This window comes from Mixophyes fleayi, chromosome 10 (genome assembly GCF_038048845.1).
Source record: "Mixophyes fleayi isolate aMixFle1 chromosome 10, aMixFle1.hap1, whole genome shotgun sequence".
In the NCBI taxonomy this organism is placed as follows: Eukaryota; Metazoa; Chordata; class Amphibia; order Anura; family Limnodynastidae; genus Mixophyes; species Mixophyes fleayi.
In genome coordinates, this window is record NC_134411.1 from 3,145,517 (window position 1) to 3,217,605 (window position 72,089).

General features: G+C 41.6%; 3 protein-coding genes across 4 annotated transcripts in view; 2 read left to right on the forward strand and 1 right to left on the reverse strand.

Annotated features, from left to right (window-relative positions):
* Positions 1-2,600, forward strand: part of LOC142103567 (uncharacterized) — a 9,665-nt gene extending 7,065 nt beyond the window's left edge. The window contains exons 3-4 of the mRNA XM_075187637.1: positions 490-690; positions 1,758-2,600. Coding sequence (XP_075043738.1) covers positions 490-690; positions 1,758-2,311 — 755 coding nt within the window. The 3' untranslated portion in view covers positions 2,312-2,600. The remainder of the gene's footprint in view (positions 1-489; positions 691-1,757) is intronic.
* An 8,010-nt stretch (positions 2,601-10,610) lies between these two features.
* Positions 10,611-19,353, reverse strand: TTC9C (tetratricopeptide repeat domain 9C). Its single transcript, XM_075187640.1, has 4 exons — positions 18,948-19,353; positions 15,750-16,002; positions 15,495-15,677; positions 10,611-12,169 (listed from the first exon to the last, which is right to left on the reverse strand). Exons 1-4 carry the CDS (start codon positions 18,960-18,962, stop codon positions 12,075-12,077), a joined length of 546 nt encoding a protein of 181 aa, XP_075043741.1. The 5' UTR covers positions 18,963-19,353; the 3' UTR covers positions 10,611-12,074.
* Positions 19,354-19,781: 428 nt separating this feature from the next.
* HNRNPUL2 (heterogeneous nuclear ribonucleoprotein U like 2) lies at positions 19,782-27,509 on the forward strand. 2 transcript variants are annotated; one of them, XM_075187639.1, is made up of 14 exons: positions 19,782-20,581; positions 21,367-21,505; positions 22,173-22,243; positions 22,680-22,819; positions 23,444-23,534; positions 23,635-23,747; positions 23,914-24,177; positions 24,652-24,774; positions 25,000-25,128; positions 25,228-25,393; positions 25,496-25,678; positions 25,771-25,877; positions 26,083-26,166; positions 27,003-27,509. In XM_075187639.1, exons 1-14 carry the CDS (start codon positions 20,077-20,079, stop codon positions 27,063-27,065), a joined length of 2,178 nt encoding a protein of 725 aa, XP_075043740.1. In that variant the 5' UTR covers positions 19,782-20,076; the 3' UTR covers positions 27,066-27,509. The 2 variants fall into 2 exon arrangements, with proteins under 2 accessions (XP_075043740.1, XP_075043739.1); XM_075187638.1 differs by having other exon boundaries at positions 19,783-20,581; positions 27,000-27,509.
* The last annotated feature ends 44,580 nt before the right edge of the window (positions 27,510-72,089 follow it).

The following is a 72,089-nucleotide window of genomic DNA, read 5'->3' on the forward strand; positions in this document are numbered from 1 at the left end:
AGAGCAGAACCTCTTCAAACCTGTCCTGCTGAGGCTCCTCACTGTTACTGCTATATGATCTGCTTATCTTGTTTGTAAATTATGTGTGACTTTCTATAAGGCTCTGCTTATGACCTTGTTGAAGCTGCAAAGGGCAAACTAAACAAGAATACACCTGTAATGTTTTGCATTTTATTTTTTTGTTTTTGTTTTTTTTCTCGCCCTACTAAGCTGCATTTCTTTCAAAACACACATGTAATTTTTACAAACTTAAGACTTCCACTCAAAGTGGATTTGTTGTATCCAGAAACCTCTCTTACACACCTACCTTAAAGTAAATTATATATTTAGTTCTATAGACTACAATTAAACCAAATATGACCTGTCGCCAAGTCACCAGTACAGCCCTGCCCTAATTGTCAGTGTGTTTCATGTCTACAATTGTATAGTATATAACTAAATAGTAGTGCAGTGTATGATGCCGTATTTATTGTGCTTTCTCTTCTGCAGGCTTCTATGAGGCCAGTGATGTGGACTCCACCTCCTCCTCTTGTTCTTCTCTCTGCAGTGACACCTCCTGCCACACATCCATCTCTGTGATGTCACCACACCGAAGCTTGGCGATGAGACCCAGGTCTATAGACTGCACTACTGAGCGCAGACAAGAGCTGCAAAATGGGAGAGTGCAAACAAAGAGACCTGTGTCTGCAGGTAATATGCATTGAGATGCACCAAAACCCTCTTCCAACACTATACTTTTACCAAAGGCAAAAGCACCTGTTTCATCTGTATGTAATGCCAAACATTTTCTTTATTCATTTATTAAAAGAAAGTCTGATCTAAAATGCCTGTACCTTGGGTGTCCTTTAGCTATTGACCTGCTTTATTTCCAAGATACATCGAAACACTGTGTACATAGCTGCACCCTAAGATGCATAATTCACTGTCTGGTGATCTGTTTAAAGTTGGATACATAGTGTCCATGGTACACAGGAGTGTGACTGTAATGAGTCTACCTGAGGCAGCAAATTTAAAAAATGTTAATTTTCTGGATGCTAACATCTAAATTGGTGATTTTTACTGTGTTGGTAGATCTAATGCTTGACTGCTACAATATTTATATAGTGCACAACTCTTATACATATATTTATAGTAATATCCACAAGGGATGATACCAGTGCCACATAAGGTGGCAGAATGGCAATTTGCACATCTGGAGGCGCGCTAAAATGAAGTTATGTTCACCTGCTTGCTGAATGCAGCTCGGACCTCATGTCACATACCTTATTCTCAGTGTACACGGGGATCTCTGGAAGGGACATTATCTGTTCTCCAAGGACAATTCGTTGTACACGGAGAACAATTCATTCTATTTGGCACGCAGCCTGAGCTGCAGTAAGCAAGTGGCTGAATGCAGCTCAACCTTCCTGTACCATGGATGCTGAAACAACACTGAGCACCAGGTCTCCCAGTGTCCATAGCTTTCTAGAAGAATGTGTAAACCAGGCCTGTCCAACCTGCGGCCCTCCAGGTGTTGTGATGCTACAAGTCCCAGCATGCCCTTCCAGCTATTAACTGGTTGTCTACCGGCAAAGCATGCCTGGGCTTGTAGTTTCACAACACCTGGAGGGCCGCAGGTTGGACAAGCCTGGTGTAAACTGTTCTATTTTGTGCTTAACTTGTCAATGTGGCTCCCTGACATTACCTGAAATGTTCAAGTACAGTATATGATTATATAATCAAGATGTATTTGTAATTTTATATTTTCCCTTCTCCAGGGGCTGTGGATGGATATTTTCTTCTTTCTGTCTCCAATTCCCGCTGTGACATCGCACACAGTAATCATATGACACCTTGTGACTATCCCTTCTCTGACACTCCCCCACTCTGTGCAATCCAGCAGCGCCGTAAAACTGAGCGTTATATTTGTAAGCTGGCTCTTAAATACCGCTGTAAGCCCGGAGTTACTACTCTTCCTGCTGACCTTGGACCTCCAACCCCTAGACGACCAGTGCTACCGTTCCTTCGTCCTGATTGCCGGGGCAGTTGTCCTCCTTCGCCTCAAGTCTCTTCTCTATCTACCAGTTTAGGGGATGTACGCAAACCCCCCAGGGGTTCATGGGGCCGATTCCTTAGTCGGGTAATGCTTAGGAAGGACTCAAGGACTGCAGCTTCAGAGTTAAACCTTGACCAATGTGGCCAAAGTCCACGGGGTAGCCTGCAAGGTTCATCATTGACGGAAGGTCAACTCCTGCGGGCAAAATCGTTCCGTGATTTGCTATCTGTTAATCCATTTAAGAGAAATCAGAAAGGGCTGAACAAAGCCTGGTAGTTCTACTACTGCTGGAGAGACTGAAGATGGGAAGTTTCATGAAGAGCAGCAATGAGCCAAATAACTACATCTTCATAGTGCTGTGTCAATGTCTATGTAAATATATATATGTATAAAAAGTGTACATTCTAAATAAAACCGTATTAACCAGGTAAAAACTTGTCTATTTGGAGATGTATGTAATATATATAAAATAATATTTCTTATAATGCCACCATCCTCGCATGAAAAGTGCAGCATTCTCGGTATTTGATCTATTATTAAATACAATGATTTTGCTGTCGCTGTGCATGGCTCTATCTCTCTTCCCTGTCAGCTCTGTTGTACTTTTAGCTCCTGATTTCCAACTGATTGTTTAATATGCATCAACGGGTGTTTCAAATGTTAAACCTATAGTAGCATAAGAACCATCACAGTACAAATGCAAGACTTATATGGGTATCATTCCCTCTCTAATGTTTGTGAAATGCCAGATCACAGTTTTTATATATATATAGCGCACATATTGTCGTCTTGCATTGTTTGGATGATATTTCAAAGTATCTAATATCACTCCTGTTTATACACACCAGTGGGAACTTTTTTATCGTGAGACGTTGGCAACAATGGTCCTAATTCATGTATGATCGCTATTTGCATGTAAGTTGCGATTTTTAAAAAGAGCGTGTAACTTGAGCATAGTTCCAGTCGTATTTGATTTGAAGCTGGCTACATAGACATACCCTTCCCTCCACCTTTCTGTGTCATTTACTAAAGTAACCCCCGTTCCCGTGGAACCAGATATGTTTGCCGGTACTTGGTTGTCCCCAAGTAGCGATAACTAAGGTAGGTGGTCACCACAATGGACTTAATAGTGGTAGTGGGATACAGCGCAGAGAGATATTTGATTTATTTTTAATTTCATTGAAAAGCCTGGATCAGTGGTTTTGGTCATCAAGTGTACCCAAGACCAAAAGGTCCCTTATGAAGCAAGGGTCTCGTCCCACTCCCCACTCCCTTCCCCGCAGTGCTGGAGACGGTCCCTTTTGCACTGGTGTCTGCTGAGACTTTCCCCAGGGCATGAAATCTTCTGCCCCGCCCCTGGAAGGAGGGACCTCAGAAGATAACAAAACAAGAGGTGAATAAATATATAGTCTCTTTCCCAGCCTGACGGCCAGGGCAAAGGAGGTGAAGGACAGCAAAATAAAAGTTGAGAAAAATGCTCTGTCCCTTACTCTCTTAGTGGGGTTTCCCATCCCCTGGTGATTTTTCGGGCACCCCTGGCCTGCAGCACCAGGGGTACATAGATCCTGGGCTTTCTAAGCTGCCTCGGTCTCTGGTAGCTCATCCACTGTAAGAGGGTCACCACCCTCTCCTAGGACAGAACTACACTTGTGCTTGGCCAAAAGGCCTAGAAGCTGTTCCTAACATAAGCTACACAAATGGAGGTACGTATGAGCATGGATCAGCCCTGTGTCTCTCACCGCAAAATGAATGTGTTTGTACATTTAATAATGTGGTACTCTTATGGTAAGCCCAGAATACTTATTTTTTTAAATGGGGGAAAAAGTCGCCCCAACATGGAGAGAGCAGACCAGAATTATACCTAGTATATAAAACACTTTAAGGGAAAGGGTTTTATTATGGGTGCAGGAAAAAGTAAAATTTAACTTGCACGGTTATAATTCTTACTGTAAGGAATTACATTCATTAGGATGAGCTAGATAGAGGAGAGGAGAAAAAGTATTTTGATCGCACCAGTGCCAAGCATCAACCCAATATATAAAAGAAAAATAGGAAACAACCTGTGATATCCAACTAATTGGGGTGCACCTCTCATTATATTATATACTGAAAAACAGAGAAAACGAAAGAAATAATGAGGTGCACTGAAGCTCGCTAAGATGTCACCAATTCAGAGAGTGGGTTCAGAAATAACTTAAAATATAACTTTTATTTGGTCCACTAAAACAATATATAAAATATCAAAAGTTAAAACCAATGTATAATTAAAACTAACGGATGCATGCCTAGCTATATATAATAAAGGAGAACCATGGATGGATAACCGCTATAATAAGCCTCCTTCAATTGTATATAGAGTAGTGGAGAAAAATCCTGATACAAAACCAGACAGTCTATCTGGATAATCATAAACCACCAAACTAAATGATGTGTGGCTATTGTTGTTAATCAAGTGGAGGAACAGCACCCGGCTCAATCAAATTATGGGGGGTGTATTGCTGACTACCTCAACACTGCTCCACTAACTCTGGGCTTAATTGAGCAAATTCACAAGTCCATGGGAAAGACCTCCATTCAAAATTAAAGCAATAGGCAAAAAGCATCCAGTGAAACACCGACTCACGTTTCGCTGGATATGCTTAGTCGTGGTTTTAACTTTTGATATTTTATATATCTCACTGTTTTAGTGGACTAAATAAATGTTATATTTCAAGTTTTTTCTGAACCCACTCTCTGAATTGGTGACATCTTAGCGAGCTTCAGTGCACCTCATTATTTCTTTCGTTTTTTCTCAGTTTTTCTGTAAGGAATTACATATAAGTTGATTACATGAACAATGAAAACATCCAACTAATTTTCTGTTATTTGTACAATTTAACTTTGCATATAATTAACAAATGTAACGCATCTTAAAGCTAATAGCCTTCTACTATCGCTCATATTTCATTTGGTTCTGCTTATACTCCTAGGATATAGTGAGTCTATTTCGTAAATTTTAATTAATAAAAATTAAGTTAAAATAAATCTATTATTGACAACTAAATTAAACCAATAAATGTTGACTTTATTACAGGTTCTCTGCACCCTGTGAGGTTACTAGGGGTAAATCCGAATCCTCTGACGGTCTGGTATAAATCCTTTTTAGGATTTTGCTAATCTAAGTGAGAGGTAACATATGTCACCTGGCCAAGACTGCTTTGGTGTAATGCAGTGTTTAATGTACATAATTTTAACTATGTGTAAATCTACTTAACTATCTGGACAGGGGAATCCAAACTGGTCTCAGTTGGTCGCTTTGATTCCAGTGGTGATGGTAAAGGTTCTCTCTTGTAAGCAGCAGCTGCAGATTTTCCATCCATGTGTCACACTCTTCTCGGCTACTTAGCAGCCTCTTAAGATTTTTTTCTTATTAAGCAGTCAGCTCTGTCTAAACTGATATTCTCTAGTTTTTATTTATTCAGCTGCTCTTCTAATCTCGAAAGAATTTGGTCACTCACTAGATACAATCCTCTCTGCAGATCTTCTCAAATCTTACTACTTATTCCTATTGCGCACTCACTAGCAACTTTAATATTCCTATCAATCAATTCCTAATGCTCTCCTTCTTTAGGCTCCTATAATATCATACTGCTCATTCATTGCTACTAGTTCTAACTCCCCCATTTTACCTGTCAGGCTTCTTGCATTTGCAAGCATACACTTAAGTCTATTGCCTCCCTTAGGTATTTCTTTTTGCTTTAAAAAGGGCCGCTCCTTATCGGCTATGCTTCCCTTTCCCCCCTCTCCACCCCCTTTACTCTTGTTAAATTCCTCCTTACTACTCTCAATGTCTATCCCATAAATACTTGCTTGCCCCTCCCCCCCGGAGCCTTGTTTAAAATCTCCTCCAACCTTCTAACCATCCTCTCCCCTAGCACTGCAGCCCCCTCCTCATTCAGGTGCAATCCATCACGACAATAAAGATGGCAACTGACCGAGAAATCAGCCCAGTGCTCTAAGAATCTAAAACCCTCCTTCTTACACCAATCTTTTAGCCACGCATTAACCTCCCTAATCTCCCGCTGCCTCCCTGGACTAGCGCGTGGCACAGGTAGTATTTCCGAAAATACTACCTTGGATGTCCTTGCCTTAAGTTTGCGACCTATGTCCCTGAAATCATTCTTTAAGACACCCCTTCTTCCTCTAACTCGGTCATTGGTGCCAACATGTACCAAAACCGCTGGGTCATTCCCAGCCCCTCCCAACAATCTGTCCACCCGATCCGCAATATGCCGAGCCCGAGCACCCGGGAGACAACACACTGTTCGGCATGCACGGCCCCGGTAAGAGGCAGAGGTGGAGACAGCTTGCAACTGCACTTCAATTTGCAGCCATAAAAATTGCATAGAAAACTTAAAGTGACAGGCACAGTGGAGAAAGACTTACATTTAAAGATCTGTGCATGTTATGTGGATAACAGCAACTAAAACTGGGTTGTTTTGTGCCCAGCAGCAGTAGGAAGCGAAGAACCACGTGGATGTGAGTGATAAATTCTGCTATGATGTAATGTTTAAACAGAATGCTTACTGTATACAGGAAGATTTAAGAGGAGCTAAACGTCAGCAGTATAAAGTGGCATATATATGTTTTGGGATAGCAGAAGAGAGTAAATTCTGCTCTGCAAACAAATCAAGAGTGTTCATGAACTAAGTTGCGTTTATTGCTATAAAGCAGATGTGTTCAGTAAGACTGCAAAAGAAGGGGTTAAGACAAAAACCTAAATATACTTTTGCTGAAGTCTAGAGAGTGCGTTAATCTGCAACACACAAGTTTGGTGAGGGCTTGAACCTGTGCAAAGTCAAGTGAAATGCTATTTCTATAAGGAAAATGCTTCATCTCTATGAAGATAACATTGGCTGCTTTTCAAGCTACACTGGGCAAGAAAAAGCAGAAGATTTATGTGTTCAAACCAGAAAGATTGCATATAGGTGTATCAGTCTCAATATGGAGAGAGACAAAAACCAGGACTTGGAGTACATTGGTGCTGTGATGGCATATGGCCCATTACAATATGCTGAGAAAGATGTTTCTGAGATGTTTCTGAGAGAGAGACAGATACCCATTTATTTGGATTTGGAAAAAAGTGCCCTAACATGGAGGATATCATTAAAACTGTCACGTACCAGTCTCTAAGGTCCTGTTATTTACCCCTTCGCTATCTTTCTAAGCTGTCCCTGTGGTCCGCAGAGTCTGCTGGTCTCAGATTTTTCTGCAGGATGCTGCCCAGTCTGTTTCCACTCCAGAGATCCCTCTAAAATCAGTACATGGGTGCTGCCATCTTGAATCCAGGCACCTGATCCCTCTCAGCCAGTCAGAGTGCTGCTTCAGATCAGCTGACTACAGCCTCCAATCAGATGATAACAATATAAAAGTACTTCCTTTAGTGTCATTGTGTCAGAGGTACCCCCATCTTTACCAATATAAATTTGAGAGGGGCTTACAATTTAATTAAAATTCATGAAGGGACGAATGGAAGACAGCTTTTAACACTTGTGACTGGCACTACATGTACCTTGTTATGTCATTCGGACTGAGTAATGCTCCAGCGGTATTCCAACATTATGTCAATTAAATATTCCGTAACCTCCTCTGCAAAACAGTTGTTGTCTACTTGGACGACATTCTTAATCTCTCCAACAATCTGAAATCACATTATGCCCATGTCAAAAAAGTTCTTTCACGACTCTGTACCAACCAGCTCTTTTGCTAATTGGAGAAATGCACCTTTGAAGCACCATCCATTTCTTTTTTAGGTTACATTATATCTGGTACTGATTTACAGATGGTCCATCTCCGGGTCCTGGAGAAGCTCAAGGTGATTCTCAACTGGCCTCTTCCTCCCACTTCCAAGGTGGTTGTTAGGAGCCGCGGTGGTGCTTGTGGCCGCCGCGACTCAGCTATTACCCCGCTGAGCGTCCCAGGCATCTCCTTAGTGACCGGGACGTCACTTCCGCCAGCTGGTCCGACAGTTGCCAAGACAACTGCCGGACGCCGATTCCCTGTACAGCACGCCCCGGCAAACAGGAGTCAGGCGCAGGCGCTGAAATCTCCCAGCCTGTGGGCTGATTAATGTGGCTTTGATTAATTAATCCAGGCATGTGTATTTTTACAGGGTTTAGCCCTGATTGGTTGCTCTATGTATTTAAGGCAGTGAGGACTGAGCCTCACTGCCGGTTATAGGGTTTCTGTACCCTGTCCTGTGGATACTCTGTTGGATACCCCTGCCTGGACTTTGGACTCTGCCTGTTTGCTCGTGACCCTGACCCTTTTGGCCTGTACCTTGCACTCTGCTACTTTGCCTGTGATCCCGACCTTTGGCGTTTATTGACTACCCTGCTTGCCTGTGACCCTTGACCTCGGCTACTGTTTGACTATCCGCTGCTTTCTACCCACTCTCCTGGCCTGCCGCTGTTGTCTGTATTATCAACCCACACTACATCTGGAGCCAAGTCCTGGGGGCATCTGAGTACAGGTGAGCGCAACTAGCTCTAAGGGAAAGGCGGCTGCTATAGGTGAAACCCTCCGTCATCAGTTCTGTGGGTTGGTGATCAGACCAGCAGCCTAACATTATAACCGGTCATACAAGTATTCCGGAGACAAAATTGGAATGGATGAAAGCAGAACCAACTTGTCTCCAGCTCAAGTTCTGGCTGGTCAAATTCAGACTCTGCAGGTTCCAAAGGTTAGCTCCTTATAAACACCCCAGAGGGGTGTTTATTTGTTCCAGTCCACTTAAGGAAGGCGGTCCTTTCAGAAGCACACAACAGTAATACTGCTGGACATCCTGGAATCCATAAAACTTCGGAAATCCTCTCCCGTACTGTATAGTGGCCATCATTATCTGCTGACGTCAAAAGTTATGTCCTCTCCTGCGAAGGTTGTGCCAGGAATAAGGTCCTCAGGAACCATCCTGCAGTCCAGTTGGTTCCATTGCTCATTCCTTCAAAACCCTGGACACACTTATGAATGGACTTTATTGTCGATCTCCCACCCTCTGCAGGACATAATACCATATGGGTGGTTGTAGACCGCTTTAGCAAGATGGCACACTTTATTCCGCTAACTAGGCTTCCTAGTGCTCGAGATTTGGCCATCTTATTCATTCAACACATATTCCGTCTCTATGGACTTCCTACTGATATTGTTTCCGATCGTGGCTCTCAATTTGTGGCACAGTTCTGGAAATCTTTCTGCATCCTCCTTGGAATCAAGATCAGTCTGTCATCCGCATACCACTCTCAGTGTAATGGTGAAACGGAAAGAGTTAACCAGTCTCTGGAACAGTTCCTGTGATGTTATACCACAGAATTCCACGATAACTGGGCCTCCTTGTTACCTTGGGCAGAATTTTCCTATAATAATTCCTGTCATTCATCCACTTAAGTGTCTCCGTTTTATTGTAACCTTGGTTTTCATCCCGGGTCCAATTCCTTGTATTCTCTCAAGTCCACTGGTATTCCGCAGATTCGTGCCACAGCTATTGATCTTAAAGCTATTTGAAAGAAAGTACAGTCCTCTTTAAGACGAGCCTCATTTTTTTGCTAAAAAAAATTCAGATCGCCACCTGCTGCCCCCAAAATGTAAGGATATTGGGTTTTTAAACCAAAGTTCACTAGGTAACTCTACCCTCTTAGGCTCATAAATCACACATGCAAGGAGAATGAAAGATACAATGCTATCTTTACTTTTTCTAGAGTAACACAACAGACAATAAGCCTGCACACTTTAAACAATAGGTCAGCAGATCAACAGTGTCAATGAGTCCCAGCAAAGTCCCCCACCCACCTTAGTCATAAAACAATGCTACAGGCAAGAGTCTGTCAACAGGAGGTTCATGGACTCCTGGTATCTTGCTGTTCAAGTCTCCACCGTGGTGGGGCTCCAATTATCAGTCTCCCTAAACCTGTGGGGCGCACCAGAATCTGACGAGTATCTCCCAATGGAGTGAGGGAATGACAGGTCCACACATGGAGCAACAGCCTCCTTCCTAAGATACAGAACAGCGATAATAACCAGGACTGCTGGTAGAGCCCATAAACTCAACAACAGTTGGACCTACACCTTCCAGGAAATCAAGCCTCAGAAAAACACACACCCTTGGGTCTCTCCTTCTGGACCAGGGGGTTGGAGTATACTCAGCTTTTCACAGTGGCTCCCCTGCTGTGTCCCTACCACAATGTCTAGGACAGTCCTGGGGAAGACAATGGGTAATCCTTTTCCCACCTCTTCCATGCATTTGGTAGGAGTCAAGGCGTGTAGCTCTCCAACACTTCCTAACCCTTCATGTGTCCACAATAGGCCCTCCCCCTATGTACCAGGTGAAATTTAAGAATTAGTCCTGGGGTGACAGTCCATGTACCTCTGAAAATTGACGGGCAGGCGGGAGAGGTTATCTCGACAGTGTGGCCCAGTCCTGTTACAGAGGTCAACATCCAACACCATAAACTGAAAAGGCACACTGTTCAACCTGTTAAAAACTTTTTTACACATTTGCCAATAGAACAAATTGTATTACAGTAATAGCTATGATCAAAAATATTCATTAAAAGTTTTATTGTTCATTCAGGAAAAAAAAAAAATTAAAGTTTAAACAATTTCAATTGTCAATATAGTAGATATTTTCCAGGTGAGAATGGTGCACTGCACTGTTAACACCATATATGATGAGTAAGATATAGTAATTGTCTCACTAAGGATTGATAATACTACTCAACAATATAACTGTAATTTGCTGTTGACGTTTAGTCTGTATGAAAATCCATAGGCGTAAAGGACGGTAAGCAAATACACTCTCTATGGGTCTCTCTTTCCTCTTATTTGCATACAATATCAACAGCAATGGAGATGAAGGCATAATAATGTAAAATAATATTATACATCTCTGAAACAAAAAGCTCTGAAGTGTGTGATTATATTAGTGTTCCTAAACACCAGTGCTCAAGACTCTCCCCAACCAGTTATATTTTCAATATTTGTCTTTGTGAGATAATCTTTTTGACTGTCCTTGGGACGAAGTCAGGTCTGTGCTAAGTGTAAAGCTGGGTACACACTACAGAATGTTCAACCATTTATCATGCCAATCAGACAATAACTGAATGTTAGGTCAGATATTGCATTAGCGTGTATGCTCCTGCAATCATGTTTTATTGTACCAAAGCACATTGTATTGTTTGATTTGAATTTATAAACTGACTAAAAATCACTATACATCTATAGAACAATGTCAGGCAATTGTGGAAGTGTGTATACACTCACAACTAGCAGTGTAAACAGATCTCTAGGGGAGTGTGTAGAGTCACAATCTTTTCAGCAGATAGCTAGGACAGGTGAAGAGCACAGATCTGAAGTAAACGGTGTAGGTGTGTACACATAAATCTGCATGCTCATCAGCAAAATCGTTACAAAAATTGCATTTGCAGTAATTTTCTGTAGTGTGTACTCAGCTTTGGACAAGTTACAGGGACAAGTTAGAAGCCAGCAATTTTGTAAGAATTCATGTGTGATGTACAGAGCATATAGTATACCAGACAGTATCCTACATTATACCTGCACTAAAATTCCCCAGTAATGCTTTCACCAATGTCCTCCACAATATACTAGCCAGTACCCTCACACATTCACTTGGCTGCATGTAACATACATTAAAGTATTCTGTTCCGGTTGCATTCCTTGTTGCCTGGTGAGAGGTACTTGTTCAGCCCTGTATCTATTCACTTATGTATCATTACTGAAAACCCTTAAAACATGACCTGTTGCTGGTGGTACTTGAGCAGAGTGGAAAAACAATGTAATAAGCACTGGTGTAAACACATATTGTACAAACTGGTAAAACGGTGTGTATACATGTTCCTATATGCTGCATTTTTTTATTTTACAATGCTGGAGAGCAGATACAGATGCCTTCAATTTTATGTATAGAGATGGCTGTCAATATACAATGTTTTACATTTATTTTTGAGCTTTTATGACAGACAAACCACAAGTAAAATTGTGCAAGACACTAGTCAAACATGCCCTGGTATTTCTGTTTCTCCTTTTCCCGGGAAGCACTGATAGCAGAGTCTGTCAGTTGTAAATAACGTTTGATGTTTAAATCTATTAAGAAAAAGAAGTAATAAAATTAGTGAAAGAAATTAAAGGGATCATTGAATCACAATTGTAAATGAAACAACATGTTCTCAAAATCAGGGAAAAAAAACTTTTTCTAACTAGTACAGTTAGACAAGAAATGTTCACTAATATCTAGCTTACGAGATGACCAAATGGTATTTAAAAAAATAAAAACATAAATCACCAACAGATGAAAACAATTTCCCCCCAATTCAGTTTGTTATGAAAGCAATTTGAATAACAGACAAGTACAGCAACAATACAAGACTCTATGGTAGTCCTCATAATGGACAGGTTCTCTATCCAGTTTAGGTAGAGACAGATTAAAAATACCCTAGACCGTATATAAGGCAGCTTCTATTCTTCCCTACGTCTTTTCCTGACTCTAGTAGTAGGTAGATTAGGTAGTGTCTCATTGTTTTTCTATAGTGCAGCAAATTCTCTTCCGTGTGTCCCAGCGATGTACCATCTGATTTTGAAAGCTGAGGAACACCAGCTTTTTACTGTGGAGATCCCGCTGCATCAGAAGTCACAGGGCGCCAAGATGGAGACCAGGCTAAAGGAGGACTCAGTACTGCTCTGAAGCATTCCGTCCTTGGAAATGTTTTGCCACAGTCGTTTTGAGTGCAGCAACTGTATTTGGCAGCGGAACGGAACTATTATCAAACCCCAACAGCCGAAGGGCAACCACGCTTGGTAAGCTCCTAAGTGAGGGGTGCTTGGTGTTTTTGCACTTTACACTTCAATTAGATAAATGTTCTGTCACAGCACTGGGGTTACGAGTTTGATTCCCGACCATGGCCTTATCTGTGTGGAGTTTGTATGTTCTCCCCATGTTTGTGTGGGTTTACCTCCGGGTGCTCAGGTTTCCTCCCACACTCCAAAAACATACTAGTAAGCTAATTGCTGCTATTAAATTGGTGTGCGTGTTTTATTAAGGAATTTATATTGTAAGCTCCAATGGAGCAGGGACTGATGCGAGTTCTCTGTACAGCGCTGCGGAATTAGTGGTGCTAGATCAATAGCTGATGATATTACATTTTATGGGTATGAATGAGGAACCAATTACCAGAGTCTCATAAATCCCTTTCTGAAGACGGCAATAGAAAGGGTAGTTCTTCTCTGTACATCAGGTGGTGAAAGACCTTAGTCAAAGAATGATACAGTTTGAAAACTTCAGTTTATCTTTAAGGGGTCCCGAGGAATCCAATGGATAGGTAGATGGAGCATTGTTTTAAAAAGTTTCAGATTTCACCTGAAATCAATTTAAAATCAGGCGTGGTTATAGTCTCAGTGAAGAGGACGCTTCGATTGCAGGGAGAGACACTGTACACAGAGATCCAAAAAAGAGTTGACAATATATGTTTGTTAAAAAGCATTGAAGTTACACAGATATGCATAGATTTTTTTTGTATGAACCCTCTTTGGACACAACTGAGCTGCAGCCAGGGCAATCAGAAGCTGTCCCTCTATAAGTCTTTCGTAGCCCTAAGTGACCAATTTTGTGCTCAATCCCCACCTTGTCTGACCCTTTAAACCACTGCAAGAGTCTCTGAGATGGATGACACCGAATGTGCTATCCCTTGTTGAAATAATAAAATGAACTACTGAGGCCTTGAACAAACACCAATCAACATTGTTTATTAATATAGTTTACAAATATACTATTTCAACAAGATTTGGTTTTCCAGTGATTTTAGTGTACAGTACAGGGATATGCCTTTCAAGAGCCCATATATGAGACAAAGAATTTAGTATTTAGGACATGTATCCATAATTTTAATATGGAGAGGGATAGACTCATCCTAAACATTAAGCATCCAACCATGTGGATGGTCACAAGGCTACCCCTATGTGTGTGTAGGCTCAGAAGTTATGATGCACAGTAACTACCATCCAAACTACCAACCCTGGATACAAACATAAGAAGTAAAAACTGATAAAGGTATGATCAGAGGACCAGGTGTCTGCCCAACACAGTTGCTCTGTCAAAGCCCATGCTTTGCCACTCAAAAGGCCTAACTTATCCCCACCCTAATAATATCAGAAACTGGGCTTCCCGACCCAAAGTAAGTCTGTCAAAAGAAGAGACCCCATCCTAAGCTGAAGGAAGGAATTAGCGTAATGAAACATCTATATGTATGAAACAGAGTGGAATGGAGAACTACTTGATCAGGTTATCTACTAAAGGCCACCAAGGGGCAACTTATGAGACTTAGGAAACCAGCTGTTGAACTGGCTGGACAGCAGAGGATAAACTTTTACTATATCAATATGACTTCAATCTGGAACATCAAAGCTGAAATTGTACTGCCACAAAGGGCAAGACCATATTTCCCAAGACCTACATGCCAATTAAGACAGAGGTCCATTTGAGAGTTAAAGCAGACTAGAACAGACTGAGCCACAAGAGTCATTGGTTTCTCGAGAAGAAAGAACCCTGTATCCGCAAGGTTATCAGCAGACAAAGAGTACAAGCCTTTGAGAAGGAAGAAGGTTGGCTTTGAGAAAACTGAAAACCCACCCACCCTTGGGATTCTAATGTCTGTGCCATCTCTCTACCTGAACAGGAATTAAGACTAGAGAGCCTGCCTTATCAATGGACTATCCAGATAAAGATTGTTACTTGTCTGGACCTTCACATGGCATCCATAACTGCTCTGATCTTTGAAAAAACTAGTGGTGTGTTGCCTATTCAAGAAAGAGTCCGAATCAGTGAAAATGGTGAACACCCGCAAATCTGAGAAGCCAACTGAAACCTAAACAGATAGGAATCTGCAGAATTCATGGACACCATTCTGTTTGATGCCATAAATCACAGGTCTCAAATATTCAATTTTGAATTTGTCCATTGAACCTGAAGTTTAAACTTGAGGATCAAACTAGAACTAAAAGATCCACCAGGCTATGGACTAGTAAGGAAATCCCTCATCCTTTGCTCTACCAGCATTAAAAAGGTCTCATCAATGAATCTGAAGTGGGACAGGTCCACTGAACCCTAAACAGATTGGCTCCAACCACAGATGTAAATGGGTGGGTCGCCTACCTGTCTAACAACTGAATCTCTTTATTGGAAGCTGGGCCCTTAGCAGACTCAACCCACTCTTCTGTAAGTTGCCCACCATGAATGAGAAGGACTGAGCTTTCACAGACTGACCCCCAAACCTTTCAACAGCATAAAGGCCAAACCTAAGGTCCTGTGCTCACAGAACACAACAGGAAACGTACCCTAATGAACTTGTTTTAATGGAAACAGACGGAAGAGAAAAAGGGCTAGCTGGTCTTAAGAGGACAGGGTGTAAAATCCCACCTTTGGCTTGCTGGGAGGCTGCTTGTGTTAGGTAACGGTGAGCTGTCGTATAGTCATGCAGGTGGTAGCTGGAGACACCAGCGCGATATAATGCCTTAACATTTTGAGGCTGTAGTCTTAGGACCTGCAAGCTGCATTCACAGACACGCTCATACCGGGGTGGATGAGTCTGGAGGAGACATGCTAAAAGACAAAAGCTTTGGTTAAGAATGTGGAACATTGAATCTTTCACATATACCTGTTTTTATATAGTACCTGCTAAATTATTATAACAGTCTGCCTGAAGAGTTTGCAGAGTCTCCAGCTGTTGAGGAGTGAGCTTGACAGAAGGAGGGCCCAGTCCAGACAGGGGATTAAGCAAATGAGGGTCTAGGCTGCGAAGCTGTAGGAGAGCACGGTGGTAGAGACTCACAGCTTCTCGCACCCGGTGTTCAGAATAGCAAGTGTTGCCCTGAGACTTAAAAGAACTTGCAAGCAAGAGACGTTGCTCAACTGCTCCATCCTGGGACTACAAAGAAACATGGAGGAGGGTAAAAATATTAACAAATGTACATAAAATTACTAATAAATAAAATAAATATTTATTTTCAACCATGTTAAACAGAGACAGTACATTTACCAATCTCCAAATCATGTATGGAGATGCTGCTGAATACATCTTGAAAGTTACAGGATTTTGAAGTATTGGTACTGATGGCAAGTATGCTTACAACATTTCTATTATGTTTATAATTAACGTAATTACACCAAGCTTCTTTCATTAACCTCCTTTACGCCAATATAAAATAAAGAATGCCCTCAAGTACAGCACTTCTCAATAAAGGTTTTTTTTCAATACAATGCATATATTCTTTACATTCTGCATGACATTTCTTTTTCACTTCACAGTGTGTCATTTGCAGTTTTTTTTGTTCATGGATTTAGGAGCATGCGAGTCAGTTACAAGTTTCTCACTGAGAACTAGGGGAAGTGGTGTAGTCCTAGTGGTTCCCACTTTCTGACCCTTCAGTTTCTCCTCACTTTGAAGGAAATTGAGTTTAAGTTTCTGGATAAATCTTGTCTTTATCCCAAACCCCCATCATTGTGCAATTATATAGTCTAAAGAGTGCTTTTGGCTATTAAGCAAATAGAGTATTACTGCTCCACTGCTTGTCATATTCCTCAAACCATCCCTGAACAATTTCTGTAGTGTGGCAGGGCTCATTAGCCTGCTGAAAGAGACCACTGCCATCAGGTAATACAGTTGCCATGAAGGGGTGTACTTGGTCTGTAACAATCATCATCATTTATATAGCTCCACCATTTCCACAGCACTATTTAGGTAGGTGGAATGTGTCAAAGTAACATCCATATGAATGCCAGGATCCAAGGTTTCTCAGCAGAACATTGCTCAGAGCATCACACTGCCTCCCCCATTTGTCTTCTCCCCATAGTGCATCCTGGAACAATTTCTTCCTCACGTAAACTACACACACGCACCCAACCATCCATATGATGTAAAAGAAAACGGGATTCATCAAACCAGGTCACCTTCTTCCGTTGCTCCATGGCCCAGTACTAGTGCTCATGTGCCAATTGCAGAGACCAGGGGTCAGCATGGGCAGTCTGCGTTGCACTGTGTGTTCAGACACCTTTCTCACATAGCACGCATAAACTTTTTCAGCAATTTGTTTTACAGTTGCTTTTCTGTGGGATTGGACCAGACAGGCTAAACTTTGCGCCCCATGTGCATCAATGAGCCTTGGGTGCCCATGAGCCTGTTGCCGGTTGTCCTTCCTTGGACCACTTTTAGTTGGTACTAGCCACGGCACACTGGGAACACCCTGTTTTAGAGATGCTCTGACCCAGTCATCTAGCCCCCAAATTTGGCACTTGTCAGAGTCCCTCAGATTATTACACTTGCCCATTTTTCCTTTGCCCAACACATGAACTTCAAGAATTGACTGTTCACTTGCTGGCTAATAATTCCTACCTCTTGACAGGTGCCATCGTAACGAGATAATCAACGTCATTCACTTCACTTGTCAGTGGTTTTAATATTACGACTGATGAGTGATTATATATGGTTGCCTGTATTTCAACGAATCCAATATAAAATTCTTCTTCTAACATACAAGGCCATCAACAAAATTGCACCGACATATTTTCACACTTGTCTCAAAATATCTCCCAACGACACCTCCGTTCTGCGTCTCTCTTCCACTCTCATCACATCCTCCCATTCTCGGTTACAGGACTTTTTTCAGGCTGCACCCACTTTGTGGAATTCCCTCCCTCGCACAGTAAAACTTTCCTCTAGTCTTCAAACAATCTCTGAAAACCCACCTCTTCAGACAATCTTATGATATTCCTCAACCACCATCTTAATCTCCCTAGGTTAGCCTATTACCACCCTCTACACAGCTAACTCAAGACAACAACCCACTGACCAACAATGCCACACACACACACCCCACTCAATACTTTTACCTTTGCATTCTAGCTGGTCCATTGTGCAATATGATGTAGCACATGCCCTTGTGTTTCAAACTCCCATTGTTCTATAGATTGTAAGCTTGCGAGCAGGGTTCTCTTACCTCTCTGTCTGTATGTATGTATTATCTTATAAATGTTTGTTCCCAATTGTAAAGCGCTACGGAGCTTGCTGGCGCTATATAAATAAATGTTGATGACGATGATGATAATAATAATAATATTATATATATATATATATATATATATATATACTCCGAAAAAATAGATGTGGACGGGTTTTTCTCATGATAACCCCCCCCCCCCCCCTCATGCGGTTTTTGAAGGATTTGAGTAACCTACCTATTCATTATTAGAGGATCTCTGACAATTGCTGCAGTCCAAGCATCTTCGATCACAAATGCAGTTACCATAGGTGACTTCTATCCTATGGGGAGAGCATGCACAAATTGTGCGAAGGCCATCGTAACCTTTAAGTAAAGTGATCGCTATCACTTTCCTATAGACTATTCAATGGGACAGGCTCATATTGCAGCCGCTGTCCTGGCTGAAGACTATTTAATACTACAGTATTACTTTACGAGTCCATGACTTACTGCAATACAAATCAAATGTATTTTGCCATTATGCTGGTAAGATTTTCAGTAATCTTCTTTAGCGTTTCAGCATAGAGGACAGAGGAACCAAACAGTTGCTGTGTAACCTGCAATCCACACATGACAGAGAGAAAGGCAGACTCTGCCTTTCCCCCAAAAATATTATTTTCTATATCTGTGCACTCTACAAATCTGACATTTATATCTAGCAAATACCTTTGGAAGGTCCACTGCCTATATTTCCCTGCAAGAGAGTAGGGGGGGGGGAAACTATAGACCTCTAACCATTACAGTGCATAGGACATAATTCATTCAAATCTAGTCACCAAAGTGACCATCTCCTCTATAGGCAGAGGAATACTACGGGTAACAGCCGCCACTCTACCTGCTCAGCCATCATCCCCTCACTGCACCGACCATGCCGCTCTACCACTCAGACTCGCTGCACCCAGCGGAGAGCGTGTCACGTGACCCCCGACATGAAATAACTTTATTTATATCGATCACTGATTTCAAACACGCAGCAATAAACAGAACACCAGTTAATATGGCTTTATTGTATAAATAAGGAGGCTGTAAGTAACACAGGAACATAATAAGACGCCATTTTCCCAGTTCTGAACTGAATGGACACCGCAGTGTATAACTTCCTGTACGCCGATAGCTGAACTACAAGCTCCTGCCACTCATAGTCCTGTAGTTTCAGGAGAGCCTGCTCCTAGCCACTATATGATCCTCAGCTTATGGAGTAAATGGTAGTCATGTATATGTGGTTGTACACTAGATTCTACTACCTACAATATATAATCCGTACAGTGGGCTCGTAGACAGGATAATGTGAATGTGCGATAAAGGCATCATAAAGCCACAAACGACCAAAAAGGGAATATATTTTATATAACGGCTAAACAAATATGACGGTGACGAAATGCGTCTGACCAATGAGAAAGTCAGGCGTCATTGTTTACTCGCTGTCAATCAATGAATGAAAAAGGGCGGGAACCCCGGGAGCCTGTCAACCGATCTAGTAAGACCAAGGGTGAGGCGGTGATGGGCGGCTGCCTAGTCCAACCACAATTGTTTATTTGTAGAGGCGGGGCATGTCTAGAGTTGGACTAATCGCAGAACCTGACGTCACAAAGGATTACCCTAAACCGCTAGTTTCGACCAGTCATTGGCCAGAACGTCACGGAGGCGGGTTCCACGGGCAAATAGCTGTTTATTGTTAATAAGACGGTGGTTGTGCGCTGCTGAAACGGAATTATACCGGCATAACCCGGGATCGCTGTGCTGCTTTTGTAATTAAACCATATCTCCCGATAGGGGAGGGTTTGAGCGCCGTCGGAGGGAAACGAAGTAACGGACACGTGCACTGCGCTTATTTGATTCGGGTTGTAGTCCAATACAGGACCACTTCCGGCCGTACTTCCGGGGTGTGATCCGCAGACACCCGTCCACTTCCGGTGCGCTCAGAGCACATCCGCCCTGTGTCTTTATCTGTGAACAGCGGTACCATGAGCGGCCTGGACCCGCGCAGGATGAAAGTGACGGAGCTGCGTGCTGAGCTGCAGCGCAGGGGGCTGGATTGCCGGGGACTGAAGGCCGAGCTGAGCGACAGGCTGCAGGAGGCGCTGGACTCAGACCTGCTTGGGGGAGATGAGGACAGGAAGGCGGTCAGCCTGGGCTCTGACGAGATGGATCGGGCCCTTGAGCCTGGAGAGGGGGAGGAAGAGGAAGACGATCCAACACCGGAGGAGGACGATCCGACACCGGCGGAGGACGATCCAATCCCGGAGGAGGATGGGGAGTTCGCTGCCATCGTTGATCGTTCGTCCCTTGGGAAATCCGCCAGTGTCCCGGCCGCGGAGATTACCCCAGCCGCGGTGGATCAGCCTGCTGAGGCCTTGGAAGAGGCCATGGAAGGGGCCGGTGACAGCGGGGGATCCTTGAACGGGGCAGCTCAGAAAGAGGAGCCCGAGGAAGCTGGGACGGCGGATGAAGAAACTGAAAATGTCGCTGGTGGGTGTATATATTTGCAACCGAGTAAGGCGCTCGGGCTGGTGGGGGAGGGGTAACCTGTGGATGCAGTAAGTTGTTACCTCCAGGTGTAATTGTTTGCTGGCTTTTCTATTGCTCTTTATGTAGTTTATGCCTTCATCCCTTATACACTTTCTTCTTGTACCATATGGTATGTAAAGTCCTTTAATGTCATACAATGGCCTGCCTTGTCCTATTATCATCCAAAAGATCTGCTTTATAATTCTCAATGATGTTTTATGCTGCCATGTGATCTGTGTTGGGAACTCTATGTTCCTAGAAAGTTGTGTACTTATCACATATGTTGGAGGCAGAGACAATCTTTTCTAAATTATTTATTCCTACTATATTATCCATGTGTTCTCCATTGATGTTCCGTAGAATACTTTCTGGTCATTAATGTATATGTTATGGTGGAGTTTTTACTTTCTATTATAGTCAACTATTACTTAGTGTTAATGTGGGTTAAAGTCTGTTTGTAAAGTTCAGATGGTCTCTTGATGTGAACAGAAGATGATGTTTCAAACATGTTCTGTAACGGAGAGCCTAATCTGTATCTGTCCTCGTCATAGATCACCACTATGGACTTCATGTACATTTAACATGTTTCAGTCATGTTTTCATTTGAACAGTTATGGGTATTGTATATAATATCCCAGACTTTTGACTATTTCCCTTTGTGCATGGGCTTTTTATTATAGACTTTTGTTGTCACACTTGCATTATATTAACTAATTTGCAAACTTCCTATGTTCACTATTTTACAGCTGTAGCGGTAGACAGTAAAGATAAGCAGCCTGAATCTAAGAGTTCAGGAGCGATGCGCCATGGAGTGAAAAGGCTGCGGGAAGATGAACAACGCGGACGCACATATCACGAATACAAAGAAGAGGGTTATTATAGCCGGTATGATGCACAAGCTGTAGATCAGCCATGTAAACACTAACCTTTTTATATTTTAGAATCACACAACACTTAATAATTTTGAGATATCATTTATTTATTCTGTCTCCTAATTTCTCAAATACATAAAAAATGAAGGCAAAAGAACACCCAATCACCATTCATGTTTAGACTGTGTATTTATATAAACTGCAAATATTTATGCTCTAGCCTGTTCATTAACTTCATTAACTTGTAATATTTGGAGTTAAATATTTACTCTTTCAATTTAATTGCATGATGCAGCTATAGTTGCACTTTAGTATGAAACATATACAAATGACCATATTAAGGTTTGGGATCCAATGTCTGAAACCTGATGGATAAAACAATGTCTGGTGCTACATACAGACACGATCATAAGGTGCCTACTTCAGTCTATTTGATGCATGTACAGTTCGTACTCCTTACAAAAGCCAAAGTGATTGTTTTCAAAAGGCAAAATTGCACTTAAAACCTCTTGCGATTCTGTTTAAATTATGGGGTTTATAGAATTGATTCAACTTTTTTTTTCTTTAGGTTTGCGTTTGGTCTTTTATTTGTGCATCTTTATGCATGACATTGTCTTTTTATGTCTGCCTCTGCCTTAACTACTGATCGTGACTAATCTCTTCTGTGTTTTTTAACTTAGTTCCAAGTCTCCGGTGCCTACTGAAGAGGCAAGTGATGAAGTCGAAGACAATGAGCTGTGCCTTGATAAATGTAGGTGCTTTTCCTTTCTAGTGTGTTCAGACTGTGTTAAATACTTCAAATTTCTTAATGTCATTTTTATTTTAAAGCATTGGAGAATGCAGTGTACGAATAGGTAGTGACCAATCATTTATTGTAACTTGAATCCAGAGCAGTGACTCTGATCTGAGTTTGCTTAGTGTTGCCACTGAGAGATGTTAAAGAACATTGGGTGCCTCTCAGTCAGAATTACTTTGATTAGTATGGCTATTAAACTTAATGTTTTATTAAAATAAATACCATTTGACTGGTGTATTTTACTTCTTATTACATTCATTCCACTCAACTCATCTGCTCTATTGAAGTCATTAATTGTGTTTAAATAATTAGGATGGCAAAGTAGTACAATGGATATTCGTGTGTATGCACGGAGCTTGTTTGTTAACATAGTTCACCATTTTTGTTCCAGCTACATGTGATCTGCAGTTTAAAATGGATAAGGACCGCTTTGGTGGACGACCTCTCTTTTCTGAGAAATTTCCATCTCTGTGGTCAGGTTCTCGAGCAACTCATGGTGTAACAAAGGGGAAGGCCTACTTTGAAGTAAAGGTAAGATCTTCAGTTCTTGTCTGTCTTATAGCAAGTGAAGGATAGTTGCATATTGCTGTCACAATGAAGTACCCTCCGCTCCACTTATTGTATTGATATAGAAAAGGCTGTGTATTACTTGTCTCAGTAATGCACCATTGGTTACTAGATGTTCTGTATCGTTTCTTACTTGACTCACATGGGTATGTATGGGCAAGTAGAAGACCAGGTAGGCTCTGCCAATCAAACTTTTAATTTATGAAGGAAAATATGCACTGACCTCACATTTTAGTTTTTAACTTTAGTTTAGCACTCAACAATGCTTAATGTATTAATATAGAATTCATTTTTGCATGAAGTGTTATAATGCTACCATGTGTATACCAATGGATGTTGCCTAATTCTTAAGAACATATGCAACTTTTATTTGTCCTATTTATTTTCTTATAAACTGCAATGGCAAGTGGAAGTAACTGCCAGTATTTCCCACACACTTTGCACTATGTGCATAAATATTATAATAGAAGGTATAGTACACACACATGTAGTGATTGTGAAAGCTTTTAGTAGCAAAAAAAAAAAAAAAAGAATCCTGTAGAATTGATGAATATACATCTGAGTTTGACTTGTTCATCGTTTCTGTAGGTGACAGCGAATCTGCCTGTGAAGAATGCAAGCACCGAATCACCTTTACTTCGCGTGGGTTGGTCTGTTAGCCAGTCAGCTCCTCAGCTGGGTAATGATGTGATAAGTTTTTACTCTGCATCCTTCACTATCTTGGCCCTCTTTATGTTTATAGAGCTTTTCCCTTTCTCACATCTCCCTCTGTCTGCCAGGTGAAGATGACTTCTCCTATGCTTATGACAGTCGTGGTCTCAAGGTTACCAGTGCACATTTTGAAGCCTATGGGGAGTCATTTGGTGAAAATGATGTGGTTGGCTGCCTTGCTGTAAGTTCTTTCTGCAGTTTTCTTTGTTAGTAAAAGGCTGTCTGTTGTAATTATTTTATTGGTCTTATGAGTTGATGTTCTTTTAATCCTTGCTGCCAGTTATACAGCTTTGCGTTCTGTCAATTTTTCTCTAAGGTTGTGTTTTTTTTTACTTTAATCCATACAGAACCTAGATGGTGACTCAGTGGAGATTTCTTTCTCTAAAAATGGTGCTGACTTGGGTCAGGCTTTTGTCTTGGATAAGAGTACTTTGGGGGAGCAGGTACTGCTGCCCCACATCTTGTGCAAAGGCTGCACTTTTCAGGTTAACTTTGGACAGAGCAAGGAGCCCTGGCATCTTCCACCTGATGGATTCACATTCCTGAAAGAGTTTCAACCTGAGGACCTGACCAGGACACAGTTGCCACCTAAAACAGTTGAAGAGTGTGAGGTATGGAGCGTGTTTTACAAAGTATTCTGAGACCTTTATATAAGCACAACTCTATAATGAAAGCTGGGTAATAAGGCTGCACCAAAGCTTGTCATAACATTGTTATAGGATTGTCTGTGCCTTACACTTTAGTCCTCACACCTGGAATTCTGGAGACCAGCCATGGTGCATTTTGTGAACTTGCCACAGTGTTGTGACAGGCCTCCCTTCTTTCTCTTATACACTAGACTCGACCAGAGGGGGCAAAACCAAGGAAGAGGAGACCTTTAAAAAACAAACACAAAAAAACCCTTAACTGCCAATCTGTCTTTATGTTTATTACGTTACCCCAATGTGGAAGTTGATGTCTCCTAGGCATCAGAAGATTATCATAGTATATTAAGTAACATTGTTATAATGACATGTGATTTTGAATGTAGGTTTATCCATACATCTGAATTTTTCATCTCTCCTATACTAAAATTTGTTTCCAAGGTGTTACTGATGATCGGCCTGCCAGGCACTGGAAAAACCACATGGGCTCAGAAACACTGTCGTGAGAACCCAGAGAAGCGCTTTATGCACCTATCTACAGAAACACTGCTGACACAGTTGAAGGTGAGTGCAAACCAGGAAATGAAACAGGCTTTATGTGCTATCCCAACACTAAAAGACACATTTTAAATGGCTAGGTTTCAATTTCACTTGCAGGTTTCAGTACAGAGGCCTCAAAATATGAACAAGTATATAAATGTGATACTCCGGCCACTGAACTAAATTGGGTCATATAGCTACAACATAGTCCCATAAGTATAATCCGTCTTACTTCTGTTCTCTTTGCAGACTGCTGGACCTGACAAGCAAGAGGAAAGCCAAAAAGTTAAAGATAATCTTGTGCAGTTGGCAACACAGTGTCTGATCAGACTGGTGCCAGTTGCTGCCCGTAGGAAGGGGAATTACATTATTGACCAGGTGAGAAGACTGCGGCCTGTATTAGATACCTCGGATAAACATGGATCATGGCTAATAACCAACTTCATCCACAACACGTTTCTTCTCCTCCCTTTCCAGTGCACAGTTTATAGCTCTGCTCAGCGCAGGAAGATGCATTGTTTTAAAGGATTTCAGCGCAAAGCAGTGATGATGGTCCTCAAAGATGAGGAATGGAAGAAAAGGTTGGAGTCACGCAAAGAAAAAGAGGAGATTGTTCCAGAATATGTGCTTCTAGAGATGAAAGGTATTTTATAATTCATTTTTTTTTTTTTTTTGTACAGTTGTGTAAAGTAGGCCATGTTTGACGCATTTTTAACTTACTGCCTTGTCTGCTTCTCCAACTCAGCCAACTTCATGATTCCTACAAAGAGTGACTTTCTAGAAGATGTTCTGTATGCTGAGCTTGGGCAGGAAGAGGCAGATGCTTTAATATCGGAAGCGAAGAAGGAGGCACGCCAGCAGCTGCCTTCAAATGACAAGAGGGGAAATCGCATGCAGAAGCGTGTCCGCCCAGACAGGGGACGTGGAGGCAAGTGTAAATGGGAACATTGGTGTTCAGCTTGGTGGATGATACATGGGAACAAATGTATTTTTAATTGCTCGTTTTTTGCACTCCCCCAGGCAACTTCAACCAACAGAGGAACTTTAGCACTCGTATGTACATGCAGCACTCAAGGCCACAACCATATCATCAACAGCCACGTCAGTACTGGGGATCCCAAAGAGGGGTAAGAAAGCTACTACCTGATGGAGTGCTTTTAGATGCAGATTGAATGGGCCATTTTAGATGGGATTGATGAATGCATTTTAGTGCAGATCGAGAAGCGATCAAAACTGTTGCAATGGGATTTAATTAATTGCCAAAGATTGGTATTAGTCTCTCTTCAAATGTATACCTGATTGCATGACCATCTCTCCTTGTATAACTTGTAGGGTTACCAAAATTTCTTTGATCGGTACTCTGATCAGCAGAATAGATACTATGGACAACAGAACTTCAGACCACAGAACAGAGGGGTAAGGTTTCTTCTTATCAACCACATAGATAATCAGGTGTTTTCTGTAAAATGAACTGTATTTAAAAAGAAAAAATTGGATTATCTTTATCTAAAATGTATTGCAAAATAGATTTAATTTTAAATAGCTGTAAGTAAAATGTATAAAACTGCATTTTAAATTGTGGACCGTTAAGTTCTGTTATGGTGGAGGTGAACAGATCTACATTTATATTCCGGTGTGGTAAATTTTATTACCATTTATTTATATAGCACCACTACTTCCGCAGCGCTGTACAGAGAACTCACTCACACCAGTCTCTGCCCCATTGGGGCTTGCAGTCTTAAATTCCCTAACCTTGTACAAATGTGTATATTTAAATGGCATGGGTATTTATCTTGTAGTAATAGCCTATATTTTATTGATGTGCTGCAGTTACATCTTCACCTGACTTGTTACTTTACATCATTATACAAAGTAGCGTTCTTTCCACTGATTAGTTGGTAGTGCTGTCTAAACTTTAGTCCTGTTGGGTGTTTATAGCAAGACATATTGCCACGTTAGACTGGCTGCCATGACTAAGTTAAAGTGGGTGCACAGTTGAAAAAACTAATTAGGATGAGAAACACAACTTTATGCTTCCATATTGATAACTGGGCACTTTCTAGATACATATCCACTGCACTGTCGTAACACTCGCCTCTCTGGTTGCTGGATGTGTGGGCTTTCTTGTACTGTTAACACTTACGTACAGATGTAAGGGAACATGAAACTAGGTGTAGTTGCACATCAACTGTGCATGAGATTTGCAATGCATAAAATCTGATCTTAATCTTTTTGTATTGTCTTCTCAGCAGTGGCAAAATTATGATGACCGTTCACAATATTGGGATTACTATGGCTATCAAGGATATCGATGAATGAAGTGATAACACAGGGGAAGACAGCACAGGGGGGGGGCTTGGATTGTATATTTCTTTTCTACATTAAAATAAAAGCAAAAAAAAAAATAACCTTTTTTGTGGAGGAGAAACTGCAGAGCATGTAACATGTCAGAGACTTTATCTCCTTTCTATGTGTATGGGGTTTTTTTTTTTTTGTCAAGCTTAGAAAACATACTGAGGTTCAGGCATCGGTCAAATGCTGTCTTTTGACTGAGATGCACTGTCCAGAATGTCCTCCAGAACATTCGGGGGATACCTGTGTGAATGTTCTTACAGAAGGACTCCGTCCTGCCTTGCATCCTCCTGCTTAGCTGGGAGTAATATGCAGTAATTTTTACTTCCGTCTCATCATAACCCTGTAACCTTTTTAATTTTTATGCCAAGAAACATTTTTAAGAAATAAACATTTGTGTGACATCATTTCTGTCTAGATTTGTGTTTTCAACCTGCCACTACTCTGACTTATGCTTTCAAAAATGTAATCAAAAGTAATTTGTTTTCTTCTATACATGTAGCTGAAGCTCAATTGTTCCAGTTTTCTACATTTTTGCAGTCCATATAATCTCTTATGTTCTATAAATATTTACCAGGTACTCTTACTGTCTGTAAATGATTTGACAACCCTCTTATTAGTAAAGAAAACAATTATTGGAGAAACTAAGTGGAGTTGCCAGTGTTTTTTATGTATAGAGATATTAGAAAACCTTACACACCACAGCTTTTTATCATTACTAACATTTTATAGAGCAACAGCATACTCTGCAGCGCTTTACAGTCAGACAAACATGGTAATAAAGCAATAATGGGTGTTCAAAGCGGTAAGAGGGCTCTATTCTTACAATCAATAGGGCAATAGTTTCATACATGAGGTATAGACGTGCCATTCTATTAAATATTGGTTCAACCAGATGGTAAAAAGTGCTCCAGTCAGGGGTTGGTGTTTTTGAATGTGGAAGGAGGGGTAGTAATCTGGCAGGCTTGGTAAAGGTTAAGAAGATGGCTTGTGAATTTGATTAGCTTGCCTAAAGAGGTTTTCAGGAAATGTATGCCTAGGGCAAAGCCGTGTAGAGACTTCTACAGAGTCTTTGCTGCCCAAACAAGTCCTGTAACACTTCATGGAACATCTAATGTGTGCGGATGAGAGGCCCAGATGATGGGCAGGGTGGATAGGTCATGATGCTGAAGTCAAATGGAACTTCAATGCCAGAGAAGTGATATAGAGAATAGTAGCGTGCCTAGCATCAAGCTTTGAGGTAGAGATGCTCTGTTTTCAAAAACCGAGTCCATCCAAACATCGGAGATCAGAGTACGAGCCCTTTCGCGCACCCTCGGAACGGTAAACGTTATCGTTGTGTCATCGAATCTTGTGAGTTTTGGATTCTAGAATTGCCACCCTCCATGGAGATCCTGCACCATTTCACAGACACAGAAGAGGTAGTGGGGTTCTCGACAGTCTCCGGTGCAGTTGGGCAGCATCATTAATGAAAGAGGAGGGGTGGCAGTATTCAGTCTTCAGAGACATTGTACTGGGCTATAGCTCCCACAGAAACAGGAGAGGTGGCAGTGTTCTTGCCAGTCAATAGTGTACGTGCCATTGTTAGTGCTGAAACAGAAATAATAGGGGTGGCGGTGTTCTTTAAAAACAAAAAAAAATTCTCCAGGCGCATTGCTCTGTCATCAATATGGATTCACATTGGTCCACAGAAGACCAGGAGCACTAAGTTGTTGGCACCAGTCATGATGATGGTAATCCCTCTACGTCATCTGTTAAAGTGCATGATGTTTTTTAAGTCAAGGAAACAAAAATGTAAAAAAAAAAACTTTTACCGTGGTAAAGAAAATAACACCTATAATTAAGTGAAAACTAACTGCAGACAAAAATAAAAGAGCAAACATGCCATTTTACACACGGTGACAAGAAAAGAACCAGGCCTTCACCTTTTCTGTACGAGTGCTAATTCAGCAACTGTCGTTGAGGCATCTTGTAAGGTCAGTCATGACGATGCAAGACCTGGTCATTCTGATTCAAAAAGTGACGCCCAAATACTTTTAAGTGTAAAAGCTGAGCTAGAAGAAACCAGTAAGGCTTTAGAAGAAACTATGTTCAGATTCAGAAATGACACCATTCCCTGAGGAGAGGCTATCCATGAGTTCTATGTGTAAGCCTGACCTTTCTGATACTGTACTCATAAAGTAGCCTCCTTTCAGCATTTCTACAGATGTGTGGATGAGCAGCCCAAGTGTAGTCGGTGATACACAAATTGAGTATGTCACTTTGGAATTTGTGACAGGATGAGGGGGATATTTGTGTAGCTGACGACAGCGTTAATGAGGATGTTGATGATGTTTGTGTAAGTCCTCCACTAGTGGAAGCAGTTCTTGCACGTGATAAGAAGGCCACAAAATCCACCTCTTATAGTTGTCTAGCATCAGCTAACTCCCTTCTCTCACCTAGATCCTGGCACCTGCAATCTACACCCACAACACCGTCCTCGTCAATATCCTCACTAGCGATCGGAGTTAGTCCTGTGTTCAAGTTGCTAAGGCTACTTGACGTCTCCTCTATCCAGGATTCCTCAGAAGAATTCTTTAGCGTTAGTCTCCATGCTGCTGCTGGGGGTGGATTTTCATCCCAAAAGCAGACCAAGAAGAAGACTACTAGTAGTTTACAACAATTGACTGTTAATCCTTTGCAAGTATGAAAGCTGTCACCCAGTCGCAAAGCGGATCACAGACACCATGGTGACTATGCTAGTATTATATCTGCATGCAATATCCACTATTCATGCAGTTGGTTTTAGACAGTTGAGGTCTTGTGTCCCAACACCATTTTTCTAGAAATGCTATTCCTCACCTCTACCAGAAGGTTTGTAAAAACGTAATTATTGGCCTACAAAATGCCATTCTACCCACTGTACACTTAGTCACAGATATGTGGACAAGCGGAACTAGGCAAACTAAAGATTATATGACTGTGACAGCCCACTGGTTTGGTGATTCGCCTTAACAAGCAGGAGCAGCAGCATCATGTACCCAACTAAGTCAGATTTTTCCAAGGCAGTCTACTTTATGTATCACAGGCTTCACTAAGAGGCATACAGCTGACAATCTGTTACAAAAACTAAGGGATGTCATTGCAACATGGCTTATCCCACTTGGACTCTCCTCAGGATATGTAATTTATGATAACGCCACCAATATTGTGAGAGCATTACAGCTGGGTGAATTCCATCACATTCCCTGTGTTGCTCACATAATCAACTTGGTGGTGCAGAGCTTTTTGAAAAATGACAGGGATGTGCAGGAGATACTGTCTGTAAATTTCAGGACATTTCCGGCATTCTAAGTAGTCACCTGTGAAGTGAGATCAGACACTGCTAGCTTGAGTCAAGTGATTCCCTTAATTAGACTTTTGGAAAAGCAGCTTGAGAAACTGAAGGAGGATATGAAACCAAGCAATTACACTAAGTATGTCAGACTCGTAGATCAAGTACTTTATTCAATTCGCCAGGATCCAAGAGTTAGCAAAATCTTGAAATCGGATCACTTAATTTTGGCGACTGCTTGATCCTAGGTTTAAGAGCTATGTCTTCTCTTTGCTTCCAACTGACCTAAATTTCAAGAGGTGCAAGAAGTGTATGGGTGACAGCTCAAGTGGCACGATGGCTCCTTCACTTTCTCAGGCAACTGCTGCTAGGAAAAAAATTAACTTTCCCAAGAAACCCAGGAATGATGCAGATGACTAGCATAACATTTTGACGTCTGGTCTAAAAGAATCAACCAAAATCCATGACACCTCTGCCGTAACTCCACCTGAACCTACTATTAACATCCAAAGGATGTAGGAGGATTGTTTAACAACAGCATTGAATTAGACACGTCAGACAGTACTTTTACATACTGGGAGGAAAAAAATGCAACTTGAAGACCCATGTACAAATTCGCTTGGCCCACTCTCCAGTGTGTATTCCGAAAGAGTTTTCAGTACAGCCAGGAATTTTGTTAGTGATCGGTGTCGGAGGCTGTTTCCTAAAAATGTGTAAAAGATGATGTTCATCAAAATGAACTACAAATTCCATGAGGAAGGCCTTTACCGCCAATTACATCAAACTACAGAAACTTCTGTAATGATGGATTCCAGCAGGCATGAATTAATATTGTGTGAGAATGAGGCTGAGCTTGGCTGTCTTAAGCCCATTGTTAACTTGTTTTGTGGGGGCCCAAACAAAACAAGCACTTCAGCCACAAAAGTGGCACTCCTTGGTGCTGGGAGTGCTTGGTTTGTTAAACTTTATATGTCCTTTCTAATATCTAACATAAGGGTGGGTGGAAGGGCCCAATGACAACTCCATCTTGCACCACTTTTCTTTTCTGCCACTGCTGTGTAACAATGTTTCCTGTGCTATGAACTGCCTTGTGTTTGTGGCATTGCTCTGGTAATTAGTAACCAGCCAGCTCCCTGCAGTCTTTGGCCAAAAGTGGGTGAAAATAATATTGTGACCTGTGAGGTGTTCAAAATTGACTGGAAATTAGTGCTATTGAGCTTAAAAATAATGTAGGGACAAAAAATAGCAAAATTATGTTATTTTAGCATATTTTAGCAATTGTTAAGAAAAATACATATCCAAAACCAAAACTGATAGTGGTGGCTCCAGAGAAATTGACCCTGAAAGTAGGTGAGAGACCACAATAGACTGTCATAAAGATCTAGGGAAAGCAGTATTTGTATGAGAAGAGTGGTCAACAGTGTTCATTACAGAAGAAAGGTCCAAGATAATTAGAAGCCAGTATTGGCCTTTAGGTTTAGCAGTGCTCAAATCATTTACCTCCTTAATTGCCAGCATTAAGAATGTTGAACGAAAGGCTGACTGAACAGTCCTGAAATAAAATTAACTCTTAGGGGGGTATTCAATTGTTAGCGAGAACCGCTAAAATCCCGCGCTCAAAAAATATTACCGTTAATACGGTAATATTGCCCGTAAATACCGTTAATACGGTAATTTACTCGCTGGATTTCAGCGAGATATTACCGTATTAACGGTAATATTTTTTGAGCGCGGGATTTTAGCGGTTCTGGCTAACAATTGAATACCCACCTTAGGGGGGTATTCAATTGACGGCGTGATCGCCGAAAATCGAGCGCTCGAAAAATATTACCGTTAATACGGTAATATCTCGCTGGATTTTAGCTCGCAGCTCCCTGAGCTGAAATTCAGTGAGTAAATTACCGTATTAACGTTTTTTACGCGCAGATTACCATATTAACGGTAATATTTTTCGAGCGCTCGATTTTCGGCGATCACGTCGTCAATTGAATACCCCCCTTAGGGGCATATTCAATTGTCTGGATTCCCCGCCGCGTAAAAACTACTACCGTTATTACGGTAGTAGTTAGCTGGATTTCTGGTTAGCTCCCTGAGCCGCAAGCGGTTTTTCCACGCACTATTACCGTAATAACGGTAATAGTGCGTGGATCGCAAGATTTTCGGAGTTTCCGCCGACAATTGAATATGCCCCTTAGGATTTAAATGGACTTAGTTTCCACTTTTGAATTATGAGCTACTAATTACCAGTCTAGTGCCAATCCCTGAAGTGCAATCAAAGGAATAGTAATAAAAGAAGGGACACCATAAGACTGAAAAAAATGTATTGGAAAATATCTAGCAATAAATAGTGTGGAATTTGTGCATATTATTCCAATAATAAGAGTCTAATTTATTACAATTATGGTAAACAGTACAATTTAAAACACCCCCATTTGTGAAATCAAATGAAGAGACTGTGCATAAGGGTGGGGGTAAGGAATTGAACATGTTGTTGGTCAGGGAAAAGGATGCAATTTCATGTCTTATCTGGTTGCAGTTGATAGCAGTTTATTTGAGGAAATCATAAGAAGTACAAGATTTATGCCAATGTGGTTATACTCTGTGGTGGGGATAGGTTTGAAGGCAGCATGCTTCTTTAGTGTGCCACAACTGAGATTGTTGTAGACACTGAGAAAACAGTTGCTAGAGCCACTTACTCAAGGGCTGTTGCTAAGGTTTGATTAAGATGTGGTAGTGCAAGATCTGTACAGGTGCAAATAGAATTTGGGGAGAGAAGTTGCAGACAGTTGAAAAATAATGAAGCTGAGATTTCTGTGTGTAGGAGGAGGCTAGTAAAGTTAAAGTGGGTGAGGAGAGCTTGCAGGTAATCAGTTGATAGAACAGTCTGGGGGAAAACAAGATTAAAGAAATTACCAACGTGATGAATAGGTCTGTCCATTGAGGCCAAAAGAGGAGGACAGAAAAAGCTTTAGGTAGAACAATATGGATAATCAGTGTTGAACCCATGATGATGGTGGGAATGTCAGAAAATAAGAACTGGGGAGGCAGGCAGAGAAATGTTCAAGCAATTGGGGTGGCCCAGGGGGACAATAGATCACAGCAACACACAGAAGGGGTTAAAAACCTGAATAATATGTACTTCAAAAGATGATAACATGGGTTATGGAACAGCTTGGTAGAGCTGTAAATGTGCAACATGGGGAAATGAGAAGTTCAACCCACTTTGTCTGCTGCTATGCCTGGAGGTGTGGGTGAAGTGAGAAAAAGACTGGAAGTTGAGGTTGTTTGAAAGGAAACGGTTATGAATAGAGGTAAGCAGCACGTGCATTCAAGAGGGTGCATTTAAATGATTTTTTAAAGCTATGGAAGACTGGTCATGTGTTTGAGGTTTGCTGGATTTCTCTAGTGTTCTGAATTAGATTGGTGTGCATGCAAGGTGAGAGCAGAATTTTGTGTTACATCACCAGCTATGAGAAGCAGAAGGAGATTGATTACCAAAAAAAAAGTTTGTGAGATGTAAGCTTTTATTTTCCAGCAACAGGTTGAGGATATTGCAGATAAGGACTGACTTTTAAGATATAGTACAGCTCATATAAAGAAAACAGGCCACATGTGGGCAAATTCGTCAGATGATCAAATGTATAATCAACAACACTTCACAAATTGCTACACATTTTGCAAATGGACCCCCACGGTACCCTGGTCCAGCACTGTCTGGACCCCAGGCCTTACTAACTTTCTCTCATATCTAACCTACAGCGAAGCCCCAGACTTGTGCAGTCCTTTTACCAACTGGATGCCATGTTACTGGCCTTTCTGCACCACTTGAACTATAACCACATCCAAAAGTTCGGCAAGAGGTAACACTTCCTATTGAAATTTAGGGCTACTAACCATTGCTACAGTACCTCCAAGCAGAGAAGATGCGCACGTCCGTGTGCACTCTTCCCAAAGGCCTGATCGAATAGAGTTATACACACCTTACAGATCTCATCAACTGGCTACTTAGGACATCAGCTAGGTTGGCAATGCTAGAATCTATCAGGAGGACTTTATATATAATGGTCTCATCTAACCCTTCCCGTAGAAGGGGTGCAATCTCACACCCATAGAGGAGACTGTTGTAGCAATATTGGTCCCATGCCTTCCTTTTCCAAGCCTACTGTGGCTAGGGCTCCATGTCTGCTCTGACTCAACATATTTGGACCCAGGTTACAAGTCCTACACTCTAAACTCGCCGTCCATTGACAAAGAAAACTGTTTACCCACAGATGGCCAGTCCGACGCATGGCAATTTGCCATCCACTCCCTTACAATCTTCCGACAACCTTCCTACATAAGCATCATGGCAGAGACTGGGAATAAATAAGGAAGTTGTCCAGGTACACTACAATGGAATGTCCTAGAAAATCACAGAGAACTTCATTGATAAGATCTTGGAAGACAGCGGGCGCATTACAAAGGCTGAAAGGCATAGCCAAATACTCGTAATGGCCATTTTGAGTGTTGAACGCAGTCTTCCACTCATTCATCGCCTTCCTTGATGCGGATGAGGTTATAAGCTCAGCGTAGATCAATCTTGGTGTAGACAGTAGCACATCTGAGTTGATCAAGTAATACTGAGATGAGTAGGAGTGGATAGGTGTTTTTTATGGTGATCTTGTTTAGCCCTCGTAAATCAATACAAGGGCGTAGACCGCCGTGCTTTTTAGACATGAAAAAACACCCAGCTACCACTGGGGATTTTGAAGGTCTAATACACCTTTCTGCAGATTCTCCTCCACATATTCCTGCAGTGCCATGTTCTCAGGAACAGAAAGTGAGTATAATCTTCCTTTAAGTAATTTAGATCCTGAAATTAGATCAATGGGACAATCAAAATTACGGTGTGGAGGCAGAGAGTCAGCCCCCCTTTTGGAAAATACATCCTGAAAGTCACAATAAGGTATAGGAAATTGTTCAGAAAGGGGCTGCAGAAACCGAAGAGACAAGATCAGACAATTTTGAGAGCAATGGGAACTCTAGCGGACAATCTGTTATAACTTACTTGTTATGAACTTGCCTTATGTGAAGATACTGGGTTTTCTGGCATAAGGCTATCCACTTCGCCCATGGGTGCCTCACTATGCCAGGGAGGTTTACCCAGTACCTTCTAGGGTTCTCAGTCACTCAGGCAAATACAGTTAGAAAGTAAAACAATAAATTACTGTAACAAAACCAATCACTAGATTATTATGTACACGCAGTAAATAAATGCCAGGCAGGTTTACCACATCATCTGTTCCTTACCCCGCTAGCTTAAGGAGCTACAGTCACCTGGTTGTCCAAACTTGACGACCCATGGATCTCTCTCAGCTGCATTCGTAGACCCTGGTGGAGAATGGCAACTCAAAAAACAGGTCTTGCACCTTCCATGAAAGAAATCCCATCAATGAACCCCCCCCCTGGAGTGGCTCCCTATTTTGACGGTCTAATTTCCACAGTGCTTTTCCCTCTCTGGCCAAACCCTTGGGCCTCTCCTTGTCAAACATTGGGTCAGTGCTGGACTAGGGGGGGTTGGAGAGGGGAGTGAAGATGAGCTGTCCTTCCACAGAACCTTCCCTGCTAGATTGCTTGTCTGGAATAATCTTCTGAGACCAATGGACACTAATTAGTTTAGCCCCGCCAGTATCTTGCAACCTGATCCTTACCCATAATCCCCTGGCTTCACTTTAAAGACAATGAATAACAACCTCACTACCACATCACCGATATATAATAAACAATGTACATATTTACAATGAGCTACAATGTCCCCTTATCCACATGCAATTAGACACTGCAGTGGTATTCTATTGGGTTGGGGAACAAAAGCAAGGGATATAAAAAGTACATGCTATAAACTATAATCCACATTTTGTGAGAAAAGAGAATTGCCCTTATTCAAGATGACTGGGATTGTCTGATATGAAGATTGCATCTTGGATCTCATTTCCTGTTTGGGCCTATCATCATCATGATCATCATTTATTTATATAGCGCCACTAAATCCGCAGCGCTGTACAGAGAACTCACTCACATTAGTCCCTGCTCTATTGAAGCTTACAGTCTAAACTCCCTAACACACACACACAGACTAGGGTCAATTTGATAGCAGCCAATTAAGCTACTAGTATACTTCAAAAGAGGGTTTGAAAACCGCACCAGGCACCATGATATAGGCACTTTAAATGATTAATTCAAATGAATACCCAAATAAAGAAGAACTTCAATTGGGGGGTGCTCCCTATACTTTAATAGAACATGTATAGCAAGGAGGGAAGGGAAAGGAGGAAAAGAAGTGTATCAAGGGGCACTCCTAAAGTGCTAAATAAAACATAACTTTTAATAAATTAATTAATATGTGGAAAGAACAATATTAAAACAAACAATAAAAAATAGTGAAAAGGTGGTTAAAATGCAAAAACTTCCCTTTACAATGCAGCGCCGCTTGAAATTTAATCGCCGAACACGCGGGTGTTGAAGAACCCGCATGTTCATACATTTACCCCTTAGTCTCAATATCTATTGTATACAATAAGAGAGGCATTCTAATGACATTTAATCTACTTAATAGATAGGTGGGCCTTTTGCAAGTTTTTGCATTTTAACCACCTTTTCACTATTTTTTATTGTTTGTTTTAATATTTCGCTCATGTTCTTTCCACATATAAATTAATTTATTAAAAGTTATGTTTTATTTAGCACTTTAGGAGTGCCCCTTGATACACTTCTTTTCCTCCTTTTCCTTCCCTAATTGCCATACATAAGCTACTAGTATGTTTTTGGATTGTGAGAGGAAACCAGAGTGTCCGGAGGAAACCCAGGCAAACACGGGAGAACATACAAACTCCACACAGACAAGGCCATCGGGAATCAAACTCATGACCCCAGTGCTGTGAAGCAGAAGTGCTAACTAGAAAATACACTTCCTGTTTTGAAGCCTTTGCTCGAGTATTGTGTTTGTATCTGAACTAGATGCTTCCACGGAACCTTGCTCCCTCTTGTGATTTGGATTACAATTGCTTCATATCTCTACTAGACCCTTTTTTTGCCTTGAGACTTTGGATTTCACTTGTTGGAAACTTGAGATTTATATATATATTATATATATATCAAAATAAATCCAGTTTACTACAGAACTACCTGGCTATTGGGTTTCGTTTGTGATACCAGAAGTGTGACTCAATCTCTCTTATGCCCCAATCAATAACTGGGTATGACTCAGAATTAGTGGAACAGAAGGGCAGTTAATGAGATAGGGAGACTGGATTTCAGAATGAAAAGTCCCAACCGCTAGTTGTAATAGCGGGGTCTTCTAGGAAACCCTACCCCCGGGTAAAGGACCTCCATCCAGGCCACAAACTGTGATTGCGGTCTTGATTTCCACCAGAGCTATCCCAAGAGACTTGGCAAAGCCGATATCCCAAAAATTCCCCGCAGCACCGCTATCTATGAAGGCTGAGATGGCGTCAGGGTGTGATCCAGATGCAATATGAGCGGGAACTAATAAGGCATTTTTGGAATAAATAAACTGACCTAGACAAATCTCTTCCACATTCTTTAGGCCTGTTCTTTTCTGGGTTATTAGGACAGGAACGAAGGTGGTGACCTTTGTTTCCACAGTATAAATAAAGACACAAGGTACCTTAGTCTTTCCTTCGGAGAGAGACAATAACCCCCTAGCTGCATAGGTTCTGCAGCTTCCATAGTGGGAGGAGACACAGAAAAAGGTGTTCCAAAGGTAGGTGCTTCCTTCTCAGTTCTTCTCTCTTTGATGCGTGTATCAATTTTTATAGTGAGTTGCATAAGTCCCTCCAGAGAAGTGGGTAAAGGTTATTGAATGAGACAATCCTTAATTTGATCTGATAACCCTATTTGCGTAATGCTGGGTCATTCCACTCGCTGTCAGTGGACCACTGCCGGAACTCGTCAGAATATTCTTTGACGGAGCGCCGGTCATGTTTTAGCAATCTCAGGTGGGACTCAGCAGAAGCCAACTGATCTGAGTCATCATACAGGAGGCCTAGTGCATTGAATAAGCTATCCACTGACCGCAATGTGGGTCTATCTGAAGGCAAGCTGAAAGCCCAGGTCTGAGGGGCTCCCTAAAGAAGTGAAACTACTATTCCCATGCTCTGTTGCTTGGAGCAGGAAGAGCTAGGATGCAGGAGAAAATAAAATTTGCAGCTCTCCTTAAAGTTGTGGAACGAGCCTCTGTCCCCAGAGAATTGGTACGGCAAATTCAACTTGGGTTTAACTGTAGGTGCCAAAGTGGCCTGTGAGGCTCTGGATGTTTCTTCTTGTGCAGATAAACTGTGTGACAATCCCTGAACCATCTTGGACAGTGTCTGAATTTGAACAGCCAGCTCCTGGGCCAGGGTTGGATTAGTCCCAATATCCTCCATCAGACAAGTTCCTCCAAAAAGTATTGGCTGGTTATAATGCTAGCGGCTATAGATATGAACTTCCGGAACAAGAGACAGAGGTCTTCACCTATAGCAGCCGCCTTTCCCGTAGAGCTCTATATGCTCACAAGTACTTGGATGCCCCCAGGTCTTAAGCTCATGCGTAGTGGAAGTTTATATACTATACTGCAGCTGGTGAATTTGATATGGTAACCAATATAGGAGCTGATTGCCAAAACAGACCTGAGTTAAGTAGGCAGAATAGTTAGGTATAGGCCAAAGAGACAGGGCTGGCAGCGAACAAGCAGGTCCAGTATTCAAGCAAAGTTCAGGGTCACAAGCAAAATGGCAATGTCCAATATTCAGGCAAAACGTCTTGGCCACAGGCAATCAGGCAAGGTCCAAAATTTCAGACAAACGTCACAACAGGAGATCAATCAAAATTTCAGAATACAGAACAGGTCAGCAACAACACAGGTAGTGAACGCTAAGCCCTCCCTGCCTTAAATACCTAGACCGCCCAATCAGAACTGGGGAGGCAAGGTGGGTTTAATCAGCCGATTTAATCTGTGAGCACACGCCAGGCTGTGTCTAATGCGGGAGCGAGGTGCTGTCAGGCAGAGTGACGGCCACGACCCGAAAACCGGAAGTGACCCGAAAACCAGAAGTGACATCCCAGCTGTTGCCATGAGAGCCGGGACGTGACTAGGACAGTTACCTGTAATAAACTGTACAACTACATTGAATAGTTTGTGGCTTTGATGATGGACCCCTGTGGCTGGTAGCTACTCTATGACTTCAAACTAGGGAAAAGTTCAGTTTAGCACACAGGAGTACTTCCAGTAATGAATGTGTAGGCTGCTGACGTATGGAAATTATTATAAGCAACACTTGAAATATTACAATAATTCAAGATAGACTATTGGGATCATAGTCCAATACCTAGTATGCATAATGAAGTACTATGACTACCCTAGACATAAGCAAACATGCCTACATTAAAGAAAAATGTGGATCACGGCCATATTCGGAAATCATCTTCCACAGCAGGGGCCTGCTTTGTTTTTGTTAAGAAGCAGGACATGAGCCTGTGTCCCTGTATTGACTACCAGATCTTGAGTGCCATCCTAGTGAAGAACAGGTATCCTATACCTTTAATTACAGAGCTCTTCAACTGCAATGAAAGAGCAACTTTCTTCTCTATATTATCCCTCTGGGGAACCTATAACTTCAAATATCAGCGAAGGGGACGAGTGTAAGATAAAGTTTAACACCAGGGACATGCATTATGAATATCTTGTAATGCCATGTGGTTTGCATTCAAGAGTTTCATTAACGAAGTATATTTGTGATGTGCTTTATCAGTTCCTTTTTGTATGCTTGGACAACATCCTGATCTTCTTTTGGGACACCGAGTTTCATAGAAGGCATGTCAAGGCGGTTCTAAGCTGTTTTAGGAGACTCCACTTCTACTGCAAGTCAGAGAAGTATCTCTGAACAAGCTTGGTTGCCTTTCCTAGGTTGTGTCATATCTGATTCTTGTCTCCAAATGGAATGAGACAAAGTCAAAGCCATTAGGGATTGACCTCAACCGACTGGACTCAAGGCAAATCCACACCTTCTGGGTTATCCAACTACCGCCACCATTTTAATTTGTGTTTAAGGAAACAATTTTCCAGTGTTGGCAACTATATGATGTATGTGTGTATTTATTTCATGAAATACTTGTGTTCGAGCACAATACTATATAGACCTATGTTTTTATTAAATACACACACACACATATATACAATACCAATGGAAATAATACACCAGAATCTCGACAGTGTAAATACAGACATGGAGCAAATCTAGACAGTCTAAATACCTGTATGGACAAAATACACACACAAGATTAAATACAGACAGTGTGATTGCCGACAGTCCCACTGCCGGCATTAAAACTGTCATGCAAACGGGCCTGCTGACAGTAAACAGTGTAAAAAAATAAATAAATGTTAAAAAAAAAAACATTTGAGGTGAGTGACCTGTGTATAGTGATCAGTGTGTAACAGGTGAGTGACCTGTGTATAGTGATCAGTGTATATCAGGTGTGTGAGATGGATGTAACTTGTGTTTAACGATGAGTGAATGAGATGCATGATATCAGTGGGACGTATATAATGATCAGTGTGTATCAGGTGTGTGATATCAGTGTGATCTGTCTATAGTGACCAGTGTGTATTAGGTGTGATGTCGGAGTGACCTGTGAATAGTGATCCATATGTGTGGATTTTTTTTTCTATAGTTTATGTGCTCTGAAGTTGGTGCTGTCCTTGTGAACTGTAAAAGGAACCTGTCACTTTGGTGTTTTACATTATACTGTGTGTAGAAAAGAAAGCTTGCTGTATCTAGATACCTTGACTGACTTGAAAGTGAAATCCAGTTCACTCCACAGTGGTTTCTACACTCTTCCAGACATGTGACAGGTCACGCGCTCTCCCAAGCTGATGTACATGCTTTTCCTGGAAATATTGTGAGATTTCTTCGCCCAAAGATCTCAAAACTTTGTTAAAGATTTGGAGGCATTACGGAGAATGCTTGTCATATATTCCATTTTATAAGTATGCTATATTCTATTGAAAACTTCATGGATGGCAGCCGCTGAGACAATATGCTGGTGTGACGGTCCGGAGACTGGATAGGAGCCCAGTGGCAGGGAGGAAGGCTGGCTAACAGGAGATCAGATGGAAGAAAGGTCAAACAAGCCGGGGTCAGTACACAGAGAGGCGTAGAGGTCCAAAGGTTGAGGCAGAAGCGTAGTGGAGGGCAACCCGAGGTCAGTACATGTGTAGTAGATGCGGGTAGACAGGAACAGCAACAGCAGCAGGAGCTAGATCACAGGCACAGAGCACAATAATCAGGCACTGGAGACAGGAACTGGCTAGGCTTTTATAGGAAGTCAAGGGGTGGAGCCAAGGTATGCTGGAAGATCAGGAGATCACTGAAACTGATCTAGAGCACTGAATAAAGGCAAGGAACTGTCCAGCAGCCAGAATACCTCAGTCAGCAGAGCAGCAGTCCACAGAGGCAGAAGCCCTGGGTTCGAATCCTGACAGTACTCCCCTCCTTCCAGTACGTCCTCTGGACGTCTCAGGAGCTGGCTTACCAGGATAGTAAGTAAAACCAAAAAAGTGAAACAAAGATGTCTATCTGCGCAGTCTATCAACAAAGCTGCCTCTCCACTTATGTTACACAATCCCCAATGAGTACTTAGATAGTAATATAAACAAAAATTAAGAGGAGTTGGCGCTATAGGATATCACAACAGGATAAATAGTCCAAAATTGAAAGTCACTAGTCCTCCAAACAAATTCCTGATTAAATGTGAGGATTCTTCTTCTTTAGCTATCCCTGTCATACTTTTCAGATGAATATACATAAAATGAAAAATAAAAAGGAGACATAGTACAGCCCGTATGTATGCGTCACATATACACCCATAAAAACCATAAAATACTCTGTGATTTATATAATACTTCACAAAACCACCACGTGATGAAAAGGGATTCTTTATAACCCCTTATAGACTTGCACTTACTAAAAGCCAGTGAAAGTAGGGCATATCACATGTAACATCTGCGATTGTTCTCCGTCCTCATAATTATTCTTTACTCCTTAGAACGAACTTCCACTCCACCATAATTATAGGAGGAAAAGAGGGATTCGATAGTGTAAAATCTTTACAACTTTTATTTAAAAAATCTTCTACAATGGACTCATAAACATTAAAAAGTCAGGCACCGCTGCATAGGGAAATAGGTGGACTCTTACCCTCCAGATCTAACAAACAAGCGTAATAGATGTTGCCACAACACCAGCTGTGAATGTCCCGGGTAACACTCCCGTGTTGTACGCTGTCCGAGAGAAGAGCTGAAGTTTCCACATGCAAGTTGATTGGTTAAAGTCACGTATAAGGGACTGTCCATTTGTTCACTCACTGTGCCTGGATAAACATTATTGAATCGAAACGCATCGGCAGACGTTGAGTGAGTGACGTCAGACGCCCAGTGGGGAAACTTGCATGTGGAAACTTCAGCTCTTCATTTGACGGGGATCGCTAAAGAAGAAGAATCCTCACATTTAATCAGGAATTTGTTTGGAGGACTAGTGACTTTCAATTTTGGACTATTTATCCTGTTGTGATATCCTATAGCGCCAACTCCTCTTAATTTTTGTTTATATTGGCTTACCAGGATGTCTCTGGTGAAATGATCCGGTCAATCTGGAGGCATGGACATTTTCTGCAGGCTCCCACGAATTTTCTTCTGGACCATATCCCCTCCATTTTACCAAATATTGTAATGTATTTCTGTGCATTCTGGAGTCCAGGATCTCTTCAACAATAAATTATTCTTCTACTTCCACCATGACTGGTGGTGGTGGGGCTGAAATCCGGCCAGGGAAGGGGTTGTCTCGAAAGGGTTTGAGCAGGGAAGTATGGAATACCGGATTTATTTTCATAGAGGCAGGAAGATCTAAGCGGAAGGCAACTTGACCAATTTGGGATAGAATTTTGAATGGCTCAATAAACTTTTGACCCAGTTTTGGTGAGGGTATCCGCTGTTTAAGGTTACCGAGTGTCACAGTAAGGTTTAAGTAATGCAACAGATTCAAACTCTCTGCCCCGAACCAGCGATCACGTGACCACCAATGCCCGGAAGCTTCTGATTCAAAGAGCCGGTAGCGCTGGAGCGAGAACGGGGTAAATGTATCAAGCTGAGAGTTTTCCGGCAAGTTTGAAAAACCAATCTGATTCTACTTATCATTTATTTAGTACATTCTACACAATGATAGCTAGAATCTGATTGGTTGCTATAGGCAACATCTCCACTTTTCAAACCCGCCGGCAAACTCTCAGCTTGATACATTTACCTCCTGGTTGCTATTAGGATGCCAAACAGAAGGGGACACCAAGATGCAAGATTGTGGAAGAAAAACTTTTAATATCCATCATCATCTATTTATATAGCACCACTATTTCCACTCACATCAGTACTTAACCCATTGGAGTTTACAGTCTAAATTCCCTAACATACACACACAGATTGAGAGAAACTAAGGTCAATTTAATAGCAGTCAAGTAACTTACTAGTATGTTTTTGGAGTGTGGAAGGAAACCAGAGCAGCCGGAGGAATTCCATGCAAACACAAGGATAACCTTTAAACTCCACACAGATAAGGCCATGATCGGTAATCGAACTCATGACCCCAGTGCTAACCACTAAACCACCGTGCTTAGGCAAACCATACATCCTAAATATATCATATTTGGAATGCTCATGTTGAACAGATCAAATTTATACAGAATACAAAATAAGAACAGGCACTACAACTGGATGTTTTGAAAAAAAATAAAACCAACAAAGCAGCTGGTGTTAGGACTGCAGTTCCTAGATAAGCTTTTAGAACCAGGCTAACAGAGGTCTTCACCTTTAGCAGCCGACTTTCCCGTAGAACTATACTTGTTCGGAGGTACTTGGATTCCCCCAGGGCTTAAGCTCAGACGTAGTAAAAGCTTATCCAAATAACCACAGCGCAGGAGTTAAGCGGAATGCTAGAGGAGGATGTCAGGAAGAGGCCAGGGTCATGGGAGACTTGCAAGTAGGATAACCAAGAGACAGGCAAAAGGTCTGGGCAGGCAGCGTACAAGAATATCCGTAAACAGGAAGAGGTCAAGGGGCGCAGGAGTTCAAACAGGATCCAGAAAACAGGCCCAGGTCACAACAGGGAATCAGGTCACAGATATCTAATATCTTCAGGAGCAAAAGCAGGTCAGCACATGTACAGCACTCAGGACGCTATAACTGGCAGGGAGGCTAACCCCTCCATGCCTTAAATACTTTGATGGTCCGATCAGAAAGGAGGAGGCACAGGGCTGACAATCAGCCTCAGGAGGCTTCTAATTAATTACTAGTTTAGAACTGGCATAGATAATAACAACCCAGGAACATGTATAAATATATAAATGAACCAATTTAATTCATAAGAGAGCTCCCCCTGGAGTTGAGAATGTCCCTACACACTCATAATACTGCCACAAAGAAAGCCCAAAACAAAAGGCCACACGTATAAAAATATAAATAATAACAGAATTATAGTAACTTGCATGCGCCCGGCTGTTAGATCACGCCGGAACGCACCGCAGACGTCCCGGTCGTCATGGTGATGGCCAGGACGTAGCTACACAGTGGGCATAGAGTCGCGGCGACTCGGGGCACCGCTGCAACTTGTGACAGCTGGGTCTTTTTTATAAGAGAAAATCTCAAGGGCCAGTTTTGAAAACCTGGTACAATCCATTGCAAGAAGTGATAACCACTAAGCCACTATGGTGCCCATATATCTCGTCAGACTGCTGATAATTTGGGACATTGCCACCAGTTGTGGACAAAAGAGCCATCTGTCGAGCATCCTCTCCAAATTTTGCCTTGGGGAAGATTTGATTAAATCTGGTAAGTAACTGGTACCAATGATAAAAGAGTTAATAAGTGTTCTCTTTTATCCTGACCCAGTTGGAGCTGGAGGCTGTGTTTCCTCCCAATCCTGATTTTCCAGGATCTCCCCCAGATCCAACTCCTGTCATGATAACAAAGAAAGTAAAGTATGGCAGCTGCTCATTTGGTAGTCTTTTAAATACGGACTGCCATATTACTATTTACTCAAAAACCATTGGATTACATAGCTGGGACCACTTTATAGATGAAGAAAAAGAACTTTTGATTCTGAGAACTGAAGTTTCAAATGCAGTAACCAATGATCCTGAAACCTCAGTCTGCTGCCATCATGAAAAGCTTCTGCTGCTAAGATATGAAAAATTTCAGAATACATGCTGTAATCCTTTCTTGGACAAGAAGGAAAGAACAGAAGTGTATAGAAGGGGCACTTCGATTAGGTCTATAATAAAATAAATCTTTATTGGATATGCATTAAAAAATGTTCTGGTTAAACAGGAGCGAAATATTTAAAAATACACATATAGGACAAACAAGTGTGGAGGTGAATTAAAATACAAATACAATTTGCATTGCCTCTGCTATCTATCAGAATGCGCCTTTATAAGTGCAACGATCCCAGCCTGAATAAATGCTCCAAAGTTGGAATAATTACCATATGAGGTCATAAGAGCCAAAAGGTGATTCTAATTATATTATTAGGTAGTGTAGCCCAATAATAGTGGCATAAATAAGTTCCCTACGATCGCAAATATAAGGGAAATCCCTGCCTGAATAGGTAACTTAGAGCGATCAGGGAGAGATATTATGTTACCAATCAAACTGCCCCATAATAAGTGCAAAAATCGAGTAGATACTAAAAAAATTAGGATAGTTGCCATATAAAGTTTGAAAAACCCAAGGTATTTCTAGTAGTATTAGGTAATATAGCCCAATAGCATTGGCATCAAAAAATTAATGAAGAGACAAAGTATTATTAAGTCCCCTATGATTGCGGGTATATGTGAAAATCCCTGCCTAAGTAGGTAACTGGGGAGCGATCATAGGGAGAAAGGTGCAGGCTGGATGATGAGGATAGCGAGACAAAACGCCAACGCGTGTTTCGCTCTGTAGCTTTTTCAAGCCTGACTGTTTTTTCATGTAGCACACAAATATCAACTTTAAATTTCACTGTACAAATAAGCTATCAAGTATTTGTGTGCTACATGAAAAAACAGTCAGTATTTAACTTATGTGCAAAACAGAATACTAATTTGCACCCCTTGCATTGTAACATGGTTTTGTCCAGGAGACTGAAATAAGAAGTTTCTCAAGTTAAGATCCTTAATGAATCAGGCCCAAGATGTGCTGGTACACTTAATGAAACCAATCAACAAATGTGCTGTCCTGGCCTTCAAGAGATAAGTGTTTTGTTTATTTTATTCACGTCCTCTGTGTAATGGAAGTGCCTACTATCCAAGGAAGTACTGGAAGGCAGTATACACTTTCTGCTGACACTTTAAGGAAAATTGCAGACCGTTACAAACAAGGGAAAAATAATGAGATTGTTGACTCAACTTCAGTTAAGGGCTTAAGTTATGTTAAAGGTTTTAAATTTCATGATTTCTTGTGTTAATTATATATGCGGTACAACAGTAATCGAACATCAGCATCAACTTCATTATATTTTTTCTCCACTATGAAACAGAGTACCCTGCTGATTTTTTTGTGGTAGTAATATATACCTTTTTTAAACACTCCCAAAAAAATGGTATCCCTAATGTCAAATGTAAAGTGGTCCCAGCTATGTAATCCAATGGTTTTTGAGTAAATAGTAATATGGCAGTCTGTATGTAAAAGACTACCAAATGAGCAGCTGCCACAATTGATTCTTTTTGTGTCTACCTCTCTCTTTCTCTGGAAAGTTTCAGTTTTGGTCTCTCTAAAGGAATCCCCTTCCCATCAGTTTCTGTTTGTTTCATTTCATTGTATGGGAGTTTTATCCCATTGCCTCAGTTTAATTCACTTTTTTGGTATGCTTTTTAACAATGTGTATATTATGTATGCTGTACAGCAGTAATCAAGCACCAAATTCATTATTTTTTTTCTCCACTATAAAACAGAGTACACGGCTGATTTTTTTTGTGGTAATAATTTATACCTTTTTTAAACACCCCCCCAAAAATGGGATCCCTAATGTCAATTGAATCTAGCATTTTTAATGATATTCGAAAACCGTGCGTTTTTGCCGTAATGCAAAACATAAAGCAGATAAAGTAATTTGGTTTGAATTTTTGGATTCGGGAGGAAGAGTTACCTTAGGGGTCCAAATTTTGTGTTGATTCCTTAATAAACACCTGTAATACTTCAAATAAACTGGATAAAGAAGCTGCGATTAGTAAATTATTTAATAAATTGAAAAATCAATATATAATCAACTAATTGTCAGACAGTTGAGATATTTAGAAATAGTTGTTTTGACATCCTCTCTTAACTAAAAAATGTAAAAAAAAATCTTAGACGGGTGGTGGACAAATCATGTTTTTTTGGGTGATCTGATGTGGAATGACCCTGCTGTAATGAAGAGGGATCCCTGTTATACTGCTAGCCAGGTGCTGTTTTATGAACAGCGAGCTGTTAAAGGAATTTGGAACCTTGTAAAGCCAGAGGTCAGGGGAGCCAGAGGACAGAGTAGATGGATTGTAAACCCAAACTATCAGTCTTAATCAAGGTCTAGATTCTCATTGTCTTTGGGTTTTCCAGAGTTAGCTGTATTGCCAAATAATAATGTTTACAAATCGGAACACCCAGGCCTCCCACCTGTGCCGGTCTCTGCAGGGTACAAATTCGAAGTCTGGGGTGGTTTCTACCCAATATGAATCGTGATGTATATTGTTGCAAGAATTTGAGGAGGAACAGAAATTGGTAATGCTTGAAATAAGTATAAAAATCTAGATAAGACATTCATCTTGACAACATTAATTCAATTTATCCAAGAGATACATTTGATTATTTCAGCTCTCAAGATCAGATTTGATTCATCATTATCACCATTTATTTATATAGTGGCAACAAATTCCGTAGTGCTTTACAATTGGGAACATACACATTAATAAAACAATACTAGGTAATACAGAAACACAGAGAAGAGGGCCTTACTCAAAAGCTTACAATCTATAGGATTTGAGGATAATTTGCACCAAAACAGCTTGTGATATTATCTAGTGATATGGATGCCAAGGTATTTAATTTTTTTGTCCCAGATCAGCCATAACTAAGTCTGAGAGGTAGAAGTCAAGGATCCCAGCTTTTTATATTGATTTTATTGCATGAAAGGTGACTGCATTTTTCAATTTCTTTGAGGACTAGAAAAATGTACTAAAATATTTGGGTTTGTGCATATTTGTTACACTTACCTCTCCCTGTTGCAGTGCCCGGAATTCAAATCCTCTGTCTATGTAAACCTCACTCTGACGCTTGGGCAGCGTCAGAGCAACTTCAGCGTCCTGACTCTTTTCCTGTGTACCAGTCCTGTTTTGCTTACCATTCCCTGCTCTTCAATCCCTGTGTACTAGACCCGGCTTACCTGACCACGATTATCTGCTGTCTTTCCTGTGTACCAGACCCCGGCTTTCCTTACAACGAGTGTCTGTTATACCTGTGTACAAAATTCTGGTTACTTGACCTCGAATATCTCCCTCAGCCCTACCTCTAGGGGCCGACCTGTGGACTGCAACCTGCGAGCCTCCGCAGCTAAGCCCATGTTGCCTTGCGGCCGTTCTTGGTGAACACCAAGGGGTTCGTTAGACTCCGCACCACGGGCCAGCCAGTGCTAATCTAGAGTTGGGCAAGTATCCCATCAATTCTGTTACAGTTTGCTCTGACCAATGGATACTGGGGGAGACCCTTCTCCTAGGGATTTGCTCCAACACCTGTTGGGACGGGTGGAGAAACAAGAGTCTAATCAAGAGCAGTTACTTAAATTCCTACAGGGGCTGTCGGCTCGAATGGACACCTTGCAGGGAACCATAGCAGCATCCAGAGTTGCAGCATCTCCTCCAGAGGCTCCCACTGCTTCCAGTCTGGTTGCAGGGGCGGCTTCTTCTCTGCACATTCCTAACCCTCCTAAATTCGATGGGGATCCTAAGTTATTCAGAGGATTCCTAAACCAATGCTCAATACAATTTGAACTTCTCACTGGAAACTTCCCATCTGAAAAAGCAAAAGTTGCGTATATAATCTCCCTTTTGTCAGGTCAGGCCTTAGCCTGGGCATCGCCTCTCTGGGAAGGAAATGATCCATTACTACATAGTTACGCCAATTTTCTGTCCACCTTTAAGAAGGTATTTGATGAACAAGGTCGGGTCTCCAACGCTGCTAATGGAATTCTTTATCTCTGACATGAAGTCTCTCTGTGGGGCAATGTGCTGTTCAGTTTAGAACCATGGCCTCAGAGCTTCGGTGGAATAATGAGGCCTTGATAGCTACTTTTTGGCAAGGTCTTTTGGACCGAATAAAAGATGAATTGGTCTCCCAAGAGCTTCCCACCTCTCTTGATTAATTAATTTCCTTGTGTATCAAGGTACATTTATTGTTTCAGACACCTATTCAGCCTCAGGAGGGACCTATGCAGTTTGGGAGGACTCGCCTTACTGCCGAGGAGAGAGAAAGGAGATTTAGGAAAAAGTTACGCTTGTATTGTGGTGAAGGGGGCCATCTCTTAGAAACCTGTCCCAAGCGCTCAGGAAACGACAGAGCCTAACGTCGAGTACGTTAGGTCCCTCTTTTCATATCCTCTCTTCTTCCTATAATAAGGATAGCCTTGTAATTTCCTGCGAGCTTGTGGTTGGTTTTATTGCCCACTCTGTTCCTGCTTTTCTGGATTCCGGAGCCAATTTCATTTCCTCAGCCATCGTTTCACAGTTAGCTATTCCTACTCAGTCCTTGGTTAACTCAATCTCTCTTACAGCCATTGATGGAGGGAGAATTACTGGAGTACTCATTCAACATAGGACTGTGCCCCTAACAATCAGGATTGGAGCACTACATAATGAGACTATTTCCCTTTTAGTGATACCCAAATTAACTCTCTTATTCTGGGACTTCCTTGGCTTCGTCTTCACTCCCTTGATATGGACTGGTATTCTGGTGATATCTTCCAAGACCTTCTCTATCAATTCATGGTTGTCTACTTAGATGACATTCTTAGTTTTTCTCCAGATTTACAGACGCATCATAAACATGTAAGGGAGGTCCTGAGTAGGTTGAGGAAATATCAACTATTCTGTAAACTCGAGAAGTGTGTCTTTGAGCAGAGAAAATTACCTTTCCTAGGTTATATTATTTCAGAAACCGGACTTCAAATGGACCCGTCCAAACTCAAGGCCATCTTGGATTGGCCACAACCATCTGGCCTTAAAGCCACTCAACAGTTTTTAGGTTTTTCTAATTATTACCGATAATTCATCAAGGCATACTCTCCATTAGTAGCTCCCATCACAGCTCTCGAACGCAAGTCCGCCAATCCCAAACTTTGGACTTCAGAGGCAATCAAAGCCTTTAGGAAACTCAAGGCTTTATTCTCTTCAGCCCCAATCCTTCACCAACCTGACTGTCAACATCCTTTTTTCGTAGAGGTGGACACATCCTCTGTTGCGATCGGATCTGTACTGTCCCAAAGAGACCTTGATGGTAGAATCCATTCCTGTGGTTTATTCTCTCGCCTTTTCCTACCTGCTGGGGAGAATTATGGAATTGGCGATAAGGAGTTGTTAGCCATCAAGCTGGCCCTTTCAAAGTGGAGACATTTGCTTGAGGGTGCTCAATTTCCGGTAACAGTGTACACCAACCACAAAAAACTGTTATATCTACGATCAGCACAATGCATGAACCCTCTTCAAGCCAGATGGGCCATATTTTTCTCCCGTTTTAATAGGAACATTACTTTTCATCCAGGCTCTAAAATTTTTAGAGCAAATGCTCTTTCTCGTTCATTTGATGCTTCCGATACTGAGTCTTCTGTGAAAAACAAGTTAATCTTGGATCCCAGCTATGTGTTGGCACTTACTCCTTTAACAGAAAGTAGTTGTTCTCCTGGTAAAACTTTTGTGGGAATACACTTATGTGCCAAATTGTTACATTGGGCTCATTTTTCTCTCTTCTCAGGACATGTGGGCATTCGGAAGACCTGGGAACTAATTTCCCGAAAGTACTGGTGGCTCTCCATGCGTAAGGATGTTATAGTCTTCTCCGCAGCATGTTCTAAATGTGCTCAGCATAAAATTCCCAGGAAAAAGCCAATTGGTCCTCTCATTCTGCTACCGATTCCTGATATTCTGTGGTCCCATATATCAATGGATTTTATCACAAACCTCCCAGTTACCAAGGAATATACCGTTATTTGGGTTGTTACTGACCGTTTTTCTAAAGTGGCACAATTTGTTTCCCTCAAGGGTCCTACTTCATCACGCCTTTTAGTTGATCTCTTTATCAGAGATTTTTCGGCTTCATGGTTGCCCTACGCACATAGTTTCTGATCGAGGATCTCAATTTGTGTCCAGATTCTGGAGAGCCTTTTGCCATAAACTAGGAACCAAACTTGACCTTTCTTCTGTATACCATCCCCAGACTAATGGATTGACCGAGAGAACGAATCAAGAGTTCGAGAAGTTTCTAAAGTTTTACTTCTCTGCCAATACAATTGGGTTGATCTGCTCCCTGTGCAGAGTTTGCTCACAACTACTATTCTTTATCTTGTAAGGTTGCCATCCCAGACTACCATCCTTCTCTTCCTCAGGCAGAGGTAACAGCTGTGGATTCTCTCTTTCGCAGGTTTTCAACCATCTGGGATTTAGTGAAAACCCTTCCCTAACAATCCCTTTTGTTATTGTATCCTACTTTTAATATCGCTCTCTAAAAATATAAAGACTGGTCACTTTCTCTCTTTATTTATTTTGAATGTTTTGCCTAATGTTGTTCTCAAATACGATACTTTGTAATTACTGTTTTGGCTTTACCATGTTCGCTACCTGGTATTATTGTTTTTACGTTTGTATTTTCTTGATTGACCATCGGAAAAAAAAAATTATATAAAAAAAAAAAAGGAAGGTGCTGAATGCAAATCGCAATTGGCGAATCTGTTGGTGTGGTGCAGAGGGATACTTTCCCCAAAGACGCAAAGTGTACTATCTGCATAATGCTTGGTTCGGGTGATACTCGTGATGATGCAGAGCTTGAAAAACCGGGCTAGACAGCACTGACGAGCTCCAGTTTAAATTGCCTGAGTGATTGATGGAGGGATCTGACAATATTGGCAGAAAGACTATCTAGGCTGTGGATCACTGCTTTACTTCTATTGTCTACTAGGAATCAGGAATTCATTTACATATTGGAAGTCATCTTTAAATTGCTTTTGGCATAGTAGCTGGATTGTTATTCAGGATTTCTCTTTCAGTGTACTTATGTGAAGCGCCGGTGCTAGGGTCCTTGGCGCCCTAGGCACAGTGTGAAAATCGCCGCCCCCCCCCCTTTAAAAATCTCCGATGCGCTTCCCTCCCCTCAGCTCCCCTCCCCATGTCTTTCTTTAACTTACCTGCATGAAGCTGCTCCTCTCTGCTCTGTCTTCTCCCCTCCACTCACAGACACTGTCGGGCCGTGATGATGACATCATCACGGCCTGTCACTGTCAGTGAGCGGAGGGGAGAAGACAGAGCAGAGAGGAGCAGCTTCATGCAGGTAAGATTCAATAGCCCCTTCCCTCCTCTCCTCCCAGTGGATTTCCGTTTTTTTTTAATTTCGAGGTGCCCTGCAGAGCCCGGCGCCCTAGGCAATTGCCTAACCTTGCCTAATGGGAGCGCCGGGCCTGCTTATGTGGCACCTGTTTGTCATCTAGTGGATGTTTTCTGCACTGCGACTGGACTTGTGCAATGAAAGGACTTTATATCTCTGAAACAGCATAGGTGCTGTTAAGTTTAGAGATTCCTGTGCAAGTGTGGCAGGACAAGCCTTACCAATTGCATAGAAAAAGTTGAATATATCTTAGTTTGAACAGAAGCAGTGGAAATGGGATAAGTATTGTGATAGTTTCCCTGCATAATATGCATTGTTAGCTGACACTCTCTAGTTTATTTTTAGGGTAGACCTAATACAAATCTGTCGTATTATTCAATGCTAGTTTTCAAAGGTTGCTTTTGTATGCAAATAATATAGATCAATACTTTAATTTAAGTACAAACAGGTCTACTTTTGTTCATTCCTAACATGCCTGATAGCATGTTTCACTATCAGCTATAGATTGATGTACCTCAATGTGTTAAACTGTGCATTTAAACAGAACATTATTTACTAATCACCGTTCTACTCATTGTTTCGTTTTCACAGGGCATTGTCTTATTTCAAAGTACCTGCAAAATTGTAGAAAACATATATGACTGCCAGATGTATGTTGCTTTAGATTTTTTGTGCTAATGTGACCTGTACACTAATATGTGACTTAATGTTCCTGTCACGGGCACTAGGAGTCTTTGCCCAGGATATCACCAGATGATGATCTTACCAGAGTAGTGTGGGTTACACAGTGGTCCTCTGGTAGCAGGGTGACTAGCGGAACATATGACTCAGCAGATGGTGAGAGGATGCAAATAGAAAAGTCAATGACTAGCAGAAATCTGGTAAATGCTTAGGTAGCTATGAACACGAGGATCTTGATGGACGTGAAGAAGTGCAGGAAGGTAACAGGGAAGTCAGTGGTCTGCGTACAGCAAGTTGTACCACTGCTTATGGTGAAGAGACTTGTCCAGGTGCAGGTAGGTAGCGGGGAAGTCAGTGGTCTGCGTATAGCAAGTTGTACCACTGCTTATGGTGAGAGGACTTGTCCAGGTGCAGGTAGGTAGCGGGGAAGTCAATGGTCTGCGTATAGCAAGTTGTACCACTGCTTATGGTGAGAAGACTTGTCCAGGTGCAGGTAGGTAGCGGGGAAGTCAGTGGTCTGCGTATAGCAAGTTGTACCACTGCTTATGGTGAGAAGACTTGTCCAGGTGCAGGTAGGTAGCGGGGAAGTCAATGGTCTGCGTATAGCAAGTTGTACCACTGCTTAATAGGTGAGGAGATGTACAAGTGTTGATGAGTGGAAACATAGAATGTAGACACTGAGAGCAGAAGGAACTTGATCCCAAACAATATGCACAAGTCTATGTTGGTGTGGCAGGCGCTGCTTGACAGAGACGAATTCACTACTGGAATCCAGGCGAATAGTAGAAGGTCAATTAGCATATGTATCTCACGACTGAACAAAGAGGCAAACTTCCCAGCAGATATGCGGAGTAATAACACAGTCTCAGGGAGATAGAGGATTCCGTGGGTAAGTGGAGAACAGTCCAAGCGGATATGCAGTAAACGAATACAGTCAACAGAAAGTAAGCATACCGCGGTTCAGTTGAGCAGGCTGTCCACGAGAGGATACAGGAACAGCTGAGCGGCTGCACGCCAGCACGAGTAAAGAAACCACAGGTGAGTGGTAGTGGTAATCAGGGTCCGGGTCAGCACACAGGCAGAGAACTTGACACGGGTAGAACAACGATGAGCAATGCAGGAATCACTGGAGATAGCGAACACGAGTAGAACACTGGAGGTGATAGCGGACTGGAAGCCGCAGATGATTAGAGCAGGAATCAGCAGGGAACTGAAGACATAGTAGAACACAGGAGACTTGAAGCGGTCTGGAAACCGGCAATGAGTTGAGCAGGAATCAGCAGGAAGCTGAAGACACGGAGAAGTACACAGGAACACCTTCAGAGACTCACAGGGAATGAGACTCCCAAGATCAGGCAACGCGGTAATGAACACAGGTGCTTTAAATAGGGAGCGTTGCCTGATCAACCAATTAACTAAAAGCAAAGGTCAGAAGAGTTCTTAGGAACTGCGCATGCGCAGACCATCAGGATGGCGGGCGGCCACGGTTCAGGATAGGTGCTGGCAGGAATACTGGAGAGCCACGCACCAGTGAAGAGGCACTCACGGTCTGGTGAGTGACAGTTCCTCTGTTGAGACATCTTTTCCTTTAGCTTAGGAGGCGTGAGATCTATATAGATATGGCGTTGACTTCATTGATAGGTAGTTAAGACAGTTAAAAAAGATAGACGATTCTATTTCTGTAACCATTGGAAGGGTATAGACAGATTTCTAGACGAGGCCTCCTCTTCCCACTCTGGACACACTTCACAAGATCCTATAATGGGTAAGCCCAAACAAACCCAAAGTAAGTCAGCTCCCTCATTGTTTTCAAGAACTGATACGGACTGTCTAGATAGCGCTAGTAATCCCATCGCTGACTCTCCATTGCTAACAATTCTGACTGTTGCGGAGGTAGCTTCTGAACTTTCCGGTATCTTTATGCCCCTCATTGACAAGAAATTGGAGGATCTGCAAACTAGATATGACTCCACACTGGCCAAATTAGAGGCCAATAGTTCCAGGATTGTTACACTTGAGCAAAGAGTTAGCGATATAGAGGATAGATCCCATGCCCAAAAAAACCTCTATGGATTCTCAGACTAGAACCATACAGTCACTGATTGATAAGGTTGATGATTTAGATAATAGACACTGCAGAAACAAATTACGTTTCATAGGAATACCTGAGTCAATCAAGGGGGAAATAGGCTATCCACAGATCGAGAGAGCACACAGACTGGGTCCAGAGAGGGATGGAGACAAGAATCATGATCATAATCATCAGCTATTTACATAGCGCCACTAATTCCGCAGCGCTGTACAGAGAACTCACTCACATCAGTCCCTGCTCCATTGGAGCTTACAGTCTAAATTCCCCAACATACACAGAGAGACAGACTAGGGTCAATTTAATAGCAGCCAATTAACCTAACAGTATGTTTTTTTGGGATAAACCTAGACCTCTGAAAATTTCTGGACTTTAGAGCAAATCAGAAAATACTAATAGCGTACCGCAAGATGTCCAAACTAGTGATGTCGGATCAAAAAATACTGTTCTTTCAAGACTTTTCAACTTTAGTCTCACAAAAACGTAAAGAATTTTCAGAAGTGTGTCATTATCTACATGCCCAAAATAAAAGGTTTGCTCTAATGTACCCAGCTAGACTTCGAGTTATTGAGAATGGGAGACCAATATTTTTCACTGATTCTATACTGGTGAAAAATTGTTTTCTTCCTCCACCTCAGCCATAATTTATATCCCTTACAGATGATTAGTCAATGCTAAATTTTCAATGGTCACGAGCTGTTTCCTCCAAGTTGGATGGTGGAGAGAGAAAGTTGCTTGCAAAACTGCTAAATAGGATATTCAAATTAAAATTTTGGCCAATTGAGGCTTTGAATATTTGAGATATTTGGGGTGGGGGAGGGTTGAGAGGGAGATGACCCAGATATTCTTGTAGAATAATTATCTGATTTGTATTACTGGAGACATACTGGGCCTCAGTTTATATTTGCCTCATATATCTCTATTTTCATTAATCTATAATCTCAGGTTGTTGAAGCGTTGGACATTTGTGTTTCTAAAAATGTGGTCCATGTATTCCATTGGAATAGTAGGCTGATTTTTTCTCTTCTTCCTTCTCCCTCTCCTCCCTCCTGTTTGTTTATTACTAATTTTGACAGATGATCTTGGAGTGACCACATAATCACCCCTCCAGGTTTTATTATGGAGTGTTGACACCTTTTAGGAGTTAAAGATGCTTCAGACAGCTATTGTCTGTGATTTCTTAGTGTGTGATGCCCTTTTGGACTTCGCACACTTCTAGTTTATTTGGTTTCATTAATCTAGAAAATTGGAGAAGGATACTCACTGTGATTATATATACTGTTTTGCATAAATTTTTCCTATGTGCATTACTAACAAGATCAATACTATATGTCATGGTAGATTTAATGATGTGCTTATTGATGAATGTACACTACACGGGACACATTTGCTCTGAGGACCCCTCTACTTGCTGGGATCGAGGACCTCTGTTCCATGGTTAGATTTGAGAAAGAAAGATCTTGCCAAAGAGGGAATTGGATGATTGATTGTCCAAATGTAGCTGCCACTTCATCCCAATACGTGGTAAGGGAATTTAAGTTAGTGTCTTGAAACATAGGAGGCCTTAATTTCCCAATTAAAAGAAAGAGAGTGACCACACATTTGGGCAAGTTACATCCTGACCTGGTTTTCCTTCAGCAAACTCACTGGAGGGAGGGAGACGACTCAACACCCAAAGCCAGATGGATTGCGGAGTGTGTTTTGGCAATAGTTCGTATTAAGGCACGAGGAGTGGCTATCCTCTTTCATAGGGATCTTCAATATGAAATCCATCCTATTATAAAGGACACAGAGGGACGCTATATTATTATGGATGTTTCAATTCATCATAAGAGGTACACATTGGTCAATATTTATGCCCCCAACTCATTTCTACGTAATTTTTATACAGATATACTGTCAGTGTTGGCACAGAGGGAAAACTCACAATTGAATATAGGCAGTGACTTTAACACTGTGGATGATCCTGTTATGGATAAGATGCCTCCGATCAAAAACTCCCATCCTCGCACATGACAACATATTCATAATTTACGTACCTCATTGAAGTTGACAGATCCCTGGCGGTTATTTAACGCCTCGGATAAATCCTACACGTTTTGCTCGGCGGTTCACCGCTCTCTCTCCAGGATTGATTACATTTTAGTGGCTGACGCCCTGGTTCCCTATATTCAGCATGCTGATATACATGATATTCTCATATCAGATCACGCACCAATCTCACTCATGGTCAGTCTAGAACAACCTAGAGACTGTTGCTGCCTCTGGCGGTTCTCTACTCGCTTAGCTAACTCTGACGATTTCAAATTATATTTAAATGGAAAGTGGATGGAGTATGAGGATGATAACATTGAGCACTGGGATGCGCCTATCCTTTTTTGGGAGACGGCAAAGGCGGTGATGTGTGGTAACATTATAGATTATGTATCATGAAAAAAACGGGAGACATTAGTCTTTACAGGTATTGGTGATGGAGACATTTGAGGCATACGTAAATAATTCTGGAGACGCAACTCGAACGCAATATCTTCAAACCAGAGCCCTCTTAGAGAATTACCTCTTCACACAGGCCAGGCAAAGTCTAGAATACACTAAAAATAAGATTTATAGATGGGGTAATAAGACGGGAAGGCTACTGTCTCTAATGTCTAATCCAAGGAGTGAAGTTAAATCTGTAGTGGCAATCAAAGACCCATCCACTAATGTAACATACACAAGACTAAGGATATCATACAGAAATTTCAACAGTATTATGACGCCCTGTATAAGGATATTTCTATTGATGTCTCCATGCAGGCCCGTATTTTGGAAAAGGCTAAATTATCCAAACTTACAGATGATCAAAGAGCTATATTATCTAGCCCAATTACTATGAGTTGAACGCAGTGATTAAATGGTTGAAGTCTAGTTAGGCTCCGGGACCAGGGGGTAAATGTATCAAGCTGAGAGTTTTCCGGCGGGTTTGAAAAGTGGAGATGTTGCCTATAGCAAGCAATCAGATTCCAGCTTTCATTTTGTAGAATGCACTAAATAAATAATAGCTAGAATCTGATTAGTTTGTCAAACCCGCCGGAAAACTCTCAGCTTGATACATTTACCCCAGATGTTTTTTCGGCAGAGTATTGAAATTTTTTACAGCATAATATTGCCCCTGCTTTGCTTGAGCTTTTTCAAACTATTCATTCTGAGGGACCAGCATTTCCATCTTATAATGATGCTTATACTACAGTCATCCCCAAACCAGGAAGAGACCCACAACTAGTTGCATCTTATCGCTCAATTACTTTATTAAATTCTGATTTTAAGTTGTTAGCTAAAATATTAGCTGACCAATTACAGGACATTCTTCCTAAGTTACTAACAGACCACCAACTGGGTCTTGTAAAAGGGTGCCAATCAGTAAGAGGGATCAGAAGGGCGCTGCGGCTGTTATATCATCATCTCAACAGGTAGACATACCTAATATGCTTTATAATGAACCCACCCTTTCGCACCAGGATAATCCTATACGCCTCAGATGCAGAAATTCACTACGATAACTCATTAATCTCTTATTTTATACATTATTAAGCATTTGAAGGTAGGTGCACCCACACAAATTTACAGAATCTAAGAAAAGAACTGAAAAACACCTTGGGGTAAATGTATGAACGTGCGGGTTCTTCAACACCCGCGTGTTCAGCGTGTTCGGCGATTAAATTTCAAGCGGCGCTGCATTGTAAAGGGAAGTTTCCCTTTACAATGCAGCGCTGCTTGAAATTGAATCGCCGAACACGCGGGTGTTGAAGAACCCGCACATTCATACATTTACCCCCTTATGTGTTGAGGGGCACTCAAAGGATAATGGAATTATACTAAAACAATTTCAAATTTTATTAGTATCAATTAAAAGATAATAATGCTTGATGTGTGGTTAGACGAAATGAAATATTAAAAACAAGAATATGGAGAGTAGTTCATTAGACCATTAAGTTTCTTATATTTTGAATATAAGAAACGTAATGGTCTAATTAACTATTGAAGGAGATACCTCTATAGAACTGACTTTATAAATACCAGATCTACTAGCCTCGTGTGATTTTCATTTGCTGCAGAGAACTTTTAATTACTCTCCAGTCGACCCAGCATCCATTATAGAATTTATGTATTCATGGTGTAGAAACAGCGCGTTCCGATAGTTTCACTATCGGTCTTAACAGTTACATATTTGTTGGTCAATTATGTCATATACTTGTTTTTTTAATATTTCACTTCGTCTAACCACAGATCAAGCGTTATTATCTTTTAATTGATACTAATAAAATTTGAAATTGTTTTAGTATAATTCCATTATCCTTTGAGTGCCCCTCAACACATAAAGTGTTTTTCAGTTCTTTTCTTAGATACCTAATATGCTGTTGAGTTTGGACATTAATAAATCCTTTGATACGGTACTGTGGCCTCACCTGTATGCCGTCCTGAGGGTTAGAGATTTTGATCCATCATTTATCCAAATGGTAGAATACATTTATACTGAACCCACAACTGCAATATTATTGAAAGGTTCTAAAAGTGAGAGGGTGGTTATGGAAAGGGGCACTCGTCTGGGTTGCCCTCTTTCACAGCTGCTTTTTAACCTAGCCTTGGACCCACTTCTTCGAACGTTGCAAAATTGGAACACTTTTCAGGGCATAGGGATAAGTACCAAATCTGTAAAAATTTTGGCATTACTTCTATACATTTCCAGCCCGCAGCAAACACTACCCGCAATCCTGGAGAGAGTTGTTGAATTCGTCCGAGTATCAGGTTTTCAGATAAATATGGATAAATCCACTGGACTGCATCTTAAAACAGGAGCGAGTTGCCCTGCTTGGGGTCATTCCATTGGACTACGATGGGCAGGCCATCAATTCACATATTTGGGTATTCAAATTCCCAAGCTTTCATCACGTCTATATCAGGATAACTTTACAAAAGCAATTAGAGATGTGGAAGTTGAGCTGGAGTCGTCTCCCTCTATCCTATACAGGGCGGGCGAAATGGTTTATTTTTCCCAATTATTCTACCTTATTCAAAGTCTGCCTTTACTGTTAACACAACGAGATCTGACACACTTACATTTCTTGTATCGAAAATTTATTTGGAAGGGCAAGAGACCTAGAATCAGTCTACAGAAACTGCACCAATATGGTACTAATGGAGGTATTAACTTTCCAAATATAGCAATGTATAATCAGGCAGCTATCCTCCGTTATCTACGAGATTGGCTGTCTGATCAAAGTATGTACGCTAATAGGCACTTAGAACATCAATTTACTCCAAAACTAGCCTTGAAGGCCTTGCTACATCTTTCTGACCAAGAGATCCCCGGTGAAGTTAGGGACAATCCACTTTTATGGACCACCTGAAGAATATGGTGCATTTTACGGCATAAACATGGTATTAATGCACAGAACTGGTTACATTTACTTCTAGTACACAATCCAAACTTTCAGAGGGGAGTGGCAAGTTATGCATTCACAATATGGCGAGCAGCAGTGGTTAGTATGATTTCCCAACTGGTAAATAAGTGAGAAAAAAGACCCATGGCATTTCTAGAGGCATCAAGTAAATATGAAGTTGTGCGAGCCTATCCAATGGCATTCTTGCAGGCCCAAAATTGTATTAAAGGCAGGGCTGTGCGATAGGGGCGACCGCCCAGAGCACAGCGCTGGAGGGGGCGCAGTTTATGAAAATTTTAGGTTAATTTGGTTAAAATTAAGGGCTTAGGGGGCGGCGTTTTTCTTTCGCGCCCCAGGCACTAAAATTCTAAGTTACGGCTCTGATTAAAGGGGTCCTTCAAACATTTACAGATGTAGATTGGGACAACCGCCAGGCTATCACCACTCATTATGGAATGATGAGGGAAGTGATAGATTACTCTACTATACATTCAGGTATACAGTGGTTGATACATTTCCCTGATCTTACCGCAAAAATATTACTTAATATGCTGTTTAAGTCATGTAAATTGATATCGGCTAATACGTATACGGAGATGTTCTTAAATATTTATCATGGTACATTCTTGATTCCACAGAAGCTCTTAGAATGGGTCTCTTGTAATCTAGCAATTGCCTTCGGTGCCATTCTGTTGATGCAGATTTATTTCCTTGTATGTGGGAATGCCCCTTGATCCGCCCATTTTGGCTTCAAGTAAAATGTTATGCAGAAAATTCCTTGCTAAATCATGTTCCAGTAACGCCTGAGTGGGCCATACTGGGAATTCTTCCGGCTAACCAAAAGATATCAAAAGGAGGCAGACGTTTATTATTGGCTATCAGTGTTGCAGCCGTAAGTCTATCTTACACCTATGGCTGCACACTTCGACTCCTCCCATCTCTCTGTTCAAAAAAAACCTTAACTTTATATTTAGAATGGATTTTGTAGAGGCACTAATTGATAAAGAAAATCAAGTCGAAAAGTTCTTTGATATGTGGGAAAGCTATATTAACACACTTTCTGTTGCCACCAAACTTAAAATACGAGAATGTCTCCATAACACAGCTTGGTATGAACTCTGAAATGTGGCAAGAGATCCTCTATTACTATATAAATTATTATGTGGTATTGCAATTGCAAGCAATTGGTACACTTTGTGGTTTAGGACTGTATATGATTGCTATTGTATTTGATATGGTTGTATACCATGATGTTTCTGATGCTGTCAATATAGCTTTGATTGTATTGAAGACATGTATATTCTCATGCATGGCTGTATGTAATTACATGTATATTGTCATAAGTGAGATCAATAAAAAAATTAAGATATAAAAAAACAAACAGAGAGAAGAATAAAGTCAATCTGGCCTGTGTAGGGACAATTATTTAGCAGTGTGTAAAAACAACGAGTGGAGTATCCTTGGTGAAACATCAGTGAATGTTCCTGATTAGCTTCCTGCTTTTCAGCTCTCCCAACCAAGTGTTGCAGGAGGTCCTTGGGAGAGGGATTGCCTGCAGGATTCATAGTGGTACGATGAGAGCAAACTAACGATTGTCTCAGGAACAGAGCACTGGGGTGATGGATCCATGTGTTAGCCTGGTTTAACATTGGCCAAACAGAGGAGCAGAGTCTAACTGGTCCGCCGATCAGGATGGACTTTGCGGCTTGGAACACGCAGGTCGCGGCCCTCTGATCAGCTACTAGGCATCGCACAGTGGAGAAAAAGGGAATTCCGAAAGCAGATCAGCTAGCCAAGGTCTGATACACTGGCAGTAGTGAGGTACAAAATCAGTATGCAGTAGGGAGACCCAATAACAGTCTGAATCTGGTACACAGGCAATAGTGCAGTACAAAATCAGGATCTGAGAGAGTTGTCTAAACAAGCAAGGACTGGAACATGAGGGGTTAACAGACAGAAGCACTATCCAAGAAGAAATCACAAGGAAAGCCAAGGTCAACAGTAATACAGCAAAACAGGGAGTCAATCTGGGTATGAATACCCGTTGCTCTGACACAGCTGTAATGTCAGAGTGAGCTTTATACACTCTGCACAGAAAATCAGTAGTACAGGAGTGTGGAGCAGGTACGTTTTGTGACAGTACTCCCTTAAGGGTGGACACTGGACTCTCTAAAAGTTATTTCAGGGATTTTTTTGTGAAAAATCTTTAATCCAGGAGCATTCTTCTGGACCATAGCCCTTCCAATCTATTTGGAAGCTGCAAAGTACCCCTGGATATACGAGAGTCTAAAATGTGTTTGATCTCATACTCCTGTTGATTTTGGACCAAAATGGGAGAACAATTACCAGAGGAGAACCTATTGGAAACAACAGGTTTCAGGGGGAAACATGGAATACATTAGGAATTTGTAAAGAAGAAGGCACCTGAAACCTAAAGGCCACAGGTTCTAGCTTCATAATAGGTACCCGCAGCCAAAGATAGCAGGTGGACAACCAGACTTTGACACCAGGTTTCCAATTGGGAACAGTACGCCTAACCTTGTCACTGGACCTTTTGTATTGTGAGAAAGATTTGTGTAAACTCTCATTTACTTGAGCCCAGATGGCTGAAAAATTCAAATAGAATTTACCACTGGTACATCAGAGAATGGAATCTGGGGTAAAGTTTGTAACTTAGGGTGACAGCTGTAAAGTACAACGAAAGGAGAGTTGGAAGTGATTGTTGTGGACAGTTGTTTTGATTAGCAGAAACGAACATGCATAGAAAGTTTTCAAGTTCTTGATTAGTTCTTTACGTTAAGCCATTAGATTGATATAAACTGGGTTCCTTAACAAAGAGCTCAGCTAAGGTAGAAGCGAAGGGAAGACGCTTTCTATGGAAATGTTGGGTATTATGAATTAGCAACCTACATCCACCATCCAGGTGCACTCACCTAAGTAGAGGAGTTTGTAGACAGCATAAGCTACAAAGGGCTCTATGTACTAATACTAGAGCAACAGGAGAGATAAGTAATTACAAAGACAAAGCAAACATTATAATAAACCTATTTGGTGGCCCAGGAAATCTTTATTCCCCCAGTTGTTCCAAATAGCAGTTCAGCCACATGTCAGATTTGCCTACAAGCAGCAATCTGCTTAGCTTTTCAGATCTTCATTAGTCAGGCAGTGTGTCTGTAGTACATTTTATCACAAGTCCATAGGTTCAACAGGTAATGCTGGCAAGATATGTTTGCAGACAGGAACAAAAGTACTTGATAATGCTAGTTAGACATATTATAGTAAGGCACAAAAGTTCTTGATAATGTTGGTTATCAGGATAAGCAAATGAGCTGGAGACCATGCACAACAGATGAAGTGAGGGCAACAGGAGACTGGATTATCAGTTAGGCCAGGTGGCACTGGATTATCCGCAGGAGAATCAGGCAAAAGGAAGGTTAGGCAAACCAGGGGTCAGAAGCTGAAAAGCCACAATATTCCAGGGAGTAAGCAAGAGCCAGGTCAAACGAAGCCAGGGTCTGGGTCACAAGAGGAGGTGAAAAACGTAGGTACAAAGCAGGAGTCAAATGCCAGTGGGAAAGTCAGTATCCAAACCGGAGTATTACAAAAACCAACAGCAGATAAGACAAGCAAACTGGCACTAGTCTGTTGGAAAAGCCAGTCTAATAAAGGCCAGACACAAGTGATCATGATCCACCTCAGATGATGAGGGCTTAATCCCTTGCAGTCAAGGGGAAACTGTTCAGGTACAACAGCAGCAACTCTGGTAGCCCAGAGGTACTGCAGGCCTAATTCAGAAATAAAGACTTAGCAGTCTTAACAATTTTTCATGCCTAACTTGCTCTTAAATCTCGGGAAGTTGAAAGTTTGCTCCTTGTCATTTCTTATTTTCTGTTCCCTAAATTGAAGATGGAAACAGTCTTATGCCTATTGGCTATAATCAAGTATACAAGGTGAATCACCTGTGTTTTGATAGCCAATTAGTGCACAGGCACTACAATGCACATGGTTCCATGAGTTAGGGGGATTCTCCGCACCAGCCCCTTGACAACACGTTCTAATTGCCAAGAAACCGCACCTCTGGCCGAGAACCGACAGGCCTCCCCTGAGAACAGTCGTATTCAGGAAGTTATATACGAGAATATTGGTGATAATATAGAGGCATTGTGGGTGGAAATATCCAGCGGAGGAAAAAGTTCAGAGAAGTTTCTGATAGGGATATGCTATAAACCGCCAGATATTAGTACGATTGAGGAAGCCCAACTTCTACAGCAAATTGAAAAGGCTACACAACTAGGTCAAATTTTAATTATGGGGGATTTTAATTATCCGGACATTGATTGGAGTACTGAGACCTGCGGTACAGCTAGGGGAAATAGGTTTCTGAGCACGCTAAAAGACCATTACATGTCCCAATTAGTAGAGGAAGCAACTAGGAACCGGACTATACTGGACCTAGTAATAACAATGTAGATGTAATATCAAATATTCAAGTAAAAGAGCACTTGGGAAACAGTGATCATAATATGGTCTCATTTGAAATTAGTTTCCAGAAACAACAGTATAAGGGGTCAACTAGGACTTTAAACTTTAAAAAGGCAAATTTTAATATGCTAAAGGAGTCTATAAAGAGCATAGACTGGGACAAAGCCTTTGAAGGAAAAAATACGGAAGAAATGTGGGCTGTCTTTAAAATGTTGTTGGAAACATACACGTATAAGTTCATTCCTATGGGAAATAAATGTAAAAGAATTAAGTCTAAACCAATGTGGCTAAATAAAAAGGTAAGGGAAGAAATGCAAAGCAAAAAGCGTGCATTTAAATTGTTTAAGTCTGAAGGGTCAGAGGAGTCCTTCCATAGGTACAAGGAATGTAATAAAACATGCAAAAAGGAAATTAGATTGGCTGAATTAGAAAATTAAAGGCAAAAGAAAGTAAGACAAACCCCAAAAAGTTTTTTAAGTATATAAATGGCAAAAGGATTAAAAAAAGATAATATAGGACCCCTAAGAAGTGAGATGGGTGAATTGATAAATGATACTAAGGAAAAAGCAGAGGTATTAAACACGTTCTTTTCTTCAGTATTTACCAGAGAGGAACAAATGGCAGGTGTAATACATAAAAATGGAAATGAAACCATGCCATTAATTAATACTTGGTTGTCAGAGGAAGAAGTCCAAAGGCGACTGAAGAATATTAAGATAAATAAAGCTCCAGGTCCAGATGGCATACACCCAAGGGTCCTTATGGAGTTAAACTCGGAAATAGCTAGACCGCTATTCTTAATTTTCAGAGATTCAATCTCATCAGGCTCAGTACCAAGGGATTGGCGAATAGCAGATGTGGTGCCGTTGTTTAAAAAGGGGACGAGATCACAACCAGAGAATTATAGACCTGTAAGCCTGACATCAATAGTGGGGAAACTACTGGAAGGTATTTTAAGGGACAGTATTCAGGATTACTTGGTACGCAATAAAATTATTAGTGGGAATCAACATGGATTTGTGAGGGATAGGTCATGTCAAACTAATCCTATTAGTTTCTACGAGGAAGTTAGTGGGAACTTAGACCAGGGCAGGACAGTAGATGTGGTCTACTTAGATTTTGCAAATTTGTACTTGGATCGAAAACTGGTTAGAGAATAGGGAACAGAGAGTTGTGATAAATGGAACATTTTCTAATTGGTCAAAAGTCTTAAGTGGAGTACCTCAAGGTTCTGTGCTGGGACCACTCCTTTTTAATATATTTATTAATGACCTTGGTGATGGTTTAGAGAGTAAAGTTTCTATTTTTGCAGATGACACTAAACTCTGTAGGGTAATAAAATCAGAGCAAGATGTAGCTTCTCTACAGAGGGACTTAAATAAACTGGAGGATTGGGCGGCTAAATGGAATATGAGGTTTAACACAGATAAATGTAAGGTTATGCATTCAGGGATCAAAAACAAGAACGCAATCTATAAATTAAATGGAATTAATTTAGGAGAATCTATAATGGAAAATGATTTGGGAGTGCTCGTAGACAGTAGACTTAGCAATAGTGCTCAATGTCAAGCAGCAGCTGCAAGGGCAAACAAAGTATTGGCATGCATAAAAAGGGGCATAGATGCAAGGGAAGACAGTGTAATTTTGCCACTGTATAAATCGTTGGTAAGACCTCATCTTGAATATGCAGTACAGTTCTGGGCACCACTCTATAAAAAAAGATAATTTGGAACTAGAAAGGGTTCAGAGAAGGGTGACAAAATTGATAAAGGGTATGGAGTCATTAAGTTATGAGGAAAGGTTAGCCAGTTTAGGCATGTTTACTTTAGAAAAGAGGCGTCTAAGGGGAGATATGATTACTATGTACAAATACATTAGGGGTCAATACGGAGAGCTTTCATGGGAACTTTTTACAACAAGGACCATACACAGGACACGTGGTCATCCCCTAAGGTTAGAGGAGAGGAAATTTCACAACCAGCAAAGGAAGGGGTTCTTTACAGTAAGGGCAGTCAAGATATGGAATTCATTGCCAGGGAAGGTTGTGATGGCAGATTCAATAGATATGTTTAAGAAAGGGTTAGACAAATGTTTAGCGGAAAGGTGTATCCAGGGATACGACCGTTAATTTAAAATAAAGGATAGTAGTGGATATAGGGTAAAAATTGGATTGCAATATTGAGTCTGGGGGGATTTTCAAAATTGAAACAGATTGGCGGTTGCTTACTCTGGATTAATTTCAAATATAAGTGCAGGATCGCAGGAGATCCAAAATAGGTTGAACTTGATGGACTATGTTACTATGTTACTTTAATGCATGCTGCCACGTATCTATCATGTTCGGGTTGCTAGCTGGTATTAGTGCAGCTAAACAAGAAGGCGCAGAGTTTAACACACCCCCGGGTTCACCAGGGACCCCTGCAAGGGAGTTTGGGCTTCGCTGCAAGAGGGTGCGCAGGTCACGGTTCTCCAAGTCGGCCACCAGCATAGCAATAGAGTGAACAATAGCGTAGTCAAGCAAACCGGGTCAGAACCAGCGGGCTGCAAGGTAGCAAAGGGAAATCCAGAGAATAGTCAGAGACAGGCCAAATGTCAGGAAACCGGGACTACAGACAAGGTACAAAGCGAAATCCAAACGGAAGGTCAGAGAGAAGCTGGGTCATGAACAGTATCAGTAATCATATGCAGGCTAAAGACTGGAGAGGTGAAACCAATACTCTGGCACCCTAATGGTGAAACCAATACTCAGAGACTTCCTTATATCCCCCTGGGGGGCTGATTAATGGTGGTCAGGGGTGCTGACCGCCGAACAGAAGTGCAGATGTCACGTTGCCTAGCAACGGGATGCGACGGGGACCACGTGGGAGAAAGCGTCCCATTGCTAGCCAACAGTACGCGCCAATTGGCAGAGACAGTTGGCCGCCTCTCAACTAGAGACAGTGCGGAGGCGGCGCCTGACAGTATCTTACAGATCCATTACACACCTCCCTTTCCTCAGTGTGTGATCACCTTTCCCAGCTGACATATCACATATTGAGTGTGAACAACATGGCATGTGAGCCTAACCATGTGTACAAGAAACAAGAAGTGTCTGCCTCTATAATGTAGAGTGCCAGAAAAGTGTGTATGTGGTGGTGGAGGGATCTTAATGTAACACTAGGGGGGAAGGAGGGTTCTTAATGGAATGTTAGGTCGGGGTGAATGGGATAAATTTAATTGTGAGGTGGGACTAATCATTTGATAATGGGTTATAGATATTAATTTATTGGCAGGGTGATGGTGTAGACAAATTTATCTGATGGTGGGGCTATGCAATTAAATAATGGCATCTTGATGGTGCCTATTGATTTAAAGTGGGGTGCTGGGACTATTTATTTAACGGTGATTTGGGGCTATTAATTGAATTTGGGGATGTGTGCCGTGAAAACTAATGTGCTGTGAATACTAATTATTTAATGTTATGGTTGCTTGGGGGGGGGGGAATAGATGTATTTATTAAATATGAACACTATGGGGGAAACTCAATTACTAGTAAAATCCCAGCAGAGCACAAATCAGCAATGCTTTACTTACTGTAGTATCCAGAATTGCACAAAGGTGCACATCACGCTATGCTCGGAAGAGACTTTGCATTGAATTGAATTCTCCAGTTTCATTTCTGGGCTGTTTGGGGGAGAAATAGGTAAATTTATTAAATGTGAATACTATTACTTTACTGTCAGGACATATTAAATGTAAATAGGTTCATTTACTTATTCTGAATGCTATTAATTTAATGTAGGGGCTGCTTGTGTGAAGACCTAATTATTAAAATGTGGTTGCTATTGATGTTGGGGCTGGTCAGGTCGTGTAACTAGGGGCTAGTCATGTAATGTAGCAACTGGTTGGGCTTATTAGTTTAATATGAGTTCCCTTTTACTAAATGTCGAGCTATTAATGTTATTTGGGGTTGATGAGGGCTATTAATATATTGTAGTGTCTACTAATGCAGTGTGGGGTAACTTTATTAAATGTGCAAGCTAACAATTTAATTGTGGGGCTAGTTGGGGACAGGAGGCCTATTTATTAAATGTGGATGAAATTTATTTAATGTTGGGGAGAAGAAGGGCTAGTGTTCCCCTTATCACTTGATGTGAATAACACTTATACCTTTTCCAAACAGGGACTTTCCTGGATCAGGCCAAGCAGCAACATAAAATTATGATATTAGCAGTATCAGGTTGTCAAGGTTAGGGGAGATCAGCAGTCTGGCAGCTGCACTTATTGTGACAGGACAGATCCGATTTAATGAGACTTTCCATCAGGACCACCAAAAAAGCGGTAAGCACGGCAGCAGGACACCACTTTTACGGGGGCAAACCAAACTTTTTTTATTTTCCAGCACCAGTGATGTGCCCCATTATTCTGCTTCCCTGTTCTAAATAGAGTAGGTATCGGAACAAGAGCAGGGGTATGGAGATCGGTGCATGACCTGTGAAGGGCAAGCAAGGGACATCTTAACAACACTATGGGCCCCCGGGCAAAGCAGTGCATCGGGGCCCCTACACATACATATATATGTATGTATATATATATATATGTATAGAGATATAGATATATAGAGATAGAGATATGTACTTGCTCAGTGACCCTTGAAGGTTTTTTTTGCAGGTTTTTTCTTTTGCAGGATTATTTATTCTAATTAGGAGCCCTGCCTATGGCGCCCCCTTGCCCGTGGGGCCCCCGGGTACCTGCCCATCGTGCCCAATGGAAAAGATGGCCCTGGGGCAAGCCCTGCACCGACCCTGCTTCTTGTCATCTTTTGTAAAAGGATTTTTGCTCTGAATCCTGAACAGTTGGGAGAATTAGCCCACTAAGTGATGGCCCTTTTTTTTTAGCAGAGAGGAAGGGAGCTGGGGGTGGCCCAGCGCTTCAGGACCACTAATTTCTTAAAACTGGAACGACCTCCCACATTCAAACCGACTCTCCCTTAGTTTGTGCAGTTTCAAATGGGCACTGAAACATGTTCTTAAAAGACTACCAGCCATCCGCCTAACCATCTCTCTATGCTGGATTACCTCACCTTCATCCTCTGTCCTCATACACGCTCCTTTTGCCCTCGATTCCCCCCCTCTACTCCCTTTGTGCTTGCTGTCTGTTTACCCTCCCTTTAGGTTGTAAGCTCTTACAAGCCGGGCCCTCTACCCTCCTGTCTCATTACCTATTACTTCTGCTCCAGCTACACTGGTATTAGCTCTGGAGTCTTGGCAGTACTCGTTCATTGTTCTGTGCTGTTATACCTTGTATGGTCTATTGTTGGTAATCTGTACAGTACTGTGGACATCTTGTGGTGCCTTATAAATAATAATAATAAAGACAGGCACTTCTGACCAGGTTGATGTCTATGTGTGGGTGTAAGTTTTTATTTTCCAAAATATAGGAAACCTAAAATAAATGTATACAATTATAGCATAATTGCCAACCTTTTTCAACTTCTTTCAGGGAGATCTCAGGCAGGGGGGACGTGGTTGAAGGGCGGGAGGGGCGGGGCGTGGTAAATCGCGTAATTTTGGCCCCCAAGACAAAATGCCGGTTTTGTCGCAGGTGGCGGGGCCAAAATGACGAGATTCACGGCGAATCGCGTCATTTTGACAGCGAGATGCCGTTTGCAGGATATTTGCCTGCTCTCCTGGGGGTCCGGGAGACCTACCAGAATTTCGGGAGTCTCCTGGACATTCCAGGAGAGTTTGCAAGTATGAATTATAGTTGCCTTAAACCTGGGGTATTTCTTTTAAAATGGTGCAAATTTTATAAACTACCCTATTTTTTTTTATTTTAAAATACATGTCTCCTTAGGCCAAGATTTACATGGTGTATACTGCTTTACTGTCCATGTCTTAGTTCTGACAGATGATTGTAAAAGAATATAGTTTAATAAGAAGTTTCTGTTTATTCACTCCAATGCTTAGTCATAATTGTTAGAGCATAACTCTATTCCCCTATAAACTTACTACAGTCCCCAGGTAAGAACTCGGCTCCATCGCTTACTGTAAACTCCTATTATTCAGCGGGAATCTAGCATACACCACGTGACTGTCAGCGGCCAATGACGAGCCGTATTACAGCGGTGCTGGAGATGGAAGGAACACGGAAGTCAGTGTCCGCTCGCCGGAGCTCAGGGCTTCTTCTGAACGCTACCCCGGCTCAGGGCGGAGAGGCGCAGGTGCTGTACGACGCCTTAGGGAAGCTCACCCTGGTAACACGGGCCATATCTGCCAATCTGCGCAACGTCAACGACAGCCTAGAGAGGTGCCCGCTGTGTGAGTGTGCGGTGTCTGT

Coding starts and splice junctions, on each gene's coding strand:
- TTC9C (XM_075187640.1), bottom strand. Junction 15,678..15,749: donor CTGTTATAATAATTTAGCAG/GTACTATATAAA, acceptor TTTGTCTTTTAG/CATGTCTCCTCCAGACTCAT. Junction 12,170..15,494: donor AGCCTCCCAGCAAGCCAAAG/GTGGGATTTTAC, acceptor TTTTCTTAATAG/ATTTAAACATCAAACGTTAT.
- HNRNPUL2 (XM_075187638.1), top strand. CDS start 20,077: ATGAGCGGCCTGGACCCGCGCAGGATGAAAGTGACGGAGCTGCGTGCT. Junction 25,394..25,495: donor TGTGCTTCTAGAGATGAAAG/GTATTTTATAAT, acceptor TCTCCAACTCAG/CCAACTTCATGATTCCTACA. Junction 26,167..26,999: donor TCAGACCACAGAACAGAGGG/GTAAGGTTTCTT, acceptor TTGTCTTCTCAG/CAGTGGCAAAATTATGATGA.